At 35.0% G+C, this 72,089-nt stretch overlaps 3 protein-coding genes and 1 long non-coding RNA gene across 11 annotated transcripts; 1 reads left to right on the forward strand and 3 right to left on the reverse strand.

Moving 5' to 3' along the window:
• The first annotated feature begins 3,483 nt into the window (after positions 1 to 3,483).
• On the forward strand, positions 3,484 to 8,562 carry LOC137496648 (uncharacterized). The gene is made up of 6 exons (XR_015502557.1): positions 3,484 to 4,597; positions 4,652 to 5,960; positions 6,064 to 6,185; positions 6,567 to 6,681; positions 7,244 to 7,355; positions 8,318 to 8,562. It is a non-coding gene; the product is annotated as an uncharacterized LOC137496648 (long non-coding RNA).
• A 3,042-nt stretch (positions 8,563 to 11,604) lies between these two features.
• On the reverse strand, positions 11,605 to 19,177 carry ogfr1 (opioid growth factor receptor 1). Of its 4 annotated transcripts, none has more exons than XM_087271678.1 (9): positions 18,743 to 19,177; positions 18,094 to 18,162; positions 17,857 to 17,889; positions 17,625 to 17,679; positions 17,427 to 17,505; positions 13,800 to 13,866; positions 13,549 to 13,697; positions 13,161 to 13,444; positions 11,605 to 12,124 (listed from the first exon to the last, which is right to left on the reverse strand). In XM_087271678.1, the coding sequence occupies exons 1-9, from the start codon at positions 18,812 to 18,814 to the stop codon at positions 11,919 to 11,921; spliced, it is 1,014 nt and encodes a 337-aa protein (XP_087127804.1). In that variant the 5' UTR covers positions 18,815 to 19,177; the 3' UTR covers positions 11,605 to 11,918.
• Positions 19,178 to 19,247: 70 nt separating this feature from the next.
• On the reverse strand, positions 19,248 to 22,695 carry LOC799881 (uncharacterized). The gene is made up of 8 exons (XM_087273607.1): positions 22,423 to 22,695; positions 22,148 to 22,207; positions 21,712 to 21,744; positions 21,485 to 21,539; positions 21,293 to 21,371; positions 21,116 to 21,182; positions 20,892 to 21,040; positions 19,248 to 20,781 (listed from the first exon to the last, which is right to left on the reverse strand). Exons 1-8 carry the CDS (start codon positions 22,582 to 22,584, stop codon positions 19,863 to 19,865), a joined length of 1,524 nt encoding a protein of 507 aa, XP_087129733.1. The 5' UTR covers positions 22,585 to 22,695; the 3' UTR covers positions 19,248 to 19,862.
• A 410-nt stretch (positions 22,696 to 23,105) lies between these two features.
• LOC100331260 (opioid growth factor receptor-like) lies at positions 23,106 to 27,843 on the reverse strand. 5 transcript variants are annotated; one of them, NM_001447095.1, is given in 9 exon segments: positions 23,106 to 24,736; positions 26,029 to 26,177; positions 26,285 to 26,351; positions 26,441 to 26,519; positions 26,626 to 26,677; positions 26,970 to 27,017; positions 27,295 to 27,360; positions 27,514 to 27,600; positions 27,704 to 27,818. In NM_001447095.1, coding segments are annotated over 8 exon segments (1,632 nt in total). In that variant the 5' UTR covers positions 27,595 to 27,600; positions 27,704 to 27,818; the 3' UTR covers positions 23,106 to 23,646.
• Between the last annotated feature and the right edge of the window lie 44,246 nt (positions 27,844 to 72,089).

Genomic DNA, 72,089 nt, shown 5'->3' on the forward strand with positions numbered 1-72,089 from the left:
AATAAAAAGTTTACAGCCTGTGAAATTATGAACCCTTATTGTATACTGTATGTATTTTAAATCTGCAATTCAATATAAAATATATTTCCATACACTACTTACCTTATGTTTACTCGTCGATCTCACCAAAGCCATCAATGTCTCCATAACTCACTATCAACAAATAACTTTGCATGACATAGGCCTACCGTCAGGATTCAATATAGATTAAAACAGGCTCGCAACTTTACTGCTGTTTGCACAGGGGGGCTAACTGTTGCATTTCAGTAAATGTATAGCTGATGCTTTATAGAAAAATGTAGTAATTTGGTCTTCAATCAATAAAAACTTTTGCTGTAGTTTACTCTGTTCTTAGTGTTCACGTATACACTAGTGTGTTAAAAGTTCAGCTTCTTCCCTCTATGTTCCCTGTAGTTAAAGGGTGAATACAGTATTTGTTCCCTGTACTTACAGGGTAAATACCACATTTGAGGGTTGTAAATTAAAGTGAAGCACTGTTCCTCCCTTGTTCCCTGTACTTACAGGGTAAATACCACATTTGAGGGTTGTAAATTAAAGTGAAGCACTGTTCCTCCCTTGTTACCTGTACTTACAGGGTAAATACCACATTTGAGGGTTGTAAATTAAAGTGAAGCACTGTTTCTCCCTTGTTACCTGTAGTTAAAGGGTAAATACAACATTTGTTCCCTCCTTGTTCCCTTTAGTTTACAATGTAAAATCTTGAAGGCAGTAAAATAAATATACAAACACACAATACATTTCTTCTTTACTTTGTAACCTTTATTTTAATAAATAAGCATTTTAAAACACTTCATCTTAATCAAACATTGTCTTGTCTATCATTGCCTATACTCATTCATTTTCTCTTCGGCTTTGTCCTTTTGTTAATCTGGGGTCGCCACAGTGGAATGAACCACCAACTTATCCAGCATATGTTTTACGCAGTGGATACCCTTCAAGCTGCAACCCATCTCTGGGAAACATCCATACACACCCATTCACACGCATACACTAAGGACAATTTAGTCTACCCAATTCACCTGTACCGTATGTCTTTGGACTGTGAGGGAAACCGGAGCACCCGGAGGAAACCCACGCGAACGCAGGAAGAACTCCACGCAGAAATGCCAACTGACCCAGCCGGAACTCAAACCAACAACCTTCTTGCTGTGAGGAAACAACACTACCTACTGTGCCACTGTGTTGCCACCCAGCTGCAACCCATCACTGGGAAACATCCATACACACTCATTTACACACATACACTACGGACAATTTTAGCTTACCCAATGTCACCACATATTATTGGACTTGTGGGAGCACCCGGATGAAACCCACGCTAACATGGGGAGAACATGCAAACTCCACACAGAATTGCCAACTGACTCAGCCGAGGCTCGAACCAGCGACCTTCTTGCTGTGAGGCGATTGTGCTACCCACTGCGCCTGCCTATACTCAAACAGCATAATAACTCATTATTTCCTTCCCCCTTTTTTTCTGGCATCTCTTGCTTGGCTTCCTCTTCTGCTCTTCTCAGCTTCCACTGAGGACTCTGATGGTGTGTGGCTGATGAAATCCCATGGGTCTTGCTGCTCTGCATTTATATAAAATATATGAACAGACATAAAGGCTTTTAGTAAGCTATAGACATGTTTATTTTGCTGTTTAATGTGTGTGTGGTGGTTGTCCAACAATTTCACATACTAAATATTTACAGATACCATATAGACACTATACATTACTATCAAACAAAAGTACTATTATATGATCATATGGGAGATTGTGATCATTTATAGTGATAATAATTAAAGCGCAGAGGGTAAAAAGGCTTAAATATATGAGCAGGCATTACAGACTTTGAAGTAAAGATTATTTGCAGTTCAGTGTACATATTTAAATTCTGTGTTACTCATTAAATGGTAAGTAAATGTAACGTTTGGGTGAACAACCCCTAAGGTTAGTTTTTGATTAAGTACATCTTAACCCATCATTAGTCCTAAATAAAGTGAAAGATAACATAATATGGTTGATGTACTGTTATGGACCCTTTTTACATTTTAGCACAGTGAATGGGAAAGTACAACACATTTTTTTACAATCTTCTTTGCTCAAATTAAATGAAAACTTTATGATGGTGTTGTCTTGACAATTAGAAAAAGAAAAAAATTGCTTAAAACTGATAAGAACAGAGAATAACATCTAATTTACTCATGTCCATAGACACTGTTTGAAACACCTCGCACATGTAATCATATTTTATAATACATACGTAAATACAAACAAATGTTATTTTATTAAAAATATCATATAAAAAACTCAAGGATTTTAGATGCTGATGATCGTTAAACGCGTCATAACAGTATTGTGAAAAGGGTGTATTGTTAAAAATAGGTACAAACATCAGATAGAAACAAAAACCTAAACAAACACTTCTATCTACATAACGTCAATAAAAAAAACTTGTTTTATGTACCTCGCGCTGCCGTCCTTGTACTGCCGTGAACAGAAAATTCTGGGAATGGAGGACGGAGAGTTGAATTGATTCGTCTTCAACAAACCGATCAGTGTGACATCAAAACATCGCGAGAACAACAGACAGCTCCGTGTGCATTTGAATCCATCTCGCGATATTGTATCACTTCAGGTCAGGTACGCGCCTACTGATTCATTGATTCAAACGAGTTGTGAATCAAGAAGCCTCTAAAGATCCGAATCAAACTGCAGCAGCACGCCACGAGGTTTTGCTCAGACTTTTGGTACGTTTGGAATTACTCTGTCTCGTCACCATGTAACACATGTGAGTAAATCGTTGTTAGTAAATAACGCGACTGTTACGATTAGAAATTGTGCATTAACCTGATTATATTTATTTTGTTTCATTTGTTTTTGCGTAAAATTAACGCTAGTTCATGGCCGAATCTAAACGGCCAGCAGCGAATATTTACCAATGTTTACTGTCGTTTACTTTGCACATCTTAGAGATGTTGCCAAAGTTCCTCTGGATTTAGTTTCTTCATGTAATTCCAGACAGACTGGATGATGATCAGGTCAGATCTCTGTGGCTGCTGTCATACTCACTGTGCAGACTATTTTCTCCCTGTATACGTTAATTACAGCAAAGTTAATGACAAAAATAATATTTGGAAATGTAAATAGATATATCAAACTGGCATGCTACAGAAAATATCACCCCCCACCCTAATTACTAGTAACATTAGCCTAGGACTTTAGCACAGTAGCCTACTCTTTAAGCCTTTTTACCCTCTGCGCTTTAATTATTATCACTATAAATGATCACAATCTCCCATATGATTTGATGATAGTACTTTTGTTTGATAGTAATGTATAGTGTCTATATGGTATCTGTAAATATTTAGTATGTGAAATTGTTGGACAACCACCACACACACATTAAACAGCAAAATAAACATGTCTATAGCTTACTAAAAGCCTTTATGTCTGTTCATATATTTTATATAAATGCAGAGCAGCAAGACCCATGGGATTTCATCAGCCACACACCATCAGAGTCCTCAGTGGAAGCTGAGAAGAGCAGAAGAGGAAGCCAAGCAAGAGATGCCAGAAAAAAAGGGGGAAGGAAATAATGAGTTATTATGCTGTTTGAGTATAGGCAGGCGCAGTGGGTAGCACAATCGCCTCACAGCAAGAAGGTCGCTGGTTCGAGCCTCGGCTGAGTCAGTTGGCATTTCTGTGTGGAGTTTGCATGTTCTCCCCATGTTAGCGTGGGTTTCATCCGGGTGCTCCCACAAGTCCAATAATATGTGGTGACATTGGGTAAGCTAAAATTGTCCGTAGTGTATGTGTGTAAATGAGTGTGTATGGATGTTTCCCAGTGATGGGTTGCAGCTGGGTGGCAACACAGTGGCACAGTAGGTAGTGTTGTTTCCTCACAGCAAGAAGGTTGTTGGTTTGAGTTCCGGCTGGGTCAGTTGGCGTTTCTGCGTGGAGTTCTTCCTGCGTTCGCGTGGGTTTCCTCCGGGTGCTCCGGTTTCCCTCACAGTCCAAAGACATACGGTACAGGTGAATTGGGTAGACTAAATTGTCCTTAGTGTATGCGTGTGAATGGGTGTGTATGGATGTTTCCCAGAGATGGGTTGCAGCTTGAAGGGTATCCACTGCGTAAAACATATGCTGGATAAGTTGGTGGTTCATTCCACTGTGGCGACCCCAGATTAACAAAAGGACAAAGCCGAAGAGAAAATGATATTTATTAAAATAAAGGTTACAAAGTAAAGAAGAAATGTATTGTGTGTTTGTATATTTATTTTACTGCCTTCAAGATATTACATTGTAAACTAAAGGGAACAAGGAGGGAACAAATGTTGTATTTACCCTTTAACTACAGGTAACAAGGGAGGAACAGTGCTTCACTTTAATTTACAACCCTCAAATGTGGTATTTACCCTGTAAGTACAGGGAACAAGGGAGGAACAGTGCTTCACTTTAATTTACTACCCTCAAATGTGGTATTTACCCTGTAAGTACAGGGAACAAGGGAGGAACAGTGCTTCACTTTAATTTACAACCCTCAAATGTGGTATTTACCCTGTAAGTACAGGGAACAAGGGAGGAACAGTGCTTCACTTTAATTTACAACCCTCAAATGTGGTATTTACCCTGTAAGTACAGGGAACAAATACTGTATTCACCCTTTAACTACAGGGAACATAGAGGGAAGAAGCTGAACTTTTAACACACTAGTGTATACGTGAACACTAAGAACAGAGTAAACTACAGCAAAAGTTTTTATTGATTGAAGACCAAATTACTACATTTTTCTATAAAGCATCAGCTATACATTTACTGAAATGCAACAGTTAGCCCCCCTGTGCAAACAGCAGTAAAGTTGCGAGCCTGTTTTAATCTACATTGAATCCTGACGGTAGGCCTATGTCATGCAAAGTTATTTGTTGATAGTGAGTTATGGAGACATTGATGGCTTTGGTGAGATCGACGAGTAAACATAAGGTAAGTAGTGTATGGAAATATATTTTATATTGAATTGCAGATTTAAAATACATACAGTATACAATAAGGGTTCATAATTTCACAGGCTGTAAACCTTTTATTCATTAAACACCCCGTATAAAACCCAAGCACTGAATAAGAGTACTAATGTACTCACGCAGGTGCATGTACAGTACATTTGCAGATAGCAATAGGTTGTCGCCATCCTTGCATAATTCTTCATATGTATACAATACTTGAAGAAAAGTACATCGTAAACGTAATATACTTACGCGGTTCTTTGCGTGATGAATATGTTATTGTTACTCCCCTATTGCGCATACATTATGGTTTGTTCTTTAGCAATTTAAAAAAAAGTACACTGTTATTTCACTGTACTTACGCGGTACTTTTCATGCTGAATATCTGGTTGTTACCCCCTTATTACCCAAGCATTACAGTTTGTTCACTTATACCTAAGTAAACGTTATTTATACTTAAACTATACGTACAGAAAAGTACACCGTTATTTCACTATACTTACACGGTAATTTTCGTGATGAACATCTGGTTGTTATACCCCTTATTTCCCAAACATTACGGTTTGTTCCCTTATACCTACACATACGTTCATTATACTTACACAGAACGTACAGAAAAGTACACTGTAATTTCACTGTACTTACGCGGTACTTTGCGGGTTGTAAAAGAAAGCGTTACCTAATTGTCTACTTCTCACTGGTTAATGAGTTTCTGTATAACGTTAGTGTGCCATTAATTGTACATTTTATTTTTGGTGTTCAGGTGTAGGGAATGATTTGTATACAAATTTATTTGAACCCCATACAGATTGGTATGGTTGTACCATAGATTTAGATTATTAAATGTTAAAAGTCTTATTTTACTCTTATTATATTTATCTTTTTTGCAGCTACAGCAATTCATGCTGAAAAACTGATGCTACCAATCTCTCCTCACTTGATTATTTAAGGTAATGTCGATGTCTTCCTCATTTTGATTAGATTTTGAAATGTCAAGCTGTTCACAGATTTGTTGTGAGGAGTTTCATGTACAACCTTTTTTTCTTCTTCCAGTAGCGACGCAGTGGCACAGTAGGTAGTGCTGTCGCCTCACAGCAAGAAGGTCGCTGGTTCGAGCCTCGGCTGGGTCAGTTGGCTGAATACAATGGCATAATGATTCTGCTTCCTCACAGGAGGTACTTGATTTAGTTTTCCTCAAGCGATACATCAGTTTTTATGAGTAATGTGTGACACTTCAATTGAAGGGACAGTTCACCCAAAAATGAAAATAATAGCATCTTTGGCATCCTCCACTTGTTTCAAAATAGTTAGATTTTTTTTGTTCCATTGAACACAAACCCATATTTTTTTTTTTAAAGAAATTTGGTTCAAAAATGGAAGTCAATAGTTACTGGTTTCTAACATTCTTCAAAATATCTGGTTTAGTGTTCAACAGAAATTTTAATGGATTTAAAACACATGGAGTAATGGTGGCAGAAAAGTAAACTATCCTTTTAAATATTTTATTCTGAGACTTATTTATATGTGTCTTGCCTTTTGCCATATTGTCTTTCTAGCTCAGATTGTGATGGACCTGGAATGTGACACCAGCTACTCTTAAGTCAAGAACCAAATAAAGCACAGATGTGGAGGGATCTGCAACTAAACTAACTGGAGGAAAGGAGCCTTTTGGTAAAAACACCTGCTTTATTTAGATCTTAAGTATTTTATTTGGCATAGAGTATTATTTTTTCATTGTTATTCTAATTTTATGTTATGTATATACTGAATATAAGTCATTTAAATTTCACAAATGATTGAATATAAAATATCATCTAGATGTCTTATTTTTCATTGTCTTAAACAGGGGTGCTCAACCCTGTTCTTGGAGATCAAGCTTTCTGCAGAGTTTAGCTCCAACTCTGTGGAAAGGTAGATCTCCAGGAACAGGGTTGAGCACCCCTGATCTAAATGCTCAAAAATGCTGTTTCCGAGGCGAGGTTGGATGTAGTTCAGAAATAGATTCATTAGAATCAATGCTTAAAGTAAACATTTAATTCTCTCTGTAGACAAAACATGCTTAGTATCTTACACGTTTTAAGAATAATAATAATAATTTATTTTGGTTACTTTTACATCTATATATGGGTAAGCAAGTATTTAATAAATAAAATTATTTTAAACCACTTGACTTAACCAAATGACTCTAGCTGCTGGGAAAAAAACATGTAAAATAACAGATTTTTTTTTACAGTGTGGGTGAACATACTACCTTGATGTCCAACAAAGGCTGCACAAGAGCTCATTTGATGGCACATATTCTGTCCTGTCAACATCTCTGACAACCTGGAAGTGCTTCGACATCAGTGAGTAATAAATCTTCATATTATCATGCATTAAGGATTTCTGTAAGCCTATTTTTAATGTTAGTTTGTAATCAGCAGTGGCTGTTTTAAAATAAAATTGGTATTTAAATTATTCTTAACATTTTACTGATGCTGTGCACAGTAACGTCATGATGATTTAATTTGAGGAAATGTCACTGGTGAGGTGTAATAATATTTATTTGTCTCACTGACATGCCATCACTGCATATTGAAATACAGTTATACGAATTGACCGCAAAATATTATCACAAACATTTCATGAAGTAGACTGCTTGACTACTCTTCAGTTCTCTGCTCAACTTAAACACATTTTGTTGTGTTGCTGCGACTCTCGGCAGACTTTGCCAAAAATTAATGCTTAGTGATTACTTTGTTTTATGCGAACCAAATGTCAGTAACTTATCATTAGCATTATTTAAAAAAAATCACCTACGGCTTTCATGTTCTCTAACGCAATCTTGTCTGTAAGTTAGAAGTAGATTTTCACATGTTAAAAGCTTAAAAGTACTGGATTAACACTAGTCACGTTAAATTAGATTATTTTATTTATTTATTTATTTATTTATTTATTTTTAATATGTAGCCTCTTAAGGTCAGAATGAACTGTGTTCACCCCTCTTAAATTCGTGGAAGCGCTAGTGTGGTCATGGAATCAGATATTCAAGCTATACAGAGTCAGACATTAAGTTAAGATGAGACTTTATTTTTTACATACCTGTGTAGACACTTGACTAGTGTTGACTTGACTGATCTTTTCCCCATTAACGTTAGTGTAATTGTAAATAGACAACAATCTGTTTTTTGCCAACAAAAACGATAAAAAACAGTGTTTTTTATATATATAAAACAGCAGTGCGGTGTTTGGTTTCTAAATGAATGAAATAATTTGAGGCATGATTAGTTTTTACTCCAGTGATTGATTTTGCTTGTCATTTTTGCAGGATCATCAGAAGTGCTCCTGCCCTTTTTCACTGTCCCTTTTCCACAACACAATTTGGCCTTCATCATTTCCTGTCTTGTAGCAGTATTTTCACCTGTTTTTAAAATTGTAATACTTTTTGATACATTAATTGTTGACTGGTTTCAATGATCAATTGTTCATTAGTGTTCTGTTGCTTTGTTATATTGAATAATTGCTACTGTTTCAGTATAGTTTACACAATAAACTTTTATTGTTAAGTTAAAAGTTCAGTTTCTTTATTTTTCTTGTATTTCTTGAACAGTTAAAATAACATTTGTGCAATTTTTGAACATTTTTGCTCATTATAAAGTAGCACTATTAAATACAATAAAATAACATTTAATAACTGTAAAATACTATACAGTAATAATGAAAGTAACGTTAAAATACCGTAGTTCTGCATGGTAAAAATGTACAGTAAAATACTGTTTTCAGTTTTGCAGTATGTGTATCACTACTGTAATTGGTGTTACAGTAAAAAAAGAAAACAGTAAAATGATGTATTACATTTGACAGTAAATGTAATACTAAAGTAATTAGTAATACAGTAATGTTACTGTTTTATGAAATACAGCAGCTACTGGATAATTGTTGCCAGTAACTTACTGTTAATTTAACAAGAAATCGTTTACAGTGTTGTTAAACAACTAAAAGCCTTTTTAAGTTGATTATTAGTGTTATTAGACAGTACATGTAAAACTATGTAAAACTTTCAATTAAAGAAGTTAACAATTACTCCAGACAGTGCGGGGGTTTTTCAACCCAAAGTTGAGTAAAATACAAACCAATTCAACTTTTGGATTATCTTTAGATTAGCATTGAGTTTGATGATATTTTCAAGCCAGTTATAAATAAAAGGGTTAACAATACTTGCAAATACCCAATCTAAACAAACCTAGCTCAATCAAAACAATATGAACTAAGAAAGTATAATTTCTTATTTTGAGTCTAACAGAGGCATATTAATAGCTCACTGAATTTTAACTTGGAAAATTTAACAAAATACTATATAATATTAATAATGATAATAATTAAATAATGTTTTTAAGTAACTTTCAACTTATTTAATTGATTTAAATCATAGCAACTAGATGTTTATTACTTTTCTATATCACTATGCTTTATTTACACAGCAGGTGTCAGTTTTTGTGCAGTTTTGCTATTTTTTTAAGCACACCACTTCTAAATAAATGAGGTAAAAGAAACAGTTATTAGACAAATTCTTGCCAATCTACTTTTAACAAATCATAGATAACAACCTCACAGATACTAAAGAGCACAGATAAATTGAAGCCACAGATCATCAAAATACAAGAGGTACAACAGTGAATTGCTTAATTTCTTTTTTTGAAAGCAATTCTGAAATTCGAAAGAACTATAAGAGCTCAAGACCTTAAATATTTTCACACACCTTATCTTCCAAGGACATCCAACATTAAAGATGTTGTTTATGTGTAAAGAATGGCCTTTTACTGGACACAAAATCAATTGAATTGGCACATTCTCTTTTTTTTTTTTTTTAATCTTTTAACAAATATGCAAAAATAGCTAAATAATTTCACACAATTGTTTAAAATGTTGACACTACAAATGTATCGTGTTTAAAAAAGACAACTTTTGTCAGATGTAGAACTATTGAACTATTCTTTTTTGTGATTTTAACATTTACTGCTACTAAACTTCAAAGTGCATTATCATTGCAAGTTTCATTATATATATTTTCAAGGTTTCAATTTTTTTTTCAAGTTTTCTCAGTAAAGAAATGTATATTAACTTTCTAATAAAAAAACAATGTCAACATCAAGTGCATTTAATATATGCCAATAATTAAGAGAAGACTCATTAAAAAATTCTTAAGACTCAAATAATAGTCACATTACTTTCATGAGAAATAAAATATATTTTATAATCACTATGAGATACGCTGTTATCATCAACAGAACCACAATATGCTTCATCAATACTTATATTTTCATTTTGCTCTCTTTTTGAATTTATTGATTCATGTTACAGCAGAGCTCTCCATACTAAAAATAGATAAATAAGTTATATACATATAAAACAATATTAAATTTACATTTCATATTGGACACCTTAGTTCCAAAAACAACGAGTAAACACTTGTCCATATAAAATATTTAATTCAGTTCAGCACAATTCCTCTAGTGTGACTTTGGTTGTACAATTTGATCACTCACTGTTGGTAAAAAAATACTTCCTGTATCTTTTTCTGTAACACCGGGGTTGAATTAATCTTGCACTAAAAGAGCTTGCACACGCTTGGACTGTATCAAAAATGGGATTACTATCATGGTTCATTATACTGATAAATCTGTCCAGCATTCGATCATGTGCAATCTCTTCTATGAGATGGTAGTGCACACCCCACAACAGAACCTGCCTTTTTTATAAGCTTATTTAATTTGTTTTTCTCCTCCTCCAACAGTCCCCCTCCCCAGCAGGTTACAGCATACAAAATCATAAAAAAGTTTTTATCAGTGTCTGACACACTAAAGGACCTAAGTCGTCTTAATAAATGAATGCGACTCTGACCCTTCTTATACACCTGAACTGTATTTTCAGACCAAGCGAGCTTGTTGTTCAAATATACACCCTGGCACCTATATGATGAAACAATCTCAATTTCTGACTCATGTATAATTATTGGCACTGCTTGTGATGGATGTCTAATCAACAATAATTTTCTTGGTCTTATTAGTGTTTAATTTAAGACAATTTGTTTCACACCAGTCAGCAAACTTTTTAAAAACAACCTATTAACTCTCATCATGATTCCTTATGTAACCCACAATTGCAGAGTCATCAGAAAACTTCAGTAAATGGCAATTTTTGAAGCTGTTTTGAAAGTCTGGCGTATAGAATGTAAATAAATATGGAGCGAAAACTGTTCCTTGAGGAACACCAGTATTGCTTGTGTTGCTTTAAAAAGTATGCAAGTGAACGCTTTAATCCAAAGCAACTGCAATTGCATTCAATGCATCTGAGAGAATCGTCTTAGTACCAAAAAACAAACTGTTCTAGTTTAAAGCAAATCTAACCAGCTCCCTCTTTTTTGATTTGTCCAATACAGCAAATATAAAAAAGTAATATGCAACACTTTGTTTTTGCTTGCATAAGTCCACTATTTACTCTTAATGTTTAATGCTTAATGTTAATCTTTATGCAAAACTGACTTAATATCAGTTATTATGCAACCATTGATTTCTTTCTTCCAGTGTACGTTTTACATTGAGTATTTCATTCTGGTTATATGAAGACATTTATTTGTTTCAGCAAACCTTACAGACAAACAAAAGTGTATTTTTAATAACATATTACAGTACTGCGTTTATAAACATATTTAATAAAGTAGTGTTTCTAACATGGTGTAAAATCCAGTTTTCACAGCAAATGAATTCAGCAGTAAATAATAAAACAGAACTCACACATCGGATATTTACTGGAACCAGTTTTCAAGTTTAACATAGCTTAATCATCACAATATTCAGTACTTTATTTCTTGCTTTGAAGCCATCTAGCTTTAGTCAAAGTTGTTTTGTCAGTGATAAGACATTAATAAATTAAACCACACCTGTAACGATAACAATTAAAGAGAACAATAAAGAAAGTAAAATAGTGGAAATTATCACAATGTATATAATGACAGTTGCTGGACTGGTCCTAGATCTGTTGCAGTTTGAATAGGGGATAAAAGATGCAACATCTTTGCTGTTAAATTCTCTTTGTGGTGGGGCTTTGGCTGGGCTTCGGTTTGTGGACTTCTCATCTGCATACAACGTTTTACAACCTGTTATTTTAGGGCAAACACTTAAGTCAGTTTAGCAACAATGATTAGAATTAATAGGCTTTTGTCAGACATTAACTTTTCTTTTTGTTCACTACAATCTCCTATACAATTAAGACATTTCAGCCCTCCTGTGAAATGAATTCTTTTTCAAATATTTCCCAAGTTACGTTCAACCGAACAAGGGAATTTCCCCTGTATTTCCTATTACATTTTTCTTCTGGAGAAAATCTTATTTCTATTCAATTGGCTGCATGGGGAAAAAAAAAAAAACATGCTGAGGTTAGTGTTGAAATTCTTGTTCGAATTGTTGAAAGAAGTTATTTGCAATTTAAACTGAATACAAGTTTCTTAGTAGTGTTCAAAATAGCCATTAAAATATTACTGGCGAAGACAAAAGAAATTAGTTATTAAAACTATTGTTGAAAATGTTTTTATGTACTAAGTCAGCACTTGAGAAATATATATGAAGAAAACTCACAGGAAAGCAAATTATTTTCACAAACGAAAATCGCAGCTATTCTGTGACCAAGCTTTCACATTCAGACCAGAAATAGGGTTCAAGTTTGTACAATTGTATTCTGTAGTGTAAAAGTAGTATCTAGATCTTGTGTACAATAATTTTAGTAAGAAAAAAACTTCTGCTTTGGTTTTTCTTTTGGCTAACATATGACTCTTCATTAGCATCAGCATCCTGAAAACTTTTAATATTTATTTTGGTCAGCTTGTTTGAACTGGCACATTTAAAGTAGTTTTTGTAAACTTTCATCTAGATAAATTTCACCTTCACCATCAAGCACTTTCCTGACATGTCAACATTAAAAACATAAACAGTTTGCGTTTCCACGAATTTGTTTTTTCTCTGTTGCCATCAATTTCTTTTGACTAACTGCTTGATCATCCTTCTGGTGATCATTTTTATAAAGTTTCTCACTTACCATCCTTTCAGAATAAGGATGGGCATGCGTTTTGTTCATTCCAGGCATGGCCTTATGGGTCCTTACCCTTTCCTGCTCACCTTCTTTAGAAGTTTCCTTTTGCAGAATCTTCTTTGGGCCCCAGACAAATTCTTCTTGAGGTCTGAAATGCTTATAAGCATATCCAACCAGCTCTCTCCTCTTTGATTTGTTCAAGACCGCAAACATAAAGTAATCTAGTACACTTTGTTTCACATTTGATAGTTCTGCATTCACAAGAGTCTCACGGAGGAAGAACTTGACGAGCGGGGCCTGATAGTGCTCCAATCCTAGAGTTCCCAAACACTTCAGGATCCGTGTAATGCGCAGGTTATTGTGTGTATACCTGCAAATATCAAAGAAAGATACTGTACTTTGACCACTGGAAATGCTTAAAGGCATTAAAAAAATGATATGAAATTTTATGAAACAACATGAAGATGATAGTACCTGTTCAAGTTTTTAAATCGTTGCCTCCAGTTTGGAGCACGTCTCACCTCTCCTGTGTGTATATTGATCAAACATATACCATAGAAATCCAACATGACTTCATATGATTTCACCAAGTTACGCAGTGCTTGTTTATCTCTACGGAAAAGCTGTAAAATAACAGATGGGAAAAATATAAACTTATAAATGTTTCCTTTAAAATACATAAAAAAATTTATATATACACCATGTAAATGATGTTTTAAACTAACCTTTATTTCCTTTTTTGTGAGCACATGTGACCACCTGTTCAACCCTTGCTCCTGTATAGGAAACAACCTATAAAATTTCGATATATGGCCATTAATGTTCATTCATATGTTCTAATGCTTATGAGTTGACAAGTTTTAGTAACGACATCATGTGCAGTCAAGTCCCTTACATTTGGCTTTGTACCTTTTGATAAATTACAAAATGAATCCATTGACCTATGTGTAATAAAATATATAATGGTATATAACTATCTATTTATATATATATATATATATATATATATATATATATATATATATATATATATATATATGTTTAGAAATGTGCTGACACAATCTTCCCTCCGTTAAACAGAAATTAGGGGAAAAAAATAGACAGGGGCGTTAAAAATTTCAGGGGGGCTAATAATTCTGACTTCGACTATATATATATATATATATAAATATATATATGTATATATATATATGTATATATATATATATATATATATATATATATATATATATATATATATATATATATAGAGAGAGAGAGAGAGAGATATTAGTGCTGTCAAACGATTAAAAAAGATTAACTAATTAATCGCACTTTAAAAAAAAAAACGCTATTTATCGCGATTAATCACATTTAAAACACTAAAACTTGTAATTTTAGCTATTCAAATGTAAAATTAATGTAAATGCAAAACAAATACTATTTAAATTCAAAATATAATTCATTATTAGAATTTTTGTTTAACTTGTAACAGATTTCTTCATGTAAACAACATACCCACAATAAACCATCAAGATCCTGGCTTGACAGCCATATTTATTACAGAAATAAAAGCACAGGCATGTTAATGCCATTTGAATTTCAAAACAAGCAATGCCAATAAAGAAAACATCGATTTCCATGTTGTATTCTAAGTGGACTGCAAAAAAATGCCAAAATAGAGGCATTACAGATATGGAAATTTGAAAAATTATTCATTCATTCATTCATTTTCTTGTCAGCTTAGTCCCTTTATTAATCCGGGGTCGCCACAGCGGATTCTACCGCCAACTTATCCAGTAAGTTTTTATGCAGCGGATGCCCTTCCAGCCGCAACCCATCTCTGGGAAAAAGCCACACACACATTCACACTCACACACTCATACACTACGGACAATTTAGCCTATACAATTCACCTGTACCACATGTCTTTGAACTGTGGGGGAAACTGGAGCACCCGGAGGAAACCCACGCGTAGGCAGGGAGAACATGCAAACTCCACACAGAAACGCCAACTGAGCCGAGGTTCCAACCAGCGACCCAGCGACCTTCTTGCTGTGAGGCGACAGCACTACCTACTGCGCCACTGCCTCGCCTGAAAAATTATAATAATAATAATAAAGTATTGAATACAAACAATTGTACTAATTGCAGGGCTGGACTAGGACAAAATAATCGGCCCTGGCATTTTGGGCCAGAGCGGCCCACTACATCAATCAAAATGCTCCCCCATCACCCCACGCCCTTTAATATGTTTACCAACTCCCATTCTATAAACGCACAAAAGCCATATATAGGAAATAACCAGAGTTGACAAATTAAAAACCTATTTTTTTTATTATTATAATAAAATTATAATCCACACTGGAAATGTGGGTGCCTGTGTGTTTTGAGGGAGCCTAATAAATAATGAACATGACAAAAACTGCCTGCTGACGCACACAGTTAATTTTAATTAATAAAATAAAGATAAATAATAAAAGAAATGTATCAGAGACCCTTAAAAAAGTTTAACTCAACAATGAAACATCAAATGTAGCTAAAAGATTTTACATTGTCAATCAAATTAACTTAAACAATTGAAAAATGCAACAAATATTTGTTTCTGCCCGAACCACAAAAGTTGCACACTAGTTTGGTCATGTATAAATACCATTATAACCATATTGTATAAATATTATTTTCACTATAAGCCTACATCATGCTGACAATAAAAAACACAATGTCATGATAACTTTTGCGATTGTCTTCTGATCGAGTGCATTTTAAAATACATGATTGACACTCCTCATAGAGCCTGAGAAGCAAACATTCTTTATCATTTGTAAAATAAAGACTTGCAGGTTAAGAAAACAGCATAGGAGAAAGTTGCCGCGGGCCGTAGTGCAGATTAAAAGAAAAAAAAGTATATTTATATGGACAGATAGGTAATTAGATAGAATAGACAGGAATATATCTGTGCTCCGCTGCAAGCTGCAGAGTGCTGACGCAAAAGCATGCTCTTCCGCAGACCGGCGCATAAGAAACAGGTGTGACTCTTGACGATTCTGACAAATACACACCTGCGTTACACAGAGCCCAACATGGAAGTTTGTGATTGGGTCAGCCCAATGTCAATAAAGAAAAGAACCAATGGGCTGCAGATTGTGTCACATGGCCGATCTGTCCGGAAAAGAAACATCTTACTTTCAAAGCGTGCCAGCTCACAGGAGCGTGACAGCTCATCAATCACTGTGGCAGAAAAACATGACAGCCTGCTAAGTGTTTTATGGGCCGATCAGATCATAAGAAGATGATCAGCCCTGCCCAAAAAGTACATCGACCCAACGGGAAAGTGCCCGGTCTGCCCGTGGCTGCAACAGGAAAAAAAAACTGCAACTGCGTTAATTTTTTTAACGCGTTAATTATTTCAAAATAATCGCATGCGTTAACGTGTTAATTTTGACAGCACTAATAATATATATATATATATATATATATATATATATATATATATATATAAAATCTCTGGAATCATGTGATTCCATCATGTGTCTCAATTAATCACCCATTTTTATGTGTTGAACTCGTAAACACAATCTATGCAACATGACTTTAACGCACTATAAAACTATGGTAGCCGAGAGAATTCAAGCAAAATCACATGCAAATAGAGAAACATTAACAAATTGAGAAAACGTCTTTCACAATCCAACAACACATGCAAATTCTCACAACACACGAAAACACAGAAATGTGCTGCTATTGCCACAGACTGGGAAATCCCAAAAAGTGATGAACCAGACTGTTTCCTGTTTAGAGCTGATAGTGTTGTCATAGATCAGAGAGTTGAGCTTTTGTATATTTTAACATTCTTTCTGGTCATTCAGTTCCTTGTTAGTATATTTTTAATTATATTTTTAGTATATTTTTCTGAGACTAACTCTTGCTAACTTAGCATTAAATAATGGTTAATTGTATTAGATTATTAGGGATGAAATATACAAACAAAAAGGAAACATACAACAAGGATGTTGAAATAAGAAAAAGGCTCACTTCTAAGATCTCCAGCAAAATCACTGGTTGTAAAACAGAAAGCTGCCATGTTTTCACTTTTAGGGGTCTACCCCACACATTTCTGTTTTTGTTTGCATTACATGCAACACATTTCTCTATTTTGCATGCATTGTGAGAATTATGCATTTACATTTTGTCCAACTGTTGAAGATGTTTTTTTTTTTAGTTTGTAAGTAATTTTTTATTTGCATGTTTTTTCTTAACTTACAGCATGTTTAAGCTCTCTCAGCCACAGTATAAAATACTTGCATACATTAAATACATATAAATTCAATATTTTAACATAGGCTCATTGATGAAATGTAACAGTATCTAACCATTGAATGTAGGAGTGAACTTCCTCCAGCCAACCATATTGACCCCACCAATGCTTGTGAAATTCATCAATGTGAATATCTGCAGAATCAAATGTAATATCTTAAAGAACATCCTTTCTTAGAGTTAAACAAGCATTGAATCTATAAAAATGTATTGTGTGATTATGCAACAGTATTAGGAAGAACACAATGTCATACTGTCAGGTGAAGATCTTATTCGACCTTGGTAAAACTCCAGGTTATAGAAGAAGTCCTTGAAGAAAATAACATCAAAACACTAAACCACACCATTCCCAGACATTTTCTTAAGATCAAAACTAGTGAGTTATAAAAATAGTTTTTAAATAAATGATACTCTATTTAATATATACTAGTGAAGACAAAGTTTAGATAGACAAATAGTGAAGAAATGGGTAATGATAACACTTACACGAACAGGCTCTTCATCGTCATAATCAAGGAACTAGAGTTAAAAAACAGGCAAAATGTTTTCATGTAAGACTAAGTTTTGACATTATTACAGCAGATTCTGACATTTACTGTCCTGTAATTTAGATACTGACCAATGTTTTTTTTTTCTTTACACACTGCTAATGAATGAAGAGAGTTGGGTAAGATAAATCTCTTACCCCAATCTTAATTAATATTTAATGATAAACAAATTTACCTGGCAACTATGCCGAAAGTCTTGCATGTCCTTAGCAGCATACATGTTCCTGCGACTTCGTCTGTACATCTGTAAGCACATACAGAAATGCCAAATATGTCAGCTGTTAACAAAAATCCATAGAAATAAAAAATGGTAAAACATTAGGCCTATATGTTTAATATTAATATTAAAATAATAGTAATAATTTGTTGTTGACAAGATCACGGAACATTTACAGTGCACATAATATATAAAACATTGCACTTTATAAACCGCTTAGGCCTACTTTAAATGTAATCCACAGTACAGACCAAAAAGTTTAAGATGTACACAAAAAAAGGAAAAAGAAGAGTTTTAGATCACGTGATATGTTATTATTTGGTAAGGTAGGTTGGAATTTTTACAGTGCAGACCTAGGAAGCTACTTCATGTAAGCAAAAGAGAGAAAATACATTAAAATAAAACGCCAAATGACTAAAATGAAGGATGTTACTACTGTGTACATATTTCACAATTATTGTACACAACACAACGTAACACATACAGGAAATTGTTTCTTAAAGAAAAAAATAATACAAGATTGAATGTGTTTGAGGGTTCAGAAATTTAAAACAAATACAAGACGACACAACTGTCCAATTATAAAACATATAGGCTACATACATACCTTCTTCCTCGGTGTTTTATTTTGGTGTTCATCCTCCCATGTGGAGTCGAATTCGCACTCATCTGACTCCATGTCATGTATATGGTAGTAGCTACGTTGCAAACTTAAGTAGGCTAAATACTAAAACATTTAGACATAAGGACTAAAACTGTAAAGTACTCAAACTTCCCACTGTCAAGGGAAAGGTGAACCGAAAGAATTTCTTCAGTTACAAGACTGACAAGTCGTGCTAACTACTGGGGTTGCCAGATCTTGTAAAAATGCACACATTTCTGCTATCTACTGATCCAATTGAACAATCTTAGCTTACCCCAAAAATAGCATAATCGTGTTTGATGTATTTTAATTTTAGTAATCAATAAAAAGTAAAGTAAAACAAGATTAAGGAATGGCGACCCCGGATTAATAAAGGGACTAAGCCGACAAGAAAAAGAATGAATGATTGATGATTAAGCAAACAGTTTTGGATCATTATAAGAAAAAGTGAGTTTACCAACATTCAATGTTTATGTTTTATAGATTGCTTATTTATTGCATTTTCATCATACAAAAACGGAAACAATCTTACGAAGTGACAAGCAATCATTATAAAGTAAGGTGTGTATAATGTGCAGTATGTTGTGTGGCAGCATTCGACAATGATAATGTGTAGACATACAGTATGTGGTTCAGTAGTATATACGTTATTAAAACTAAAACAACATAGTTTCAAGATACACGCAGAATAACTATTGCACAGCATTTTTACAAAGTATACATTCCATTGTACACTAGCTTCTAATTGTATTTAAAAAAAAAATATTAGAATGATAAAAACACAGAACTCACAAATCTAGCATTTACAAAAGCTATTTTTTTTTAAACAATCAGTCATAAGTACAAACTGTTTCCTCAGTGAAGACACCACATACTGTGCATTAACCTACAATCCTTTTTTTAAATGTATATTGCACTCACCAAAATGAAGGAAAAAGTATAAAAAATAAAATTAGCAACTTGTTACACTTTAAATTCATAATTACAGTTCCTAGAAAGTTTTGTAACATAGTTTTGGAGAGCAAACTCATTTGACTAACAGAGTCATTTCTAAGCACCCTTTACGGAGATCATTTCACTGACTTTAATCCCCATGAGACATTTCAATACCATCATCATTATTTTCCTCATCCCCAACACTCATCTCCTGATTTTTTACAGTCTCCTCTTTTGAGCTGCATTGTGCTCCCTGATCACTTTTAATGTTTTCTTTAGTCAGCTCATTAGCACTTATTGAGGTATCACTTGTATCAGTTTTCTTATTTAGATCATCATCAAAATTGATGGTTCCTATATTAATTTCAACTTCAACACTCGTACCTTGACTTTGCTTTTCTGCCTTTTTGTTTTTTGACCTGCACTGACTTTTTTCATTCGCCCTCTGAACACTTGTAATATTGTTTTCCTTCAATTTGTTAGAAAGAACTTTTTTATTACCTTGCTGGTGATCATTTTTACAAGGGTTGTCAATTCCAATGCCTTCAGGTCGAGGGCCAGTATGCGTTTTGTTCATTTCACAAGTCTCACCTTCTTCCCTTTGTTTTGTCTCTCTTAATTTTTTCTCTGTTGCCATAAATTTGTCAAGACTAACTGCTTTATCATCTTTCTGATGATCATTTTTATGAGGTTTCTTACTTTTCATACTTATAGGAGGAGGACAGGCCTGTATTTTTTTCACTCCAGGCATGATCTTATGGGTCCTCACCCTTTCCTGCTCATCTTCTTTTGAAGTTTCCATTTGCAGAATCTTCTTTGGGCCCCAGACAAACTCTTCTTTAGGTCTGAAATGCTCATAAGCATATCTAACCAACTCTCTCCTCTTTGACTTGTCTAATACCGCAAACAAAAAGTAATCTAGTACAGCTTGTTTCACACTTGGAAGTTCTCCCATCACTAGAGTCTCATGGAGGAAGAACTTGACCAGCGGAGCCTGAAAGTGCTCCAATCCTAAAGTCCCCAAACACTTCAGGATGCGTGTGATGCGCAGGTTATTGAGTGTATGTCTGCACAAAAAGAAAACATGAATTTTATCACTGAAAATACCTAGAAGCACTAAAACTATATAAAATTGAATTGCAGTCTGTAAACTGACAGTGAATGACAGTATATAAACCTGTTTATGTGGTCAAAGCGTTGCTTCCAGTTCTTGGCACGCTCCACCTCTCCTGTATCTTTATTGACCAAACGAATACCATAGAAATCCAACATTATTTCATATGATTTAACCAACTTACTCTGTGCTTGTTTATCTCTACGGAAATTCTGAAAGAAAAAAAAATAGTTTAAACATGAAACTTTTAAAATGAGACACAAATACTCTGCGCATTGTAAACTGACCTTGATTTCTTTTTTTGTGAGCACATGTGCCCTACTGTTCACCCCTGGCACTTGTAATGGAAATAACCTGTAAAATATTAATATTGTCAATAATGGCTGTTAACAAGATCTAAAACATGTACAGTATAAATAATAGTTAAACATCAAACTTAAAAATGAACTGTAACAGGATCTAACCACTGAATGTAGGTGTGAACATTTTCCAGCTGATTATATTGACCAAACCACTGCTTGTGAAAATCATCAATGTGAATATCTGCACAAACAAGGCTTATATGTTAAATAACAGTTTCTTTAATTGAAACCTGCTTTGCATTAATAAAAATAAACTATATGGTTTGACTAAATATAAAAATTACAATACCATACCATTAGGAGAAGATCTAATTTGACCTCTGTAAAACTCCAGGTTATAGAAGCGGCCCTTGCAGACAAGAATAAAAAAACATCCAACATCATTTCTTATGCATCTCATCCAAATCAAGACTACTCAGTTGGGTGGAAAAACTGTTTTCTGTAAATGATACACTAAACACAAAACTCTGACAACTAGCAAGAATTGGTAAATTGTAGATGACAGGTCATAAAATGCTTACTGATGCTGGTTCATCATCACCATGATCCAAGTTCTAGAGTTAAAATAAAGCCAAAATTATTATGTAATACATCTTGACAAAGAATATTCTTTTGGCATTTATGTTTGTATAATTTAGATATTAACATATATATATATATATATATATATATATATATATATATATATATATATATATATATATATATATTTATATATATATATACATATATATTATTCCCCCCTAACATACACAGTGCCATACAGGAATATTAGGTGAGTTAGGTTCATCAGTATTTTGGAAAGATGTGCCACTTTCCTAATTCCTTATTTAATATATGAAGTAGGCTAGTTTTGATGCTATGATATTCTTATTTTCTTTATTAGAAGATACATAAATTAAGAAGTGAGACATTTTACCTTATGCCTAAACCTAATGTACAGGTAATAAAACTCACCTGGCAACTATGCCGAAAGTCTTGCATGTCCTTGGCAGCACGCATGTTCCTGCGACTCTTCTTTAGAAGTGTAAACAAAAATAATCCCAAATGAGCATATAATAATTATAATAATAATATTACTATAACTCATACAAATAGAAATCAGGAAGAATTAGCATAAACAGGAGCTACTGGTTTTTGGAAGTGATATACTTTATTCATATTGGACCTACAGGAAAATATTTGTAAGAATAATGAAAACATAATAACATGGCACTGAATTCCAAACCTACCTTCTTGCTGGGTGTTTTATTTTCGTGTTCATCTTCCCATGTGGAGTCCAGTTCGCACTCACCATCCGAGTCTTGACTTAACTCCATTTCAAAAGTAGTATCGTTTGTAGGACTAGCTTGGTAACTCAGTAAACCTCTAATAAACTGCCATATAGCAGACATAAGAACTCAGACTTGTTGAAGTCCTCGACCTTCTCGCTGGCTAGTGAAAATTTAAGATGAAAATCATGGTGAAGCGAAAGTATTTCTGATACAGAAGTCAACAAAAACATCAGCTGGGTCAAGGGTTGCCAGGTATTTCAATAGTCATATTTTTGCTGGTAATACGTTAAAAACAATCTTACAAAGAATATTCGATTTATCTTTATAAAACAGAGTAGCAAACGGTTGGGTGGTCTGTATTTGATTCTAATAACATAAAACATCAAATTAAAGTTTTAGGAAATATTGCTTAAAATTATGCCTCATTTAACAAATTACCCATAACTGCTATTTATACCGGCCTACCGTTGAATATGCATATTGTGCATTGTTTTTAGTGTGCTATGATGTAATAGCACATTCAATATAATCTAAAGTAATTTATTTTAAAAAACCTTTATATTTTGTAGATATCAGTGATGTGACAGAAAACATAGAAATATGTTCAATGCTTACAAGCACAGTGATATACAAAACACAGCATTCAGTGATATGACATTTATTTGGTCACCAGCAAAAACCCAAAACAAAACTGCATCGTTTTACAAACTTCAACAGGTTCATCCATTACAAAAGAAAGCATACAAATCTAACAATTATTGGAGCCAGTTTTCAAAGTGTGATCTTGCTTTATCAATACAATTTTTATTTGCATCAAACATCACTTGGTTAATCAGAACTTCATTTCTTATTAAACAATCAAGTTCAAGACAAACTTATTAGAACACTTCACAAAAAATAAAACAAAAAAAATAATAACATTACATTTGTTACAGTGCAAATTTAGCTTTTGCATGCTATTTTTAATCTCCGTTAGTCAATCTGTTAAATAAACAAAACAAAGCAATGCATCTCAAAGAGTTGAATTTGAGCCCAGGCATACAGGCGTTTCAATATATTTCATGTAATTTAATTTTGGGGAACAACCAAAAAAAAAAAAACATCAAAGGCCTTGATTCTTTCTGTTGTCAGTTTCCTTTTTTTCCATGTCAGACAAGTACACCCTTCATGGACAAACTTTCACTACTCATCACCAACACCATCAGCACTCATCTCTTGATTTTGGTCTTGTACAGTTTCATTTTCTGAGTTGCACTGACTGTTTTCATTTTTTGATCCCTGCTCATGTTCAGCTGACATTTCTTTAGTATACGCTGTATTATTTAGATTACTTTCATCTTCATCATTTGTTTTAACATTTGACCTCTTATCCTGACTATTAGTTTGTTCGGTCAACTTGTATGGACTCCCTGGCCTCTCTTTTTCAGCATTGTTACCATTATCACCATGAGACATGCCATCTTCTTTCATTTCAACTTCAGGGTTGTCTAGCATGTCATTTTCATTAGTTTTCCTAATTTCAGCTAGATTACTTTCATCAGAATTACCATTAGGTTTATTTTGTGGTGTCATGTGGACTTCATTATTACCATCACCACAACTCTTTTGGTTTTGCTCTTTTACACATTCATTGCCTAAGCTGTACAGACTGTTCTTATCATTTGACTCACTCTCTTCATTCATCTTCTCTGGACTATCTGGCCAGTTCTTTTCATTAGTTTCCTCACTTTCAACGTGATAACTTTCATCACAACCTGAATCAACACTTGGACCTTGATTGTGATTTTCTGCCATTTCACCATTTGAGCTACTTTGACTGTTACCATTAGTTTCCCTTTGATGACTTTGAACATTTTCTCCCTTCAGTTTGTTTTGACTAACTGCTTCATCTTTCTGGTCATCATTTTTATTGTCAATTCCCATCTCTTCAGGTGGAAGACTGGCATGTATTTTGTTCATTTCATGATGGCAGTCTCTTTGCTGTTCACCTTTTTTAGAAGTTTCCATTTGCAGAATCTTCTTTGGGCCCCAGACAAAGTCTTCTCTGGGTCTGAAATGCTGATAAGCATATCTAATCAGTTCCCTCCTCTTTGATTTGTCCAAAACTGCAAACATAAAGTAATCTAGTACACTTTGTTTGACACGATTAAGTTCTCCTTGCACCAGAGTCTCAAAGAGGAAAAACTTGACAAGTGGTGCCTGATAGTGCTCCAATCCTAAAGTCCCCAAACACTTCAGGATGCGTGTGATGCGCAGGTTGTTGTGAGTATATCTGCAAAAATCAAAGAACAGAACTTTTATTACTGAAAATTCTGAGGCCCAGATTGAGTCTAGGAGTCAAACTGCTTTTCACACCAGGCTTTTAAATGCATCACTTTTGTCCACTTTTCTGATGAGGTAGTATGTATTGTGGCCAGGTGTATGTTAGGGGAGGAAATCTTTAAGGACTTAATGATCCAATCTAATTTCGATTCTGGGGGTCACAATCCAATTGTGTAATTTTATTTTTTTTTCTTCCAACCATAGCGCATGTACAGTACTGTCTGATCCTTCTAATACAGCAACATAACCTGGAACTTTTTTTTATTCTACAAGAATGTTAAATGCACTGAGTAAAAAAGATATATATTTCTCCATTTATGTTGACTTTCTAATGCTAAATTCATTTCGTTTTACATTTTTAATATGTATAACATTGTTGTCTTCTTTTAAAAAGGCACCTGTTTCAGAACATTGAAATAATTCTACTGTGTCTTTATGAATAAAATATTTATCCAAAAATAATAATAATTATCACACGCAATGACGCTGGTGGTGGTTAAAATTCCGTCCCTGTATGTTGCTTTGCATAGAATATAACTATTATCAGTACATAAATATGATTATACAAAATTATAAATGTAAATTAAACAAACTGTATCTTATGAAAGAAGTGCAACACTGCTACATGAGAGTTGTTGTTTAAATAGAATAAATATGTTACATTGCAAAATTAAATGAAATATTTGTTAACGGTTGAATTTAGGCATTTATTATTATTATTATTATTATTATATCGATACTTAATGATTTTCTAATGCATGAACATGAGGCGGTTCATTCTGTTGAGGCGACCCCAGATTAATAAAGGGACTAAGCCGAAAAGAAAATGAAAGAATGGACATGAATGAAGACAACTGAAAATTTTAGCTTTTTTCCCTGCTTAACAGCCACAAAACTGCATGCTGAACATTGTGGGCTTGTGTTAAAATTGTGGCTGGTAAAATAACGACATCTACTTTACATTTTTCACCTCCAATACAAACTTATGATTACCAATGTAAAAGTTTAATTACGTCAGGCCAGTACTTAAACAACAAGGTCAGTAGGCAAAGTTAAGGTGGTTGCTTAAAGCAGTTTGAATAGATTTGACTTCATATGCATCATGCATATGGAAGTGGTGGAAAGTGGACATGCTTAAAACTTTCAGTCACTGTCTAAACCTGTAGTGATCGGTGAAAATGCATATTAATACCAGGTCTAAACAGCAAATGCATTTTACAGGATAAATATGACAAAATAAACCTGTTCAAGTTGTTAAAGCGTTGCTTCCATTTCTCGGCACGTTCCACCTTTCCTGTTTTTTCATCAGCCAAACGTATTCCATAGAAATCCAACATGACTTTATATGATTTGATCAGCTTATGTTTTACATCCTCATCTCTGCGGAATTGCTGGAAAACAAGAGGTGATTTAAAATTTTTTTAACTTAAACTAATATTTCCTCTAAATATTGATAAATTATGCTTAGATACCACCGAATAAAATGTTTGAAACTGACCATGATTTCCTTTTTTGTGAGAACATGTGCTCTCCAGTTCATACCTTGCTCTTGTATTGGAAATAGCCTGTAAAGTTTTGATATGTTTGATTACATACATAAAAAATATGTACAATTAAAATTTAAATACATTTAAATGGATTAAATGAAACTAACCATTGAATGTAGGAGTGAACATCTTCAAGCAAATCATATTGACCCCACCATTCTTTGTGAAAAACATCAATGTGAATATCTGCACAAATAACGGTATTATGTTAAAAACCTGGCTTCCTATAATGACTCTTGTATTGGACAAAAGTGTTACTCAAATACAGTGTATGAAGAATGCAATGTCATACCGTCAGGTGAAGATCTTATTTCACCTCTGTAAAACTTCAGATTATGGAAGTTCTAGGGGATGACAACAACAATATATATATATATATATATATATATATATATATATATATATATATATATATATATATATATATATATATATACATATACATACATACATACATATACATATATACATATACATATATACACAAACATATATATATATTAAACAAAATGCAACAATTTCTTAAGCATTTTATCCAAATCAAATCTAGCATTACACCAGAGATGCAGGTAAACTATACTTTAAAAATATGGTATATAAACATTGTAAATAGCAAATTCTGACATTCTGAATTACTTCATCTGCTTTTTCCATGGTATAATCCTCATCGTCATCATCTAGTTCCTAGAGAAAACCAAACAAACAAATCTGTAATTTTTCCCAAACACGTCAGTGGACCAATGTGAGCTGGCATGTTTATTTGACAGAAAAGAAAGTGGAGAAAGACATGTCAGTGAGATACTTCATCATGTCATGTGTTCAGAAGCTTTCTTTTTAAACAGGCATATTTATGGCTGTACTCTTTAACTCTAGCTCTTCTTGCCTAGTGAAGAGTTTAAAAGTGGCTCTTACTCTCTCTCACATAGGTATATCTTATCTTATACAAGTTAATGAAACTCACCAGGCAACGATGCCGGAAGTCTTGCATGTCCTTGGCTGCATACCTGTTCCTGCGACTCCTCTTGAGCTAAATACACAAAGTAAAAATTCCAAGTGAGACCTTGTTGTTTTCAATAGAGATATTGGAAGAATAGAAGCATTAAACAACTTAAACAAAATAAATAAACAGTATAACCAAGAAATGTTAACACTGTTGTTGGAAAAAGTAGTTCTAAAAAACCTTCTTTCTGGGTGTTTTGTTTTCGTCTTCATCCTCCCATGTGGAGTCCAACTCGCAGTCGCAATCATCATCTGACTCCATACTAATCTGTTTAGTAGACCGCAAACTACTATTAATACGACGAAACCAAGTACGAGCAAACAAATTATGTGTAAACCTTAACAGGCCAAAGAACCAAGACTTCAGACACCTTAGAAATGTTACCAGCTTTAAGTACATCGAGCAAAAATCCAGAGTTAGTTAAACAAAGCGCGCTTAGCCTTCCCACCAAGTGAAAATGAAAGTTGAAACATACGGTGTAGTTCAACAACAAGGAAATGCAGGGCTTTTTTTAAGGGTTGCCAGGTGTTGCTCAAATGTTCTGCAAAGGTTTCACGCCACATGACAAAAGATCTGAATGACTTTAATTAACAGCTAGATTTAAATTGAAATCACTCCTGTCCTTTTGGTTTTTAGCAATAATAGCAAGTAGCAAAACATTGTCCCTGGCTACGTTTTAATCTGAAACTTTATCTATGATACCTTTATGGAAACAAACAATTAAAAATAAACACAAAAATAATTTATGGGTCTTTTAGAACCTAAACCCAATGCACAGTAAGCAACAAAACATTTTATTTGGAATCACTGGCATAAACAAATAGCTTCATGCAATTAACATGCAGAAAAATGCTATATAATGCTATATACAACTTTAAGAATGACCCATTAAGTTCAGGTTTTTGTTTATATTTATTTTCTGTAATACAGTTTTGGTTTTGGAGAAAAATCTTGTTCCATAATTTCTGAGTCAGACACAAAAGTTCTTCATGGAGAACATTTCTGAATATCAACACGATGAGACATTTCATTACCATCATCATCATCCTCATCACCATCCCCACTCCTGATTTAGCTTTTTATGGCTTCCTTTTTTGAGCAACTTTGACTGTTATCATTGTTTGCCTTCTGATCACTTTGAATATTTTCTCCCATCAGTTTGTTTTGACTAACTGCTTCATCATCTTTTTGTTGACCATTTAAAAAAAAAAATGCTACCTATGCCTTCAGGAGGAGGACAGAGATCCATTTATTTTCTCCCTAAATGCTCTTATTTGTTTTCTCCCTTTCCTTCTCAACTTTCTTTGACGTTTTCTTTTGCAGAATCTCCTTTGGGCCCCAGACAATGTCTTCTTGTGGTTTAAAATGCTCATAAGCATATTTAACCAGCTCCTTCCTCTTTGATTTGTCCAACACTGCAAATATAAAGTAATCTTGTACACTTTGTTTCACATGTCTAAGTTCTCCGTTTACAAGAGTCTCATGGAGGAAGAACTTGACCAGCAGGGCCTGATAGTGCTCCAATCCTAGAGTCCCTACTTCAGGATGCATGTGATGCGCAGGTTGTTGTCTGTATATCTGCAAAAATCGAAGAACAGGACTTTTATTACTGGAAATTCTGCTTTTTCAAACCAGGCATTTAAAATGCATCACGTTTGACCAATTTTCTGATAAGGAAGTATGTATGTACTGTGAGTGGGTTTACAATTTTTATACTGTACAAGAGAGTTAACAGCATTTAATCAGTTTATTTAGTAAAGCAAATAAAATATGTATTTATTTCTTTTTATTTCTATAAAAGCTTTATGTACGAGATCAGGAGTTTTCATCAGACGAAATGACCGATTATGCAACAGGTTTTGGAGGCTAAAAAACTATTTTAACTATTTATTATTTATTCAATACTAAATGATTTTATAATGTATGAACATAAAGGGAGACAACAGAAAAAGACAGCCTTTGCTTCTCTAATAGCCACAAAACTACATTTTCCAAACTACCTTTTTTTCTGGGTGTTTTTTTTTTTTTTTTTTTGTATTCATCCTTCCATGTGTAGTCCAACTCACATTAACAATCATCATCTGACTCCATGTTTAGCAATCCAAGCTACTACTAATATAACTAAAATGTGCTTAACAGACTACAGAACCAAGACTTTAGATACCTAAAAATGTCATCAACTTTAAAAAAAAAAAAATAAATAAAAAAAATAAAAAAAATCCTGAAAGACTAGTATAGTTAAACAAAGCGTGCGCTCAGCCCTCTTACTGTTAAGTGAAAATAAAAGTTAAACTCAGGGTGAAACAACAACATTTCTGCGTGCTTCAAAAGAAGCACAGCATCATTTAATGGGTGCCAGGTGCTAGGCTCAAATGTTCAAACAAAAATGTAATCCCTCTTTGAAAAAGGTGAGTTTGAAAAAGCAATCCTACACAGCATCAATTGGATTATTTTTTATCTGCCTTTTTGCTGTCCCCTTGCAGTGAACAATATAGAAAGTAGCAAAATTAAGGTTGTATTTTGTAACATAAAACAGATTTTATCTTTATTTACTGTATAATATAAAGAAAGATACCTTTGGTACTGTATACAGCTCACTTTTATGAGCTGCCAATATTGTGCTTATTGTGGCCCCTAGTGGATGAATGTGGGAACAATTTAATGTTTCTATTCTTCTAAACAGACGCATTTCAGTTTTGCACTTTCACAAGGGCTAACAGAAGCGAAAAAGATAACCAATCAAACAAATGAAGGAAAACAGTCTTGTTTACTACCTAAACGCGTATTTAAGTAATATTGTAATAACTGATACTTTTTAGAGAAATGCGGACATTGCAGTACCTCTGTGGCCCACTGGGTGGTCTCAGCCAAACAACAAATGGTTTGAAGGTACTGCAGAAGGAGTTAGAGGAAATAAAAAAAATCTGAAGTGGCAATATATAACTATTGCTCAGTAAAATGTATACTTGGAATTCATTACATTTCTCTTTTTTTTTCTTTCTTTTTTTTTCTTATTCAAGATTTCCCCCCTAAAGTTTTGATCAAACCTGCAGTGACACAATGGAATTTAAATTGATGTTTCAGGCAAAGCCATGCACTACGGACTGACTCCATTCATCCAACCTAGAACATCAGAACATTACCCAGAACATATCCACTGCCATCAGACTTAAGGTCAGTGAAATCCAGGAACATTTTGGTCCTTATCATTCCATTGACAACGATTATCTTGTAAAGCTTAGTGTAACAAAACCAAATTGATTTAATTACACCATTTAAGATCCAAAGGTGTTTTGAAGTTAGGTGTATGAAGTTAACCTTCATAGACAAAGAGCCTATGAAACCGACATTTCCAAAATAACATGACCCAAACATCATATACATTTTCTCTCTGCTTTAGTTTTCTGTCCACACTGAGGTCAATTTAGTTAATAAAAACAAAGGGTTTTGACCAAATTTAACCAATGTGTTTATTTAAGGTAAACAGAGGGTATCCAAAATGTTGACCCAAAATGGTCAGCCATCCATGCCAAAACAATTGTTTGGACAGCTCTGATAGCTTAAGTAAAGATAAATGTCATTTTTTATTTTTTTTCTTCTTGTTGTGTAGACATAGACTCAGTTTTGATGGTGTGAGAGGTAAGATGTAAGTGAAGTCACAGCTGTTTTATATTTGCCAACTGGCTATGATAGAAATTTTAAACAACATCCAGTTAATTCCTGTGATGTAGGGTTCTTGGTCAATTGCTGGTCAGTTGTTTCTGCTTTGAGTAACTGAATTAAACTGAATGGTCTATATTTAAATACTTAAGTCCAAACCCATTTGGTCTCCCCCAGTTTTTAAAACATTTCTTCATATATAGCCATACACTCTCTTTCTAGCACTAACACAGATCTGCTGTTGTTACAAGCTGATTGACATTAAAATATACAATAGACTGTAAAATTAACCAAAATATTTAGCTTTATCAGTTTTCTGTCATCAATATATCCCCATGTGTTGTGAAGGATCATTTTGTGTGTGTGTGTGTGTGGTCCTGAAAGCATTAGTAATACATGTAATTTTTTTTTATCTTATGGCAGCTTATAAGTCATCAATCATTTTGAAAATGTAAAACAGGAGAATGTTTTCTGCGATGGTTGGGTTTAGCTGTGGTGTAAGAGGACAGAAAATACAATCTGTACTATATGAAAATCATAATGTCTATGGGAAGTCCTCATAAACATGAAAAACAACATGTGTGTGTGGTGCAAATTGTGGTTGATGTCATGATTTGGCTGTATTATTGTTGCAATGGCATATTATGAACAGCAGATGGCTCTGTGTCATAAACCTTCTCTCAAAGCAGCCACTAGATGAAAGCTAATATCACCACGGCTCATCATTTTCTGTGCTATTCAAATACCTGCTGCTAATACACTTGTCAAATGTCACGTTTGGAATCAGATAAAACGTCATTTATATAAAACCATTTCACACCGGGATTAAGTCTGAATGAAATATTAGCTCAGCTTATGAATGCTAGTTACTTAATCAAGCCTGTCACCAAGAAAGAGGTTATGTTAATATTTTAAAAGCTGTTTTTGGAATCATTTATGATTGCTACAAAAAGTGCTTTATCAAAATGTGCCCAATTTGGCAGTAAGGCATATTACAAATGGAGGATTTCATAACAAGTTGCATTTTCTTAATCTTAAAAGCATATGTAAAGATACTCCGCATGTATACTAAGCTACTTGCTATACTTCACATCTCTAGTCATGTCCGCATTTGCAAAAGCATTTTCCTTTTGCGTTTATAAAGCTACTGGATTATTCCTGACAGCTTTATGTAACAGCGTGTCCTTTGTGGGTGTGTTAATAATTAATTTGCTTGATTTTCTTTGTTCAGGGTCTTTTGAACAGCTCTATCTTCAGAGACGTCCACACAGCAGAACATTTTCAATGTTTTTCCCTGTATAAGGCCCAAGGAACGTGAATGCAGGTTCAACCACAGTGCAGTGTTATTGTTTTCTGCTGCAAAAAAAAAAATAAATAAATAAATCTTTAGCTTTTTAATTTTGCATGAGGTCATATGTTACCCTGCTGGACAATGAGATTCTAAAACACAACAAGTAAATACGTGTGCACAAAAAAAAAAAAAAAAAAAAATCACGTACAGTGTATCTAGATGGTAAACACTGTTTTCCTTTCATATTAGTGCATTAATAAATAAAAAATTAATAAAATATTCAATTAGACACCAAAACAACATTAACATTTTTATAAACCTTTTCAAAGCTGTTTTACAGGCTTAATCACACATGCTGCATTGGAAATAATTAATTTAGCGCAGGAGTGCTGTTTTACAAGTTTGTTATTTAAAAGCTAAGTGAGCGCATCAACAGTTGCCCCGAACACCATGGAGCTACTGGGGCCAAAGGCTTTAGTGTTAAAAACCACTTAAACTGCATTACATTTTTCAGTAATGTAAGATGCAGTTTAAAATTCTAAGATGCTCGGATGCTGCCTTTTAACAGAGATATTGTGTTCGCTAAAGGACATCTGTCAGACCTCTTCTGCTTTTATCTAACCTGACCGTGTACTCGGCTGCTTTCATCTCTCATCTCATGATGTGTTTGATTTCATACAAGGCCTGAGCAATAGCAATAAGTTTACAAGACAGGTATGTGTAGTCAGGCCTTTTCAGCTATTCAGGCAATGTGCCCTTTTTAAAGACTGTTCATGCATTTCTGCATAAATATATGTATTTTTTAATACACTTTTTTTACATAGTTAATTCATACAGAAATGCATAAACATATAGTCTGTGAAAAGGGTAGTTGAGGACAAAATTACTAGTCCTCCTGTGAAATATATATATATATATATATATATATATATATATATATATATATATATATATATATATATATATATATATATATATATGTGTGTGTGTGTGTGTGTGTGTGTGTGTGTGTGTGTGTGTGTGTATGTATGTATGTATGTATGTATGTATATTTATATATATATATATATATATATATGTATATATATATATATATATATATATATATATATATATATATATATATATATATATATATATATATATATATATATATGTATATATATATATATATATGTATATATATATATATATATATATATATATATGTATATATATATATATATGTATATATATATATATATATATATATATATATATATATATATATATATATTTTTTTTTTTTTTTTTTTTTTTTAGATTTTTTTTTAAATATGTGGTATTTAATGGCACAAGGCAATTTTCACAGTATTTACATTAGTATTTTTTTCTTTCAGATAAAGTCTTAATTGTTTTGTTTGGGCTTTTAATAAAAGCACTTTTTTTCAGGTCAATATTTTAACCCCCTTTTTAAAATTGTGTACAGAACAAACCATTGCTACACAATGACTTGCCTAATTACCCCAGCTTGCCATGTCAACCTATTTAACCTAGTTAAGCCTTTAAATGTCACTTTAAGCTGAATACTAGTATTTTGAAAAAAATCATTGTTCTGTCATCATGGCAAAGATAAGTTAATATTAAAACTATTAGGTTTAGAAATGTGTTGAAAACAATTTTCTCTCAGTTAAACAGAACTTCAAATCAAATTCAAACAGCAGGGCTATTATAATTTTACCCATAAAACTTTTTTTTTTAATATATACGATTGTAATAATTTATATATAAATAATTATAGCTGTTTATATAATATACATTTTACTTACAATGAACAACGTTTAGCTATCATTAATGTTTAATTCCTACTTTTATATTCCAGTATTTGTTTTTCTGTGGCATTAATGTAAACACTGTATTTAGTTATAAGATCCTTAATTAATAAATAGCCTTGCCTATTTTAAGTAATTCTAACAGGAGAAAATAAACAGTTTTTTTTAAGCAGAGAAATGAGATGCTTGATAAAGAGAACAAAACTAGAGATCATTTTCTGATATCAGTTTTTGGTGTGGGGGGACATGATGGCTCAGTGGTTAGCACTGTTGCCTCAAAGCAAAAAGGCTGCTAGTTCAAGTCTCGGCTGGGTCTGTTGGCATTTTTGTGTGGAGTTTGCATGTTCTCCCCATGTTCATGGGTTTCCACTGGTTGCTCCGGTTTATCCCATAGTCTAAAGACGTACAGTACAGGTGAATTGATTAAACTAAATTGTTCGAATGGGTGTGTCCCAGTACTGGGTTGCAGCTGGAGAACATCCGCTGTGAAAAAATATGCTTGATAAGTTGGTGGTTCATTCCACTGTGGCAATCCCTGATGGATAAAAGGGACTAAGCCGAAAAGAAAATGAAGTTATTGGTGTTTATCTGGCACTGTGTGAGAATTTTCTTTACGATCTGACAAACCATGTATAACAGGCAACCTAACTTCACAAGATGGTTTGAAGAAGTGTTTGAAACCCTCTAAATCTGTGATTTCTAGAATATTGCATCTTTGTCATTAACCTATTAATAAGTCAAGGCTGGTTGTCTAAGAAAGAAAAAATTAGGAAAAGTAAAATGTTGAAGATCTTAACAGGCAGTCAACAGCTGTAATTATATTAATGTAATTGATGGAATTATATTATATTATATTATATTATATTATATTATATTATATTATATTATATTATATTATATTATATTATATTATATTATATTATATTATAGCTTAATATATTATATATATATATATATATATATATATATATATATATATATATATATATATATATATATATATATATATATATATATATATATATATATTATAGCTTAGTCCCTTTATTAATCTGGGGTTGCCACAGCGGGATGAACCGCAAACTTATCCAGCACATGTTTCACGCAGCGGTTGCCCTTCCAGCTGCAACCTATCCCTGGGAAACATCTTTACACACTCATTCACATACATATACTAGTGACAATTTCCCTTATCCAATTCACCTGTACCGCATGTCTTTGGACTTGTGGGGGAAACCAAAGCACCTGGAGGAAACCCACGTGGACACGGGGAGAACATGCAAACTCCACACAGAAATGTCAACTGACCCAGCCGAGGCCCGAACCAGTGACTTTATTGCTGTGAGGCGACATAACTACCTACTACACCACCGCGTAACTATTATATTATATTATATTATATATATTATACAGAAATTTGTCAAAAAAAAAAGATGATATATATACATATATATATATATATATATATATATATATATATATATATATATATATATATATATATATATATATATATATATATATATATATATATATATTAAGCATACCATTTGTTGAGCTGTTTTAAAATTGTTTTGATGTTATGTTTTATTTAAAAAAAATAATATCTGCAAAGTTACATGATTACGATTCGTCTTTATGTTTGAATGTTTAAAAAACTTGACTTTTCGAAAGCTCAATACCAGAAAATAGCCAGAAAGATTTTCTTTTAAACTTAGTTTGAGCTTTTACAGCAGAAATGCTTATTAATACTTGTTATACTGGGCACCAGGGAGTTAAAATGTTGAGAACCACTTCCCTATAGGAGTCATAATAGTTAATTTCAGCATCCCATGTCTGTAAATGTGAAAATGGCCCATGGTAATGCAAAGTAAAATGGAAAAACTTAACAAACCATGACCTTTCTGAGTGTCATTTAAGTGTAAAATAATCTTCTCACAAAGCTAAGTTACTCCTTCGCTTTTAAATAACCATTTATGATCTCGCTTCTTTTTAAATACCAGCGGATTTTGCTTCGCAGTTTTTGTGCTATCTCCACCTAATTACACACACCGACACAGACAGCAAGCACGTTTCCTTCTGATATGAGAAATTTAGAGGTGATTGAAAAGTTCAGTCATCATTTGTTACAATATGACCTTCAGAAGACCCCTACGGCTTTATCATTTCATAGACCACTTAATACAGTAATTGCACATCACATTTTCCCCTTATAAAAGTCTATTTCCAAACTTGCCCATCTGGCAGAATTTGAATGGGAACAGATAAAGACAGCCTACCAAGATAAAATTTGTTAAAACCCTAGGCATTCGGTCCAAAAGATAACAGGCGCATCTTGACGGATTTATTTTTTTATCTTGGCCAAATAAACCAAAAGGACAGAATAGAGGAGAACTGCTACAAAAGTTGTTCGCGGCTAGAAATATGAACAGAGAATTATTCATGACCTCGCTCCATAGAAACTTGTAAAAGAGTGACGCTACAATTTGTCAGCCCGCTTGATCTTCAAGAGAGGAGGGGTGAGTCCGATCCTTTGCAGCAACTCATCTCTAAATAATTTAACACGCTGTGGTTAAGCTTCACGCCATTTATCTCTGCCCGACTGACAACCATCAAACTTGTCACTCGCTTATGTTTCATTGCATTGAAGGGCTCTATTGATTATGCCTGCTGAGATTCAAGTCCTCTGAATGACTGAACAACAAATACAAATAGGCCTGGCTTCCATCAGCTTGTTTATCTGCACAAATAAAGCACTAATGGTTGCAGTACTCCTCTTTTTATTTGGGATGGCGAATAAAAAGTAATGTAAAAGCTGAAACAAAGCATCAGACGAAACATTATCATCTTTCTATTGTCTCATTAAAAACTCAACAGAGAGAAAGTTTGGTGCTTTTTGGGTCTGCCGTTTTCACGGTTGGCGAATTAGCATACATTTTTCATGCCATTTACAAGCTCTCGTGTCTAAGAAAGCTGTGGTTCAAATTAGCATAAAATGCATCGGTTCTGCTCAAAGGGGTAAAAAATTGTGCACTGAGTTGCCAGGGAAACCAGTAAATGTTTGCAAATGAAGAGGAAAATCACTGAGCAGAATGAAATGTAATAGAAACTGAAACTGTAAGCTAACCGAGTTACGTGTCACCTGCTTCGTGCTCTCATTTAATCCAAATGTTTTCCCGTTGCACATTTGGAATACATGCTGAATATGCATTATCCAGGGTGTCCACAGTCATTATAAAAATGGAAACATATTACCAATAGTTGCAATTATAGGCCTGGAAGCCTTTTGGTTTTATAGCGAATTCTTCATTTTATGGCCTGAGACTATTTGCATAAATAGTTTACTGTAGCCTAAAATGTTAGTTTTATTTAAATTTTTAAGACCGGTCATAACTTTTTTTTTAATGCCAGTTATAAAAGGTATATAAAAATCTGAATTTGAATCTATAAAAATAATGAAATAATGTCTCACGTGAAACAAAAAATCAGGCCAAGACAAAGTCTTTTCAGTTTTTTTCACGAGTTTGAAACAGTTTACCAAACTGAATCTTCTGGAAATTATTGTTTAAAGGGCACCTATGGTAAAAAAAATCTACTTTTCAAGCTGTTTGGACAGATCTGTGTGTCGGTATAGTGTATAGACCGTCATACTGGGGTGATATGAACACACCCAGTCCTTTTTTTTTTTCAATTTAACTACAAAAAAAGGGTCGGCCAATTGGACCTATTTTCAAATCGATCGCACCATTACGTAGGTGTGTGATCCCCCCGCCCACCGAATTGATTGACAGCTGCGCGCATTAACATGTTCCGGTAGTCACGTGTAAATGTCAACAAGACCAGACAGACATACCGTACGCAAAGCAAACGGGAATAAAAGCTCTGTTCTGTTCGCTAGGATCAGCAATCATCATCAAATGTGATTAAGAGTAAGTTTCACATGTTTAAAGCGTTTTAAAACAGAGTATGTGTGTAATTAATTACAGCGTTTTACTTCAGCTTTACTTCATCAGCACAGCCGCATGTCAGAACAATTATAAAAGACGCTTCAATCCCGGTTTGTGGAAGTTAAATCAGGTTTATTTTGTACATTAGCATAACAGATATACACACAGTACTTGAGGTTAGCCTTAACTAAGCTAAGCGCGCTCTGTCTGTCTGCCTGCGTGTGTATCTGTGTGTGTGTGTGTGTGTGTGTGTGTGTGTGTGTGTGTGTGTGTGTGTGTGTGTGTCTGTATGTGTGCGCGCGCGCGCGTTAACTTTGTAACGATATTGTGTGTGACTCATCAATGCAACTTCACAATACTGATTAGTAAATGTTAGTTCTTACTGTATTATCTCACAAACGCTACGTGAGACTTCTTCCTTTAAGTCTGTCTGTTGTCTGACGCAGCTGAGGAAGGAGGCATGTAGAAATAGTTGGTGGGAAAGACTCGGCTTAAAGGCACAGTACGACAAAACCACCCCCTGCTGGAAATCAGTATAAAACAGCATCTTGTAAAAGGTATAATGAAAAATCTGATGGGTATTTTGATCTGAAACTTTATATACACATTCTAGAGACGCAAAAGACTTATATTAAATCTGAAAAAAGGGGTAACCTAGGTGCCCTTTAAGCTAGTAAACATCTCAAAATTCTTATTGGTTTGGGGTGAGTGCATAGTAAGTGGGTATGAATAAATCTGCAAATGTAATGAAATGTTTTGACAAAAACATAAGCACCTTATATTTATATACTTATATTTACAACTGTTAAACTGCTTGCTACATTCTTACCTGCTATTTTCTTTTTCTTTTCGTTTTTTTCCAAGTAGTGTAGTGAATTAGCTCAAAGTGAATTGAAGATTAATTTAACGGATCTTAAAAGAAATCGAATCCTTAAATCCGTATAAACAAATTGTCCATCGTTTGATTGAAGAGTTGACTGCAACTATTACTATTGCTATCAACAATAAAAACCCATTTGAGCTGGGTAACAAGATCGAAGTTTAAGACATTAGATTCATAAACATGCACAGGCACCTTTCTTTTATACGAAATAAAATTTATTGACTAATCTAACAGAAGCTAAAACACAAACACACATTCATATATGTTGTAGAGAAAAGGAAGGAAAATAAGAGTTTGAAAGAGTGTAATAATGGAAAAACCTCAGATTTTGTAAGCAAACCAACATAATCATTTTAAGCCTTCTATGGTTTCTTTAGGGTTATATTTAATTTACACCAGTTCAGTGGTAATCTGGAGGTGTTACTTGCGTTCCCTTTGTGGTGTGAAGAACTCCCTCTGTTGAGCACGTGGTTAGCTGTTGGTCAGTTCTTTGTCAGAAAGAGCTTTATTGCTAGGTATGTTCGCACATACTAGGAATTTGTTTTGGCGACAGAGTTTCAGTACAACAGAATTACAGAGACAGGACAAAAAAACAGATAATAAATACATATAAAAAATGCAAATATACAAATAGACAAGTGTATGTAGGCCTATATTACTATATACAGCGTTATACGTGCAACTGTTATGTGCAACTTGGCATGTAAAGTGTGTTGTTAAATAAGTGTATATGTGTATAAAAGAGTATAGCAAGTAGTGATGTTGGTTCCACAATTATTATTATCAAGTGTTCATGAGATAGATTGACTGAGGGAAGAAACTGTTTCTGTGTTGGGCTGTTCTGGTGTGCAGTGCTCTGTAGCGTCGACCAGAAGGTAAAAGTTCAGAGAGGCAATGTGCTGGGTGTGAGGGGTCCAGTGTGATTTTGACAGCCCTTTTGCTAGCTAAAATCAGTACAGTTCTTGGGAAGTAGATGGGTTGTACCAGTGATTCGCTCAGCAGTTTGAACTATTCAACGTAGTCTCCAGAGGTCGGATTTGGTAGCTGAGCTAAACCAGACAGTTATTGATGTGCAGATGACTGATTCAATGATGGAGGTGTAGAACTGTTTCAGCAGCTCCTTTGGAAGGTTGAACTTCCTCAGCTGATAAAGAAAGTACAGCCTCTGTTGAGCTTCTTTGACAATGCAGTCAATGTGAGTGTCACACTTCAGGTCCTGAGAGAAGGTGGTGACCAGGAACCTGACTGACTCCACTGCTGCCACAATGCTGTCCATGATTCTCAGTGGGGGAAGAGCAGAGGGGTTTCTCCTGAAGTCCACTATCATCTCCACTGTTTTGAGCGTATTGTGACGGCACCAGACAGCCAGCTCCCGAACCTTCTGTCTGTAAGCAGAGAGTCCTTTGAGGCTTGGTGTGGGGTGAGGCTTGGTCCTCGTGAGGCTTGGAGTGGGGTGGAGTCTGGATTTTCAGTTGAGGCAAAAACTGTAGTCGTGTTGACTTTTAGTTTCACGGCACACTAAACTTGAGCAGACCCTCAACGGAAAGAAAAGAAAGAAAGTTATCGGAGATAGGAATGTCTGAACTGTGCGGTTAACCCATTTTTGTCAGGGTCCACGCCTGGTCCCTGGAGTTCTCTGGGTGTTCTCCTGGGGTTCTTCTGGATTCTTGTCTGGATTCTAGGGTGCAGCCATAGGCACCAGCTTTATAAGGGTGGTCTTGTAACCACCTTCAGGAGCCGAGTTGACCTCTGTGAGAGGTTAACTCCTCCGAGGCACGTTTTATAGTCTTTTGTTCTGAAGCGTTGTGATTTGCTTAGGCATTCTGGGTTTAAGCTGATGCAGAATGTTTAAAGTTTTTTAAAATGTTAATATGTTGCGAACATATTAACATAAAATGTAAACAATTGTTCAGTACACCAACTTAGCTTTGCAGGGACATGAAACATGTACCATCTATGATCTTGTTTAGCTGGGGTAGAGTTAAACATTGATTGCAGAAGTACTAAAACCATAATAGTAATACATGAGCAAGAGACTTGTTGCAAAACACCTGATTACTCATAAAGAGGTAATAAAAGTTTACATTAAAAGTGTAAGTTTTAAGCGTGGAGCTTTTAGGAGTTTGAGCAGGTCTCTGTGTGTCCATTTCTCATCATTCTTTCATGTCATAAATTCCTTAGAATTGGATTACACACTGACCATCTACTCTACCATCTACCCTCTCCTGAGTAGGAGAGGTTGATGGTGTATCATTTGTGGAATAATGCAAATTAATTAGGTGGCTGATCGGCCACAATTCTTACAGTTGCATGCTTGTTCTGCTATTGAGAAAAAACAGGTTGCATAAATTCATATATTTGTATATCTGTAAATGCTGAGCAGAGTTGAGATATTCACTCAGATATGAAACTTTGTTTTACCCCTGAACAAAGAGCAATAATGAACATTTCTGATGCCTTTAGTTAGTCAGACTAGTTTTCTAGACAGACTAGAACACATTCTTATTGTAAATGAATGCCTCAGTCTAAATTTTTTTGGGAAACTGCAAATATGTATTTAAACATATGTTTGACTGCAGTTTCTCGTTAAAACGAATGGTAAAGATCTTTGCACAAGACCAAATAAATACTCCAAAACACCTTATTGATGTCCATAATTTGTAATCAAATGCATTTGCCTCACATTTCTATCTCCATATGGACATTTTTTTTTCTGTGGCCAGTTTGCTAAGTAGCTCACTTTGTCCGGTGTTGTACTTGTGATGCAGAGTGCTCTGTTTTAAGTTTGGTGAGGCACGGTTCTACAAGAGAGATAAAAGCTATTTCAAATCAAGGCAAACATTGTTATCAGTTCTTTTTTCTTCCTTGCTTTTTTTTTAACAACATTATTGGTGTTGTTTAGGTCAGTGGTTCGTTTGGTGATCTGTACAACCTTCTTGTGGTCATGTACAAGAAGCACGTGTTTTTGAAACGTATAACAAAATGTACACAAAGTAATAGGGCTGCACAATGTACCGTTTCAGCATCGATATTGCAATGTGATCATTCGCAATAGTCACTACACAAGTATACGCAATGCTGAGCTTCTAATTTTCCAAGTGTTTTTGAGGCCTGTGACTGTGTGATGGTTTTAAAGGCATTCAGGCTTAAGAAAATGTTTCGTTTGTAACTTTGTTAAAAATTAATAATGATTAATTGTACATAATTGTTTATAAAACAAAGATTCTGCAGTATTATTTTATATTTGATTACTCAATCAATCACTGTATACATGAATACATTTCGACTTTTCGGAAAACAATAAATTGCTGTTTAATTAATTAAATTCTTATTTTTCTTTATTGAATTTATCTATGCTTGCAGATTGTTTATTATATTTTATGCACTCCCCTACATAATCTTATCTAAAATTATCTAATCAATCTAAAATTATTGGTTATTTACAAACATTTATCCAACTAATCTAGTGAAATTGTATTCATATCACAATATATATCGCAGAATAAAAGAATATCGCAATGTGTAATTTTTCCAATATCGTGTAGTCCTTCAAAGTAACATATTTCAGATTTGCAAAAATTTACACAGTGCCATTTACATTTAGAACATGTTTCATTTGAAATGTGCAGCAAAACGTACCTTGCACAATGTATTTACATACATATCACTAAAATGCTCAAATAAGATTTTTTTTTTGTCAAAACACTTATTTAAAATGAGCTGAAACAACACAATTCATGAGATGTTTTTGCTACAACTCAATTGTTTCATGTCCAATCTATTTAAAATATCAAGTTAATATAATCTAGTAGTTAATAATGTGTGACTTAATTTTGTGGAACCCAGCATTTTTTACTGTGAATGTGGACTTAAGCACGTAATACAATGAGCGTGGGTTGCACAATACAGTATTAACACAGTTCATGCAGCTGACCGATGCTCTAGGTGTTGTATTGATATAATTTTATGTATTTATTATGGCTGTCAATTGATTGCTATTTCTTCAAAGCTCATATTCTTTCTGAAAGGAATAACCGCTGTGTTCATTGGGGATGCAGTCCTAATCTTGCTGAATATTTTTGTTAGCAACATATAATACACAATAATAATTTATTTACTGAACAGTTGTCTAGAATCAATATCACATTTGCACTCCTGCTGTTTAAGACAAAACAGTACTTGATTATGATTGCAATACTAAATTTGTTGCTCCTGTGATAACTCTTTAAGAAAAAAAATGTTCGTAACCAATCCGCTTTATTAAATCATTGGGAGGTTGGTTTGTTAACTGTGATCAACATTTTAACACGTTGTTTTTGTTGATTAAATAATTAAATTAACACGTCTTCCCTGGTGTCTATTTATTTAGAGAAAACAAATATTAGTAATGCTGTTTGCACCTTTTAATTCCAAGAAATCACACCTTTCATGTACATGAATTTCTGTGAAATAGTTTTTATATGAAAAATCTTAATTCATGACTAGAAAGGTCATGGAAAAGTAATGAAATTTCAATGGAAGAAATTTTTGGTATGACTAATTATCACAGTATCATAATATCTGTAACCTTTCATCTTACTTAGACCACATTGCTGGATGATACAGTTAAGCCTTCATTAATGATCAGACATAGTTATTATAGTTATAGTTTATGAGACAGTCAAGGTTTCCAGGTGGGCAAGCAAACTACCGGAGTCATGGGAACCCCATTGAAATGGGGAGAATGATGAATAGTCCTATGCTGAACTAGTTTAAGGGGTATGGCTTACTATTGTTCATCTGTTAGAGACGAACTTCACAAAGAGAGTCAGGGGAACAGTGTGAACAGTGATATCTATCAGCAGCTAGCATGAACTACCTCTACGTACCCTCTGGAAGACCTCCATAGTTGTTTTATGTTTTTCACAATATTTCCATAATTGTTTCCCATTTTTATGCTTTGTATTGTGCTCTGTTTTCTATACAATAATATGAAACACATTATAATTAGAGACATGTAGTAGGAATAGTGTTTACTTTTTTTTATAACTTATGCAGTACAGTATCTGAGTGAAAGTGCTTGTCGAACAAGGAAATAATAGAGGGCAAGATTTGATTTTATCCGTTGCAAATTCACTGGATCATTGGATTGTTGACATTTGCTGTTTATCAGTCTCTGTAGAAAAATGGATTTTTAACAATAACTTATAAACCCAAGGCTGTTAATTGATTTTGTATGCTTTTGTTGAACCCATCTGTTTGTATTAATCCAATTTCTTTCTTTTTTTTAAGAAATCGCATTTAACACATCTATCCTTTGTTAGAAAGTGATATGATACTTTTTATGCCATTTTGATAAATTCTGGAAAACTCTGCACCAACTACGAAACTGGAGATTTTTTTTGTCATATTTTGATTCCAGATTTCAAATTCAGTTTTTGTTTTAGACATTAATATGCTATTTTTTTCTCAAATAAATAATCTATCTGTATGTCCTCAATATGTATTGTATGAAACTAAACCTAAACATTCTTTACTTGCCTGACTCTACTTCTATGGATCTCTCTTTGTCTGCCTCTGTGTAAGAGTCACCTATCATTTTTCTCTTCAAACCAGCTCTCAAACCAACTCTCTGCAATATCTACTCACCAGATCTCTACATAAAACCCATTCAATGAACATGCATGTTTGGTTTTAAATATACTCTGTTTCCAGTCATACATCTGTTACAAAAGAGCAGGACTCACCTATATGAATCAAACAACTGAAGAACCTTTTCAGGTGCTGGTGAACTAACTCTAAATTCTTTATACTCTAAAACATTCATGCAAACACCACACTCTCTTTTCCACCAACACATGGAACACATGGAATGAACTATCACTCTGGTTGCATTGCTCTGCCTGTGATGGCACCATTTTTCTCGAAGCTTTCATTTAGTTATCCATTTGTGTGGCAAACACATAATTCAAGGATGCATGGAGGATAACTGATGCCAAAATGAAGTTGTTCTCATCCTCCAGTTATAGATTCCCAGTCCCCCAGAACCAGTTTCAGAATCAGCGTGGATAATCCATGTCTGGATCAACATGTCATATGTGCATGTCCCATCTTTTCTTGATGACCCATGGTGAAAATTGTTTCCCCAGGTTAACTGCTATCAACGTAAAGCCGCAAATCACTAAGCTAGTCAACTCACTACTCTATTCTGGGTCAGTCAACAATTTCATCTCCCCTGACTTAAGCAACCAGTTACAACTCAAATGAGACTTAATGACATTCCCAACAAGATCCAATCAATAACTGGAAGCTCCCTAGGCCGCTGTGTTTGTACTATCCAGCTGAAAATAGATCAACTTCATACACAAAATCTATCTACTGGATCTGGAGGATTCCTCCACTGGGATAATTTTAGGACGCCCTTGGCTTTTTTTCTCTTAATCATTCTTTCTTGTGGTCATCTGGGAAAGTCCTGAAGTAAGGTTTGTTTTTTCAGTGTTTCCCTGATATCCTCTCATCTCCTGTGTTACTCCCAGTCAATGCCAATTCCATAGAATGTCATTTAAAAAGAACCTTTCCATTGACATTACTGGAAATCATGCCCCCTCCAGTAATGTTTTTTCACCCAAAAAAAAAGCCTCTCGATTACCACGTCACAGACCATGGGACTGTGCAATTGACCTTTTCTCTGATTAACCAGTGCCCAGAGGCAAATCTCTCTCTCTCTCTCTCTCTCTCTCTCTCTCTCTCTCTCTCTCTCTCTCTCTCTCTCTCTCTCTCTCTCTCTCTCTCTCTCTCTCTCTCTCTCTCTCTCTCTCTCTCTCTCTCTCTCTCTCTCTGTCTATCTCCAAACAGAAGGCTATTGAGGAGTACACCCAAAAGGTTCTCCAGCAAAGTTATGTAATCTTGGTATACTCCCAGAACAAGGTCAAACATCATTGGCATGTCCCAGAGGTCCTCCTACTGATCCACCTCTACTTCATTTGTTCAGTTTCCTTTAGCTTAGTCCCTTTATTCATCACGGATCGCCACAACGGAATCAACTGCCAACTTATCCAACATATATTATACACAGTGGATGCCCTTCCAGCTGCAACCCAGTTTATACAATTTACCTATATTGCATGTCTTTGAACTGTTGGGGAAACCGGAGCACCTGGAGCAAACCCACATCAACATGGGGAGAACACAGAAATGGCAACTGACCCAGCCGGGACTCAAACCTGCAACCTTCTTGTTGTGAGGCGACAGTGCTTACCACTGAGCCACAGTGTCAACCCCACCTCTATTTAAAAGCAGGAAAAATTATGTTCCTTCAATCCTCCATTCAGTTTATTGGCAATGAAAACATCACATAACCTATGAAGATGGACAAGGGGAAAGTGAAAGTCCTCAAAACTTAGTCACAGCCATAAAAGAACTCCAACGATTCCAGGGTTTTCAAATTTCCCTGGACAACTTTACCCACAACTACAGTTTCATTTCCTATGCTCATTAATACTCTGAAGAATAAGCCCAAATCTCTGTCTGGGACCCCTAAAGCAACAACTCCCATGAAAACACTTCAAATGGGTTTCACATCAGCTGCATACAGTACTCCTAAAGATCTTCCAGAGAAACCAGAAACCATCCTACCTCCCAGTCTAATTTCATTCAATGTGCACTGACCAAAGCCATTATATGTCAGCGTCATACTTAAAGGGATTATTCACCTAAAAACTATTTGTCATTTAGTTTTTTCAAACCTTTATGATTTTTTTTTTTTTTGTTAAACACAAAATAAGATATTTTGAAGAAAGCTAAAAACCTGTATCGAAACTCACCTTAACCAAACAGCATATAGACATTTGTCATACTGGGACCAATCCCACCCTTTCACTGCTTAAAAACAACCTTTGGTGGACTGATGATGATGATGATGTCAGAAGGTCTGTGACAGGATGCAAGAAATCTGCTATGGCCTTATCACTTTTCCATGGGTACACCCATTCCTCTTCTCATTGAGCCTCCAAGGTCACCCCTAGGGGTACATTTTGACAGGTTCTCCAAGCCATTAGTTTGTTCTTTTGAAAGGACTCCCCATAGCCATGCAAACTGCTGAGAAAATCTTCAATCATGTGTTCAGCAAATTTGGTCTCCTAGTTTAAATTATATTGGACAGAGTGGGAGGCAGAAGACGGCAATTTAAGGATCGCATGATCTTTCTTTTCTTTCCTGGGCGTGATTGTTATGCTATAATCTGGACAGCATCCACAATGGACAAATGGATAGGAAAATGCATGAGATAGGCCATTACCTCTGTACCTTCTGCCTAAGCAACCAGAACTTGTGGAACTGATTCCTTGACTGGGCTGATTTTGCGCAAAACTCTCTTCACCAGCCTAAGGATCCCACTCTATTTCAGTGAGTAATTGGTCATCAACCCTCCCTGTTGTATTGGTTAGGTGAACCATCATATCGCCATACGTCACACATTGGTTCATCATGGTGGTCACTTATGCTGACGATACACAGAGCAACTTTTTGAGCAATGTTGCCAGGCAGATTTGCAAAGCAATGTTGCTCGGTTGCTTTTCTATTAAGAATAGGCAACAATATTGAATTTGTATCTTATTGTCCCAGTTAGTTGGCCTGGTGTATGATCAGCATTAGAGTACCTGGTGGAATGGGAAGGTTACAGGGTAAGGATTTTTCAGTTACGCCAAGTTCTTCCACTAAACATTTACAGTCACCCAGTTCACGCACCAATCAGTGATCACAATCAATCACAGAGTTCTAACAAGACACACCTGATCTTCATTCCACTAGTCACTTTGCAGGACTTTATAAGCGCACACAGCTTTCACAATCTTATTGGCTGGTCTCTATTACAGATAAGACCTCATGCTCTTACTCTCTACTTACCTGAGTTTTCGTTCCTTTATCTTCTTCATCTTCCCTTTGTACTCCCATATGTGTGGTCCTCCATGTGTGTTAGTCTACTTACCCATTTTGTCCCCTACAAACATATGACCTATTAAAATATCCTGGTAACAAAGACATTAGTTATGTTTCCATATGAAGATGAAAATTAACTTAAGTGCAAAACTGGGATATGAACAAAGCACTATTTCTATCCAATCAGACAAAGACAACAAAATAGTCACATTCTGATAGATTGGTGCCAAATATATAAAATGTAATATATGAAAAGCCAAATAGAATTTGCTGCATTTGAAGAAACCACCATAGGCCCTTTTTTATATAATAGAGAATATTGTACCTCAGAAGAAGAAACGCAATGAACGTGGGGTCGCTTTTGAAGGCATGGGTTATCTAGAAGTGCAGCCACTTATAACATTTCTGGAAGGTAATAATACTGAACCACTTTGTTTACAGACTTTGGCTAAGGGATTTTAAAATGACCAAAACAACATGTCAGCAATGTGAGCAATGTGGTCTGCTTGTTTTTTTTTTTTTAATGCCATCTCATAGCACCCATTTTTGTTATCACGTGATCTAAAACTAAGTGTCATGACATTTTTAATGCACATGCTGGAATTTATTCAGTATATCTGCTTCCATATACAATTTTTTTTACTTATCTGGTAAGAAATGTATCCTTTTTATTTGTGCACATAGGCTTGTTATGCACATTTTCAAAATGTATGGGCATCTTGGCATATTCATTAGGCATTTTTATAGGATATTCCAAAATGGCATATAGAATATGTTGATGTAAACAGCTAGACACCTGTAAACAAAGCATCAGCACCAACTTCATTACATCACAAAATGTATCTGCAATATCTACTCACCAGTTCTGATTTACACATGCAACCTGTTTAATAAACATGCCTGTTTGGTGTATACACTGATTCCAGTCATACTGTACTTTCGTTGCACCTACAAACCCATTACTCTAATTCTAATTCTACAGGATTAAGACACCAAATTATCTTGTCTGCCTTGAAATGTGGCATTTTTGATCCTCTACATTCTGTGGGCCAAATCTGTTGTGTTCAGTAAACTCTTATGAGGCATGTTATGTTTTTGTAATTTATGATGTAATATTGAAGTATACCAGGAAAAGACTCGCTTTACGCTGAGAGCACTGAAACTGTTTAGCAGGCTTCAATGGTTTGTTTGAATGCACCCCAGAAGAGGTGGGTTTTGGCTGGTTGCAGGCTGCTTTGCCGTTGGAAGATCTCTCCTGGGTAAGTGCGCTGTACGGTAATCTCGCTCTGATGGCAGGGAAATGCTGTCTTTGAACAAAGAGCCTCTGCAGCAGAGAAAAACCTCCCTTATGGTTGAGATGTGATTAAAGTTTCTCTCTCAGATCTCTGTGTGTCTGTCGAGGGGAAATGCGTTTGCTCAAAGAGAGAACCGGGGAGTCTCTCGGATCTGATGGTACGGCAGTTGGGTGGGAGGATTGGGAGCTAATAGTGAAAAGAATAGACTAACTCGCAAAAAAATCTCATCGGGTTCGTGACAGCTACTGTAAGTGACTGTAACCTAAAATACCGAAAGTGCATGCAAGGTGTGAAATGATGTCTCCATAGGACAATAGTAGTATTTTTGTATATAAATACTGACATTTACTTTCAGTGTGGGAAGATAAATTTAAAAAGGTAGGTAAGAGATGAAAATGTAATCCTCCTATTGCTGAATATATTTGTGCACAAACACACTCGGAAGGCTTTTTTCCCATGTATCTTGGCGTTCTCTCAAGACTGGTCTGGCTGTGGTTTGATGAGGTGTAATAGAAACTCATTCTCAGTAAACAGAGATTCTCTCAGTTGGAGGCCAATAGTTGGCTACATCTAATGTGCTGTTTTCTTCTCGTATCAGACATATGCTGTAAGCCTGGGTGCCGATTTAGATATTTGCCTTCTCACCCTTTGAATTTGAAATTCAATTCATTTTAATCTTATGTGGATTTTCTTATCTCTGAAGATTTGCATGTGAAAGGGATGCATTTGGATATGTCACCTTAATATTGGCACTGCAGAGGAGATCTGAAAGATTCTCAGACCAAATGTGTAATTTCTGATACATCAGCATGCACTAAATGGAACTGCAAAAAAGAATGTTGTTTCTAAACATGTTTTTGAGAATATTTTTAAGTCCAAACTCAAAGTGCCTTTACAGCTTAAATATAAAGGGGGTCATAGGCTGCATCAATGTGGGCAGCAACACTTGGCTACAAAAATCTTTTTTAAGATTTACAATCACAGGGAAAAACAAATATGTGAAATATGTTTAAAACAAACAAGCAAAATTAAAACAACACAGCATACAGGGATAACATAAGGTAATGACTAAAAGCATTATGTGGAATTTATTAACAAGCTAAAATACAGCATTAGAAAAATCATGATGCAAAATATCTGTTAATTAGCAGTTTCATAGTATGTGCTTCAGAACTTGAGATTTTTACACTTTTGGACTGTATTTTTGGACTTGATCTCTGCTTTGAAAGCTTTTAATGTTGAACATTTTTTTTAGTAGTTTGAAACAATGTATTGTCAGGGTGTAAATTACTATACATAAAAAAGATAATGAGCTGCCTGTACTTTTTTGTTCAGCAACCAACACACATATACTACTCAAAGTAGCATGGTAAACAATATAGCGAGCGCATCACAGGTTGTTGTTGTTTAAAAATGAACCAATGTGATGTGAATATAAAACTAACTTCACCTCAATAAAGCAGGCTAGGCAGAATAGCGCTATTTACTTATGTTTTGTTTGTTTAGTATTGATGTTGTAAAAGGTACTTTATGAAATTGAAAATAGTCACATCAATCCTTCGCCGGTATATGCACTTCTGTGCATATCATTTAACCCATTCATAAAACAAATCAGCTTTGCGTGACTAAAAATGTTTTAAAACAGAACATTTCCTGTCTAAAAAAATACTTCAGCCATGGTGTTATCCTTTCTTCACCGTGCAAAAGTAACTCCAGTATAAGTTCAGGATTTTTAAAAGTTTTGATTTAGCATTAGTTTTTACTGCTCTCTCTCTCGTGTGCAGGTGAAAGCAGCGCTTGTGCACGTGCAAACGGTAGATATGTGTGAATGGGTGCACAGATGTATGAATCTACATTTGTTGACATACAGTTTGGGCTACTTATTAGAGTTATGGAAATTATCCATCTGACAATTTTTAATTGGATGAACATTTTTTTAGTTTTATGCCTTACGCAGAATATAAAAATAAATATAATTACATGTAGATCATTTACTTTAATCTTTACCATTAGAATGTGAAGAGACTTTTACAAACACAGCAAAAAAATGTTTTTTAAAGACAATCACCTACTGCATCTTTAAGCATCATTATAAAGTCATTTTATATTGGCCTTTAAATATGAAAATATATATTTTTTATAATTTTATATCATATTATATGAATTGTAAACATACTGCATTTAATTTTTAATTAGCCTGTAAAAATGCTTGCAAAACATTTTTTGAGAATTTACATAAACTTTATATAGAATGATTTTATTTATTTAAAATGTAATATTTATTCTTTATTTTTAAATTATATATATATAAAAAAAAAAAATCAGCATCCCGAACATTTAGAAGTATATACTTCATGTTTAAAAAAATCCTTTTGATTCTCCCAAGATTCTCCTAATTCATTTTATTGATCTGCTATTACAAAATGAAACAATTAGCTAAAGCAACAGAAGTTTTGATCGCTTGAATGAACGGTTTGCTGCACGGTATCTGCATGAATACAGTAGGCTGTGAGCTGAACTGTACGCTACAAACTTTCAGTGTCTTTTTAATCATGGCTGTATTGTTACATAAAGAGAAGCCTGGAGTGAAATAAGCATGCTATGTATAATTACCGTAAATGCCAGCCTTGCTCAAAATGGCTGTATAACTGGAAGGTTAGGGCAGGCTGCTCAGAACCATATTTGTCACACAGTAGGTAACCATTCGAGGTTCCAGAGACATTAAGAGCCTCGATCTTGACGTTAGAAGTCAAGAAAATTTCAGTTGGTATTGGAAAATCTCTTTTTATTCCATTACTTCTCCGTATTCCCTATTTGCAACCAGCATTTACCCTAATGGCATTATGAGTTCATAATAACAGTATGACACCCACAGTAATATGAAAAGTTGAAGCCCACGAGTTTGTCATCAAAAGCACTTTGTGACAGAGGGTCCGCCGCTCCACTCATTGTGACCCTCTCTCTCTCTGCTGTTTTCGGCCCACGTCCAGCCTCACTACAGGAACATGGCAGCATGTGAAAATAGAACACACAGCATGTGATGAAGCACATCCAATCCTACTGTACTCTTTCATTGCTGCTACTGTACAAATCCAGCATCGCATGTCTTAGTTTGTAATTCAAAGTCCTCTAGCATGTATCCTCAAGTACAAGTGGATATTAACTATTGACTGTCTGGCTTATAGGGGGAGAAAATTTTGCTGTTTAAATGCTATTTCACTTTTTTTTAACAAATGTTGTTAACCGAGCAGTCATTTCATCTTCACTCTTAAAAATAAAGATAGAAGCAAGCTAAAAAATGGGCGTTTTCTTTTCTTTTTTGGTCCCACAAAGAGCTGTTTAATGGAACATTCTTCAAAGAACCGCATTTTTTAATAGCATGAGGTACTTGCAAATTATCTGAAGATCGTTTATTCAGTGTAAAGAAGAAAATTAAGCTTTTTTATTTGTTAAAGGTTTTATAGATACATCATTGCAGATAAAGAGCCTTTATTAATTAATATATAACCTTAATTTATAATCAATGTTCTCTTGTTTTAAATTAGAACATAGTCATAAACATTTGGAATGATACAGGGTGAGGTAACAATGACACAATTTGGGGTGGACTATTGCTTGAAAGGGCACCTATGATGAAAATCAACTTTGGTAAGCTGTTTGGACAGAACTGTGTGTAGGTATAGTGTGTCCACAGTCATATTGGAGTGATATAAACCCAACAAGTCGCTTTTTTTAATTACCTGACTTTAAAATAGGACCCAAATCCAGTGATTTTTAGGCTCACCGCAACATAAAGTAGGAGTTTTCCCTACCAACCGAATTGATTGACAGGCGCCATGTTTCTATAATAACATGTATGAACATGTCCACAGAACTTTATTTTTTATTTTTTTGCAAATAAACTGGGGGTTAAAATATTTGTTACAACACTCTGGGATTTTTGTTTTATAAATTTAAAATGTTTTTTTAAAACAAGGCATGTTTGTAAAAAAGACAGTTTAATCGCTATTTAATTCTTAATCACTAATAATCACCATGGCCGCATGTTGTCTGTAAATGCTAATGTGTGTGTGTGTGTGTGTGTACTGCAAACAGCATTTGTGTGAGACTCATTGTTTTAGAAAGGCTTGAATAAACTCCATCACAAGTACGTGGAATAAACTTACTTGGTATTTTTGACTAATGGGCTATATTTCAGCTTAATCCGAGTCTGTCTCTGTCACTGTGATGTTTATCTTAAAGCCACAGGCTACAAAAACAGCTACTTTATACTCAGACAGCAAAATGGGAAGATTCTGGAGGTTATAATAAATAATCTGATGGATATTTTTGATCTGAAACTTAACAGACACATTCTGGAGACACCAAAGTCTTATCCTAAATATTGTTAAAAAGGTAAAATAGGTGCCCTTTTAAAGTAAAAATAAATCAAAACATGCTTTTGTTAGCTCACATTGTGAAGTTTATGTATAAACTAAGTTCGAGAGGATTACGTACTTATGATTGCTAGCGGCTGGATTCGCATTATCCAATTCACTACACTACAATCAGATGACTCCTAAACTATTATAAATACCCTGGGTTTCATTCCACTGCTATCTTCGTTTTGAAGAGTCCCCCCTTCCACTCCTACTCCTTCTTAGATGGGTGACACGATGGCCCAGTGCGGTGCACTGTTGCCTCACAGCAAGAATGTCTCTGGTTCCAGGCTTTACCAAACCAGCAGACATTTCTGTGTGGAGTTTGCACTTTCTCCTCGTGCTCATGTGAGTTTCCCCCGGGTTCCCCGGTTTCCTCCCGCTGTCTAAAAACATGCAATTAAGTTAATTGATTAATCCAAATTGGCACCATAGACATGCTTCTAGTACGTAGTTATCTCCAAGAGCAATCACTTACTGTTCATTGGTTACTACAGCAGGGGAGTTCTCGAGATCTACCTGAGCTCAAACTCCCCTCCCGCTTTGCAACGGGAGGGAGCCCTGGCCTCGAGGATCTCATGAGCTCAGGGCACTTTCCCGGGGCAGCATGTCAAACAAGCTTTTATAATTAATCAACAGCTAAGTGTGAACTCTTGAAGCTTGTTTGTGGTGAACAAATTGTGCATGCCATTAAGAAAAAAAAAGTTTGTTCTTGAAATCTGAAGTCTGTTAGTTTGTAATAACTCATCTAAAACTCTTTTTCCGATATTTATGAATGAAATGCCTACTAAAAAGATCCAATCAGCCCACAGTAGAAGAACAAGACACACCCACTGTTTCTCTTTTAATATTTCCGTTTCTTAAGAAACTGTGTCAAATGTAAACAAATAAGTAAATAAAATGTTTGCAGCTTCTGGTTCATGTGGACTTTAAGATTTGAATGGCTAGCATGGTTAATTTAGCTGTAATAGGCTGTTTATTAATCCTCAAATTGCATTCAGGTTCATTCTGCCCTAAAAAAGATACAAATTTAACAGTTATGAATACAGTAATAACTTGGCAAAATACAGCATAGTATTCAAAGTTTGATTTTTAATTAATGTTTACTCATTTAATGAGAAATTGCTGGTAAGACACTGCATGATTAAAGTTAAAAAGAATGGGTTTCTCATAGTTAATTTGTTTTTTGATAAAAAATACACACTCACTGGCCACTTTATTAGGTACACGTTTCTTCACGTGAACAGCTGCTGCGCTCGTACATCCAGGTTAATCATGAACAACTCAGTGCTCATGCGCTAGTTGCACTATCGCGGTCTGATTATATTTTAATCAAGATTTATATGCATCAAATACATAAAATCTGAGCCAAACATTTCAACTGACAAACATATTAACAATAATACAACCATATATCCGAATTAAATGTATGCATTGGCATGTTGCAGCCTTAATGAGTATGATTATGTGAAACTCTATATAGATACATATTGCAACGATTTCGAGTACTTACTTAGCGATGCACGCACACATATATGCACATTCCTTAAATACTCTGCTGATTTGGACTCTATAATACCTGTGTTATAACTTTAAACTATCAACAACCACCACTGAGCTATATTCTAGCGATCGTTCTTCCCGCTCCGTGGTGGATTTTGGCATAGTCCATTTCATGTGAGATGGCGGGGGTGGGTGGAAGAAACCAAGTTGCGGGGAGAATATTTTATACAGAAATAATTTATGATTTCTTATGTGGCCCAGCACCAATTGTTCTAGGGACCGGTACCGGTCCGCGGCCCGGTGGTTGGGGACCACTGCTGTAGACCGTACACTTCAAGTTTTGACATGTTGTGTGTTTAGATATGCTCTTCTGCATACCTCGGTTGTAACAATTTGAGTTAGTGTTGCCGTTCTTTCAGATAGCATATACCATGTGATTGGCTGATTAGAAATTTGCATTAACGAGAGGTGGACAGGTGTACCTAATATAGTGTATATGTACTGTATTTCATAATTTTGTTAGTTGTACCACACAATTAAAATAATATCTGTACTTCTCTATGGTGTATAAAGCCATTTCATTGAACTTCTCCTTTAAAATATTACTAAAAATGTACTATTGGTTCATTTTACTGTATGGAACATGTCACTAGTGACATGAAGGTCATGGGTTTGAGTCCCAGAAAATGTATGATCAACTAATGATGATATAAAATATATTCCCTGAATGCAATGTATATCTTTTTTGATAAAAGTGTCACCAAATGCATAAATTCATAACTCAAAATACGATTCACAAAAGAGTCATGTCATTGATTCTATACTAAATGTTTTACCCATTGCCATTTTCCTCCATAATTATGGTTTTTGACACTTAAAAGCTTTAATTGGACTAAATGGACTATTTTTCCACGTCTGCTGCCTTTGATGTCACAGCTCATTTACAGCTCAAGTGATCAGCTTTAAAAAACAGGATGTAGAACTGAGAGCCCATTAGCAAAAATGGCAGATTTCAAACTGCATACCTCTGGATGGGAGTAACTAACAATGAGATGGAAAATGGTTAAAGTAAATATACAATATACAGTAAACTAAAAAACATTTTACCTTATTTTTTTACAATAGTTTTCTGGCAACCACATCTGCCAGGTTTTTACTGTGAATTTTACAGTTCTCTTAAGTATACCGCAAACTGAAAAACAATTTTACCATATTTTTTACGGTAGATTTCTGGCAACCAACAGCTGCCAGTTTTTTTTGTTGTTTTTTTTTACTGTGAATTTTACAGTTCTCTTAAATATACGGTAAACTGAAAAACATCACTGCTGTATTTTTAACAGTACATTTCTAGAAACCACAGCTGCCAGTTTTTTTATTTTTTATTTTATTTTAATTTTTTACTGTGAATTTTACAGTTCTTTTAAGTATACAGTAAACTGAAAAACATCTCTACTGTATTTTTAACAGTGCATTTCTGGCAACCTCAGCTGCCAGTGTTTTTTTTTTTTTTTTTTACTGTGAATTTTACAGTTCTCTTATGTATAATGTAAACTATAGTAGTGGAAACTATAGTAACTTTGGTTTTTATGGTAGATTTGTGGGACCCACAGCTACCAGTGTTTTACTGTAAATTTTATTTACAGTGTAGGGCAGGTAATATATAATAAGATCCACATTCTGTGTCACTTTAGGGGAGTGGAATCTGAAAAGCTCATTTTTCTACATGCTTCAGAGAAATGTTTACCAAAACAAAGTTTCTGAATTGCTCTATTTCATCCTTTCTGGGTTGGTAGATACACCAATTAGCACTTAAATACAGAAAAGTTTTTTTTTTTCTTCAGATTTTCACAATGTCTCCTTTAAAGTTCTTTCAGAAAGAAAAGTTCCTGAGAAGTGGCCTAATCTTAATCCCACAGGATCTGTCTTCGTTCTGTGCTGGGAGATACAGCAGCAGTATGGTCTTTTTTACCTGCGGGTATCACCATATGGAAGTCTAAGTTACTCTGTAGTGTGCAACCTATCAGTGCCAAATTGCCAGTGGAATCGCTGAGGGCACTAAGGGGAAGCTTCCCATAACTAGTTCACCCGTCCCACAAAGCCCAGAAACATAAGGCATCCCGAGGAAGTCAAACCCGCTGGGTGTTTTTGATGTAGACTCCAGTCTGTTTGACATCAGAGTGCACTTCGTTTGGTTGGTGTGAAAGTGGTTTTCTGAACTTGGATGAACTGCAAAGCTGCATGAAAAGCTGGTCATGTGAACTTTTCTATGGTTTGCCGCTGGTTTATGTTAACTGATATGAGGAAAGAAGCATGAAAGTGAGCCACCCCTAAATTCTAGCCAATATCAATATCAAAGGCATTTTTTTGTTAAATTTGATAACAACTGATTAAAGTTGATACCAATTTATACTCCAATACTGTTCAATGTTAAAATGTTATTTTGTTTATATAAATTAATATTGAATTTAGTTATTACTAATGCCACAAGTAAATTTAGTTATCACAACAATAAAGTGTAAAGGGTGAAAAAAAAGGATATTAATTTTTTGGTATTTAATACTGTCTTTAAAGTAGATTTTTAAACAGGTCAGATTGTAAAAATCTGAATCTAAATCTAAATCTATATTTATTTATGTATTTATTTATTTATACAACAGTTCTGTCTGGTTCTTGAATCTGATTGGCTGATGATAGCCGTGCAATGTTCTGCCAGTAACAGCACTCGTCCAGCCTCTTAACCTTTCACCCTTGTGTATTACACATAGAATACAACTCAACCTCAACAACCTCAACATCAACAAGCTGAGGACACTACAGTTTGACAAATAATACTGCTGTTGGGCAACATAATGTACTTTTGAAATATTTATAATTTCTGGGAGACAGCGCATCGGCAGCCATTAGCAAGTCTTTGAGCAAAGACGGTTGACATTGTACGGAACCCCGGAGGGGATGTAGTGGAGGAGAAAAGAATTGGCTGGGTGAAAAAAAATTATGGGTAAAAGAAAGTGGAGGAGAAAAAAATTGGCTGGGTGAAAAAAAATAATGGGTGAAAGAAAAAAATGGGTGGGAAGAAAATATATATTTATATATATATATATATATATATATATTTATATATAAGTTTTTGCGTTCCCTCGCAAAGATGTTTTGTGTTCCCTCGCAAAACTGTTTCTCCACAAACACTTCCTGTTCACTTCACTCATGTAAACCCTCTAGTTTTGCCGAAATTCTCTCGTATTTTACCATTCTATCCCACTTTCTTTACATTACTGTGCGTCGATCGTCGACTTTCATATGCTACCCCTGAACCAGTGAATGCATGTATGTATAAGCGCTGACTGACAGACGCGCTCCATACAATAAACTGATCCCAGATCAGCATCTGTACATGCCACTTACAGAGGAGCGGGTGTATGTTTAAACAGACAAATACATTGAATAATATGAAACATCTCCGTCCTGCATGTTTTATTTTAAACAGCTTATTTTCTCTTAAATGAGCACAAACAGTTTCTAAAGTAATGGACTGCTTTCATTATAGATCTGTGCATTCTTACAGAGACACCTCTGTTATCAAACTAAACAAAACATGAGATTCATTTGCTGCTCACTTGTTTGAAAACAGAAGTGTCCCTTTAAATGGCGCGTACAGACGCTGACATGGGATCAGTTTATTGTACGAAGCGCGTCTGTCAGTCAGCGCTTATACATGCATTCACTGGTTCAGAGGTTGCAATGTGAAAGGCGACGATCAGCGCACAGTAATGTAAAGAAAGTGGGGTAGAATGGTAAAATATGGGAGAATTTCAGCAAAACGGGAGGGTTTACGTGAGTGCAGTGAACAGGAAGTGTTTGTGGAGAAACAGTTTTGCGAGGGAACGCAAAACATCTTTGCGAGATAACGCAAAACTTTGCGAGGGAAAGCAAAACATCTTTGCGAGGGAACGCAAAACTTTTCGAGAGATCGCAAAAACTTAGAAATATATATTTTCCTCCCACCCATTTTTTTCTTTCACCCATTATTTTTTTTTTCACCCAGCCATTTTTTTTCTCCTGCACTACATCACTTCCGGGGTTCCGTAACATTGTCTATCCACAAGATGGCGACAGAACCGCATAATAAGCTCTTAGAAGGTTAAAATGGCGTAATTTCTAACTACAGCTGATCAAATCATTATTATATTGGTAAGTTATATTCTAAGTCCATCTCTCTCCTTTGTATGTTGTAGTGCTGTGTTTATATAATATATAAAATAAGTGTATTAAGTGTGAGATGGGACTCATCTGGAAAGTGTGTTGTGTTCACAGAAAGAAAGAAGAAATGCCCACATGTGTTTAGCTTTTGTCCTATCGCAAACAGCAATCTGGTAGTGATTGTGCTGCTTTTGGGGTAATTATTGTGATATCCCGATTGCAACAGAGAAATACTATAGACTGTAATAGACTAATACTGTAAGGAGATATCTTTGTAGATGGATGGCATTTCATCATGTCACATTCAGCCTTATAATCTTAAAATGTCAGCAAAATCAGCAGTTTTGTCATTACTTTAGTCCAGGGCTATTCAATTGGTGGCCCGCGGGCCAAATCCGGCCCCCGAGGCCCTTTGTTCCGGCCCTCCAAACAGTTTGACTAAGACATCAAAAATAAATTTAGTTCAGTCGACAAACGGCTGCTATAGTTATGAAGTGGCATGCATTTGGTCAAAAACAGCATGAGTGACATTTAATGGCTGCACAGAGCGTGAGTCATCATAAGCGAGTGGTGCGGGCACCCGAAAACATGTTTGTAGAAAAGGCTATTTGCACAATGTACTGATTTCGTTAATAGGGATGCAACGATTAGCCAATTTCACTATTAACTGCTCTTTAGTTCGTCACAGTTTATTAATCGTAAAGTCTTCTTTAAGCCGCATTTCTGTTGCACTGAACGAAATGAAACCTCTGCAAAATGCCAAGTTGTCTGTGCACTAGTTTTAAGTTTGAAGTACACTGAAGCTAATACGCACGCACACAGGATTAACTATATCAGCGGCCGTTCCCATATCACGTCTTTTCCGCTTGCAAGTTTGTTATTTCTAATGTAAGAATATGTGACAATATTCGGGTGCCAGCAGAGTGACGCACTTGCGTCTTTCTGGGCGCACGCAGTAAAACATCTCACGATGAGAGTTGTGCGTGCCTTTCAGTCCAATGTAAACAAAAGATATGTTCGACGAATTATTATTAATGATTATGTATTCATGAATTCAGATGGAAACAATAGTTAATCTAAATAGCTTACCTAATATAAAGCTTGAATTTACATTAGACGTGATAACAGTGAAACCGGCTCTTCGTTTGGGATGCTTTTCATGAACCGGCCCCCATGATAAACTAATAGAATAGCCCTACTTTAGTCATTCCGCTAAAGAATCATTTAAACACTAGCTCTAAAGTAACGGTGAATTAGCAACGGCTTCTGCTGTTCTGATGTCAGTTGCAGATGTGAATGAATGGCAGAAGAAAAGAGTTTCTAGCACAAAAGGGTTTTTAGACTCTCTGTGTTTGATTTTCTTTTTTATAGACCCGATTATGCCGTTGAACTGTTGTATAAACTTAATATCTTACTTGTAGCAGTGTGATATGGCTGTATATCAGCACTGGTGGGACACTAACGCAAGCCTCCCACCAAAGCTGATATAGCACTGCTACTCGTGTGATATTGCTCATATATATATATATATATATATATATATATATATATATATATATATATATATATATATATATATATATATATATATACACACACACACAATTCTGGTTCTGTCTGGTTCTTGAATCTGATAGCCATGCGATATACTGCAAGTAACAGCACTCGTAAAGCCCCTTCACCCTTGTGTATTACTCCACCCACATACAGCGACAAGCAGTTTAAAAAATATTGTTGCTGTTGTACAACATAATGTACTTTTGAGGCTTCTTTTAGTCGAGAGTGTAGTTGTTTATAAGTCCTTAGGAAGGAGTAACACTTATTAAGTAAGTTTTAAACTACAGCTGAATCATCTTTATAAGTGACATTCTAAGTTGATTTCTCTCTTTTGCATTTTGTATTGCTGTATTTATACCACAAAAACTGGTAGTGTTTGCTTTGCTTTGGCTTTTTTCGAGATTAATTGTTGTGATATCCTGATCGCAACAAGAAAATACACACGATTGTGCTGTCAAACTGTTCTATAAACGCAAAATCACACTTGTAGCAGTGCGATATGGCTGTATATTAGCACTGGTGGGACACTAAGGCACTCGGTCTGCGGCCAACGCAAGCCTTCCACTAATGCTGATATACAGCAATATAGCACTGCTACTCATGTGATATTGCTCAAATATGTATATATATATATATATATATATATATATATATATATATATATATATATATATGCCTAGAGTGGTGGAACACAATTTAACTCAAGAAATGGGCCAACTTTTTTTTGGTACATGTTAAATGCTTGGATTCTTCAGTAGAACATTTTTTTCCCTCTATATTATAAATAATGTCGTTTCTTGTACATAACAATTGCTTTAATGTAAAACCTCAGTGTATGATTAAGAGCCGTGTCTCGTAATCTGCATTTTTCCCCTGTCTATTACATTAACATTACATTATTTGCCCTCTCGCAGGGCTTCTGTCAGAGAAAGTTCTGAACAATTGCAGTCAGTGCTCATTTTGATGATGCAAACAAAACCAAAAAAAAAAAAGGTTGAATGTGACCCAGGGGAGGAGCAAGAGGTGTTTGCAATTGCACTCAAGTTCAGACCGAGCGAGAACCCTAAGATTCAGGCTTATGATCCCAAATCCCTCCCTAATTAATTGTCGGAGAGGAGTCTCGCTAACTACAGCTTATTATATTTTCAATGAGCCAGTCAATTTCAGGTCAAGACGAAGCTCAACTCGAAGCGGTCACCCACCGTACCCTCCTGCACCGGACTGAATGATTAATCAGTTTGTGACACTTCTTATATTGTAGTGGCACTGACATTTTTTTTAATTGTGCAGTTTGCATCTCCGCTTAGCCTCATTAACACGGGTATTGTCAGCCATGCATTCTTTCACCGGCGAGTCCTCCCAGGACCAGTGAGGATAAATCAGAGAGACTGCCTGGAGTGCTTGTTAGTGATACACTTCTTTAATCAGATAAAGCAACTTTGCCCAATTTACCGGCTGCTTAAGCACTGGATAAAGTGAAGAGTGAGGGGCTGGAGGCCTGTGGGCAGAGAAGGAGAGCGAGAGCGAGCGAGAGCTGCTTACTGTATCTGTAAATAAGGCTGTGTTGACTCACACTCTGACAGATAGGCCTCAGTGGGTGAGCTGGTACAGGAAAACCTGTATGATTGCTTTGTACTGGCCAAAACTCTCTTTTCATTGTTAGAAATGGGCTTGACGGTCAGCTGGAACACTAGAAAAAAGAAATCATAGTTGCCTTTGGCAGTAAGCAACTTTTGAAATTATGCTTGATGCAGAAAGTCATTCTTGGAACATGTGGGCGAATGCATTACTTATTTATTTATTTATTTTTTTTGGATGCTGTCAACGATGAGTACATTTGTGTATTAAGTTAAATGGTGCTAATTATCAAAAATCAGCTTATTATAAAAGCCTGACAGTTGTTTATGTTTGCCAAGTTAATGTCTCATCTTGAATGCAACGTATGTGTGTGTGTGAGTGAGTGTGTGTTTCGCCCATCTTTTTGTAACAGCTTTAAAAATGTCTCATGCAGTTATAATTCTAGCATATTACTGTTTGAGTCATTTATGTTTTAAAAAGGACATTGAATGCCCATTTTATGCAAATTGGCGGGATTCTTTATGGTCTTCGTGAAATGTCTGTAACGTAGTTTAATTATTATTCCTCAGTGATCATGTAAAACACCACACTTTTGACTCGTCAAAAACAGCTCTGTTCAGGGCAACTCTGTGAACAATGATAATAAGCTAAAGACAAGGATTGACAGAAATCCTAGTTGATACCATTAGGTCACCACAGAAATGTGTTGCATCTTGTCCAATAGAACAATTTTTTATGTATATATTCATTTATTTATTATTTTATATAGCTCAATTTATCTACTTTTGCAGGGTCTGTGTACAGTTTAGAACAAACCGTATACTTTAACCAGCTAATCAGTGTTTTCAGGAATGCTAGAAACATCCATGGAAGTTAGCTGGATGGAGCTAATTCTGCTGGAGAGTGGCCCACCACGAATGAAGTTTGAGACCACTACTTTAAGCAAAGTACTTAACAACAAAATGATAGGCAGATTTTTCTTCCAATGCAAAAAAATAAATAAATAAATAAAATAAAGTAAATAAAGTTTTTTATTTAATGCTGTTAATCTTTTGACTAAAGATTTTTAGTAAATACAGCCCTTGATACAGACCCACTGCAAATGGCCATTTGTCAAATAACAGATGAATATAGCATTTAAGAAGGACATTGAATGCCCATGTTCTGCAAATTTGCATGATTCTTTATAGTCTTCGTGAAATGTCTGTAACAGACTAATACTGTTCAGGTTGTATAAAACAGTGCGTGTGCGGAATCCTACGCATATTCTCATTGTACATCGGACTTACCGTGAAACTGAGCGCACATGCACGAGCGCAAAACCCCTTCCTGCCTCGTCACTCTAATAAATAGGTAATGACTCTACTTTGGCAAAACCAAAGGAAAAAGCAAGCAAAAAGAGAAACTTTAAACAGAATGTGAATTGGAGGTGCTCTTTCTGGAGTTAGACCGGATAAAAATGGTGTTATTTGCAAGTTCGTCCTCTGGAATTAATAAAAAAAGGTGAAAAATTTTGTAATGTCTATTTAGGCTAAGTGCAAATAGCACACTTCGTTGGAATGAGCTAATTGAGTGATTCCCGACCATCAATGTTTGATTGACAGACACAACATAGCTAAAGAGAGCGGCTTTTTGACTACCTTTTAGATTTTACCTACTCTTCAACACGAGGAAGAAGAGTAGGAATCATTAATAAGTGTGTGTATTATGTTCAGAGCATTTTAGCATCACATATTATTTGCACATTTATTGAATGGAAATGTTTTCGATTCATGTATGCAAATTCGTCTTCAGATGGCGCCTTTATTGCAATGTGCGTGCAGTCGATCGCTCCGATTAGATTGGGAAAACCGGGGATCGCTGCAAATTGCTCTTTAATGTTTGGCTGGTCAACTGAATGCTATGGAAACCTTATTTGCCTGCTAGATATCCGTAGGATTCTGTCCCATACAGCTGGCATTGCACGGCTTAAAAAAAACGTTGTGTCTGCAATTTAACATAATTTCCTCTAGGAGTCACCAATTGAAATAAAACAAACATACACAAGAAATGCATGTACGCCAGACATGGAGTTGGCGTGGATCAACGCACATTCTCACGTTCATTTCATTATTAGTAAATCCAAACGTGAGCATGAAATCTGGCATGCGTAAAGTTTTTGTGCATACGCAGCATTTATACACGAGGCCCCAGGTGTGGAACCATAACTGAGTCCACCTGAAAGAGGTGGTCAGGGGGTAAAGTTCACGCAAACTCTGGTACAGTTCACTTCTGATATTAATGAAATCATACCAAATAACAGAAGTGAACCGCAAACTGTGCTACAAACTCTAGTTTTCATAACGTTCATTCGTGCAAATGTCTGTGTATCACCTATCGCAATAAGTGAGACTGATTCAGTGCAAACAGTGATAATGTCTGCTTGTAAAAACAACGTCTGCAGACATCTTATGACGTTGTAAACATTTTTTATATTTTTGCGGCAAGTGGCTCCCTGTATGTTGGTTCAGTAAAAGCAGAATGACTGTGATCAAAGACTATACACAAGACGTGCCATTCGTAAAGTTTTAAATGGGAAAATTGTAATGGTCAACATGACAATTGAAGCCCCGCCTTCTTGTACAGGAGCCAATCAACCTGATATTATTTTTTTCTTCTAGAGAAAGTTTAATTTGTTTTATTTAGGCTAAAATAAAAGCAGTTTTTAATTAAAAAAATAACATTTTGAGGTCAATTGTCAGCCCCTTTAAGCTATATTTTTTTTCAAGAGTCTACAGAACAAACCATCAACATACAATAACTTTCCTAATTACTCTAGCCTTCATAGTTAACTTAGTTAATCCTTTAAATGTCACTTTTAGCTGTAAAGAAGTGTCTTAAAAATATGTAGTGAAATATTATTTACTGTCATCATGGCAAAGATAAAATAAATCAGTTATCAAATATGATTTATTAAAACTATTATGTTTAGAAATGTGTTGAAAAAATCTTCTCTCCGTAAACAGAAATTGAGGGAAAAAAATAAACAGGGGCGAATAATTTAAGGGGCTAATAATTCTGACTTCAACTGTATATACAGTATATTAAAGCTTTTTTAAAAAGCTTTTTTAAGATATCAATTAAATAGATGGAATTTACAACATTTAAAATACATGCATTCCTAAATGTATTTAAATGAAGAGCTATAATAAAATTAAAACCCAATTAATATCACAGCAACAGAAGCTAAATGCAATCACCAGATTACAGCACATCACTTCCTATATTAGACAGTCGACAAAAATAAGCTCATTCCAAGATCAACATGCACAGTTGGGGTAACAAACGGATCCGACAAAGTGTCAGTTTCTGTCTGTCTGTTGTTGTATGAATTGGCCTTAAGAGTGCAGCCCTTGTGGCTAAAGGTCTTATGGGTCTTGAGCTCTCCAAAGTTGATTAGCCTTCTTCATTTTCTCTTTTTCTCTCTCTCAATCGCTCAGACACTGTCCTGTTCACACACTCGACAGTTGCCGCAGGCCTATTTCATGGACACATCCAGTGTAAAGTATCCCGCAAATATGACTTGTGAAAGAGCCAAATGGCCATTCTCGATGTGCTTAATCAATCTTCTGAACATTTTCCAAAGAACTTAACCGATTGATTTTCCCCCACCAACAAGCAGTTCTATGAAGTCCAAATGGGAGGCCACTCCACATGACTATTTGCAGGTTGTAGTGAATCTTAGTCTATTGATCTGTCTGCTCACAGAGCATCCAGAGACTGCACCAGCAACTGCTGCTTAGTCAGCATTCTCTAAAAGACAAGTGGAGAAGATGCTGTATAGCAGAGGGAAAAAGAAGTCAAAAACTGCAATCTAATTAAAATCAAATTGCTGCTGAGTAGCAATTGGTATTTACATATGCTTTTTTACCAAAATAATGACTTTGAGATGCGTGCGTGTGAGAGTGTTTTGAGTGTACGTGAACTTGTTTGTGTGTTTTGTGGAGAAATGATTTAAATTGCCCTCCAATTAAATGGCTAATTACGTTCTCGAGAGCAGTTCTGTAAAAAAATAAAAAGAAACATAGAGAAAAGTCTTGTCTAATTTGAGATTAATGACAATAATTTATTGGGCTAGAGACATTAAATGGTGTAAGAGGATTTTCTAAATGAACAATTATTGGCTGATGAGCATCTAGCAAATATGTATGTTTTGCAGTTTAGAAACTCGTTAAATTGCCCATTAACATAAAATTAAAATATCAAGTCGCTTTCTTTTGGACTTCATCGGAATATTATTTCTCTGTGGTCCACTTGTAATAAGGTTATATTGTATGCATAATACAGTGCTTTTGTGAGTGAATCCTTCTAGAAGATTGATGACTATATGCAAAAGCTTTTCAAAATAAAGCTTTAAGAACATTGTTGTCATTTTAACATACTCCTGTAGCTCTCCTTTTATTCACTTTGGACTTACAGAACTATTTGGTCCAAGGTTTTTCCCATTAAACACGCTGTAGACATAATAATTTGCCTTGTGTATGCGAATATATTATGCAAAGATTAAATGCTGCCTAAAAGCATACTAATATATGCCAGATCTGACCCATGCACAGAAACAGAATGAGCAAAATAATAATAATCAGTGTCCATCTGGTTTTCAACAAACACTGTGTTTGCTATGAATGTGATTCCTGTGTTGCTACATTTATTCCGCCTCCACGATGAATTAAAATGTCTGTGTAAATGCACTGTTTACCGCTGTTGTGGTTTTTATGCCACTTCACACGTGCCCTCCATGCAGTCTTTGCTGTGTAAGGACAACATTAGTCATTTTCCTGAAATGTCGCAATTCAAGTGTGGCAGATTTCTGCACTCCATGTGCCACTTATCTGTATCTGTAGTGTTTTGTCATGCGTATGCTTCATAAACTAAATTAATAATAATTAATGAAAAATGTTTTGATGTTTCTTTTTTCTTGTGTACTGGTGCAGAATCACCAAGACTCACGATCAATCTGTGAGTCCTTTTTTTCTACAGTTTTTGTCTTCCAAAAGTCAGCAAGTTCAAGCGTTTGCTTAATGGGGCTTTTATTTTTATTTTATTTATTTTATTTTTTTGTATTGAGGGAACACTTCGCTCCCATTAATTTGGTGCAATAATTTGTCTTCTGAAAATATAGCAACTTTAGTTTCTTAAGGATAACCGGTTAACTATTAACTATTAACTAATAACTATTGCTATTTCTTTCTTTCTTTTTTTTTTTTTCTTAAAATAAAAATAATTTGTTATTTTTTATTATTATCAAAGTAGTTTTACTTATTATAATTATTTTTCAGTTGTTTTCTGTTATTTTATTCCATCTAAAATTTCATTTCTGATATTTGTTCATATTTTTGGCATTTTCAATGTTGAGATCACATACTTATGATTGTCTATGGCTGGTCCCGCTTTAGCCAATACATGATTTACTAATCATAAGAATTCAAACTTACTATAAGTAACCGGAGTTTCTCACCTCAGCATCCTCATTTTGAAGAACCCACCCTCCCACCCCTTCTCCCCCCCCTTCTAGATTGGGCAACATGGTGGACCAGTGATTAGCACTGTTGCCTTACAGCAAGAATGTCACAGGTTAAAGTCCCTCCTGAACCAGTCAAGATTTCCGTGCAGAGTTAGCTTGTTCTCCCCGTGTGGGTTTTCCCCGGGTTGCCGGTTTCCTCCCATAGTCCAAAAACATGCAACCTACGTAAATTAAACATTTTAAATTGACATCATACTCACACCCTTTTTAGTCATCCTTTTATCTGTCATTAGTCAGAAATAAGTTAGGGGGAGTTCATTGAGCTCAAAATCCCCTCTTGCTCTGCTAATGGGAGGGAGCCCAGGGCTTGAGGATCTTATGAGCTTAGGGCTCTCTCCTGGGACAGCATGCCGATCAAGCTATTTAGCTTATACATCTATTTAGCTCTAACGTTTTTTAGTTACTTACTCTTTAGGACCGTTTATATCACAGTTGATATTTAACCACACCATGTTGGTGTTTCATAACATCTAACTTTTACAGTGGGTTGTTAGCTAAAAGCTCAACCCCCAACCTGAAGGGCTAGGACATACACACATACAATATTTAGCTTACCCAATTCACCTAAAGCGCATGTCTTTGGACTTGTGGGGAAACATTTGGAGAAAACCCATGCAAACGCAGGGAGAACGTGCAAACTCTACACAGAAATGCCAACTAGGCTAGTCGGACCTCGAATCAGTGACCTTCTTGCTGTGAGGCAACAGCGCTACCCACTGTGCCACTGTGCCGCCCTACATTTGTTAGTTAATTGTATTTATTTAAACGATTTTAGTAGTAAAACAGAAGTTTAAATTTAATGAAAGAAAAATTTTTGAGGCCGGTACAATTATGAAAGGAGAAAATAAAATCTCCTAAAAATATGCTTCATATCAACAGCTAAATCTTGGCTCTACCGGAATCTGAACACAACCCAAGTGCTAACATCCTCCCAGGCAATAACCAATTTGCAACTTTTGCAGTTTTTCCACACGCACTAAAGCAATTAAAACAAGAATGTGTGACCATTTTTTGTGTATGCCTTGCATATTAGGCACAAGTTCAATAGACCTGAGGCTCTTTGCAGCCTGGCCGATATTCTGTCTTATTTGAGATTAAATTAGAGAATGTCAGAAATAATCAATGCTACCATGTAAAATAATCCTGTTGCTATTGATTGCCACGCTCCAGAAAGGCCAACCATGAACACGGTTATGAAATAATGAGGAATTGATCATGCGGCCAGTGTAGCTACTAGCTGCAAGCTATATTCACCTTTAATTCATGCACGCACATCCACATCTAAACTGAGATAATACTAGAGGACCGTGCCATTTCCAGCCTCAATTTCTGTATAGCCAACATGCAGACGGATAACCTCACTTCCTATTAGAGCTCTGTCAGTTGAGTTGTATTTGCACAAAGTGACACTTTGCAATTTATGAGGGACACCTAGCTAAAATCGATGCTCGGAGGGGTTTAGTTTCAACCAGTAGACGATATGGATACCTCCCCCTCTTCTGAAAACTCTGCAGCAGCTCAGTTTTCACGCCACCAACATAGAAATTCCAGAAAACAAGTCACACTGCATTGTGACACGTCTAGCCGCTATTAATTCCCTCACTTTAAAGTGTCATGAACAGGAAAAAAACATTTCTTGATATTTTGACATATGAGGTCATTATATTATAAAAACATGTTTCAGAACTTAAAATATTCTTGTTAGTGTGAAAAACAGCTTAAATTGAAGCCAATTTGCCAAAACGACAAGTTGTGAATGCGCCACTTTATTTTGTACTTTATAGTGTGTCTAAACTCTGCCTCCACATAAAAAAAAGATCAACTGATTCTGTCAGGACTCTGCCACTTCTGTTCTTTTTATGCTCATTCTTGAGTCCACTGCTCCAGTCTAGTATTTAGTACTTTGCTAAAGTTTACTTAGGTAGTGCACTAATTTCTTGTGTCTTTGTATTAACCCAAGTTTCGCATTTTCTCTTATTTTTGTAGCAGGCTAATGTTGTTTGTTTGTAGAAGGCTGTCCGATCGTGTCACTTTCGTCAAATTTATTTTAAATATCGGTTTGACACAGAGACTCGAATATCCATGCTGCATATGTAAGCATGTGTGATCTTTCGCTTGTCGTGCGTTTGTGTCTTGCATTCAGTCTTGTGTTGCTGTTGTGTGTAGCACATGGCTCATGTTTACATGCAACCACATGCTTTGATGTTTTGTTTTGTGTGAATGCGCAGTTAATGAATTCTCATTAGCACATGGCTTTGTTTTGTGCTCTCTATTATCTAGCCCTCCTATCTTATACCTTTTGTCTTTTTGTCTTTTTCTCTCCTGATTTGTTTATCACTTAATTGTCTTTTCTGTCCTGTGCCAGTTTGTGGTTTTCCATATGATGCTTCCTGCCTTGTCCTGTCCGGCCCCCTGCACGCCAGCCTAGCCCAGTTTAGTTTTGTGTGTTGTTAACATTTTCCACCTTAGGGTAAATTTTGTTTTGTTTTATTATTAATGAAGATCCAATTTGTTTGTGTTCATGTTTGAGCCCGTGTCTCTTCTTTGACAGATCTCTGACAGATTCTACACAACTGTCTGTTTAGCTTCGTCCACTGATTAACACTGCAGGAAGTAAATAATTGGAGACATCTAAAGAGAGATCTAAACAAAGAAACTGATAATGATGCTCAGATAATAATATATTGTTTATTACCAAATTGTAAAATACAAAGGGCTCTATTTTAACAATCTGGTGCAAAGTCTAAAGCGCATGGCACAGAAGCATAAAGGGTGTGGGAATCCACTTTTGCTATTTTAAGGACGAATAAATAAACTCTGCGTCCTGGCGCATGGTCTAACAGAGTTGTGCTTATTCTCCTAATGAGTTATGGGTGTGTTTTGAGCATAAGATGCATTAATCTAATCAGTATCATCTCTTATTCCCTTGAAGAGTCAGTTGTGTTAAAATGTTTGCATGGCGGACTTTATAAGTGGAAAAACTGAATGTTTTACTGTTGAGAAAACAGTTAAACAGACCATCTGCAGCATGTAGAATGAGCCTCCTTCATTTGGCCTCTTTACTTTCTCTTTACTTTACTCTTTAATTTACTCCTTTACTTGCATGGATAAGGAAACTTAGTTGTACACACTCCACTGAAGACATCTATTAGCCTACATATTTAATTATATTAAGCTAAGTGCAAAGATTTGCTTCAAAACAATTTATAAATTCAGTTCTAATTTCCAGCAAACTAATAAATTAACAATAATAATGAAGTGTGGTCAAAAACCTGAGTTATATCCAAACGCACATCCTATTCCTATGTCCCATACTGTGATGTGTAAGTCTCCAAAACCCGACAGGTGGACAAATCAAGACTTGTTTTCATTAAAACAAATATAAATATGCATATACTAAATAATACTAAAAATAATAATAACATTATACAAATGCAAAATGTAAAAAGTTGATGCATGGATGCAGTGGTTTTTATATTTATGTAGAAAATAATAATTTAATTTTATTTTTCATATGTATAGATATTTGTGTATCGTTGTACATCTTGTGTGTCTTAAACAATTTGCAAGCGCTTGAACTCACAAAGATGCATAACTATCGTGCTCTGCGCTGGACTTTACGCCTGCCTTTAAAAGGTAAAATGGTAACATCTATAAGCAGACATCCCAAGTTGGAAAAGTCATTTTCAAGGGAGACGTATCTGAAGAGCGGGGGGAGTTGCACGCAACATACCTGAAGAGCTGGGAGGGTTGCAGTGGAGAGGGCTGCGTAACGTATTTGAGGATTTCCGGGAGATTACCATTCTTTTGCGGACCATTATCTGGGAGTCTCTATGCATTTGCGGAAGACTCCCAAAACTTCTGGGAGACTTGGGATGTTTGCATGAGTCTACAACGTGCAGCAAATAGATTTGCTATTTGAACAGCGTGGTGCAAAGTGTAAAAATTACTGCACTGGGTGTATGATAGGGCCCATAGTCTTTGCATTATCAGTAAAAACTTGTTTTTGTGTTTATTTTTAACATTTTCAGAAACATAAAAATTATACTGATGCTAATTAATTGAATATAAATGTCACTCCACACAAGTGTAATTGTTTTTATTATGTGGTCACTACTGCTTGCCTGTTTTTATAGAT

Source organism: Danio rerio, chromosome 11 (genome assembly GCF_052040795.2).
Source record: "Danio rerio strain M-AB ecotype USA chromosome 11, GRCz13ab, whole genome shotgun sequence".
In the NCBI taxonomy this organism is placed as follows: domain Eukaryota; kingdom Metazoa; phylum Chordata; class Actinopteri; order Cypriniformes; family Danionidae; genus Danio; species Danio rerio.

Coding starts and splice junctions, on each gene's coding strand:
- ogfr1 (XM_087271677.1), bottom strand. CDS start 18,814: ATGGAGTCAGATGAGTGCGAATTCGACTCCACATGGGAGGATGAACAC. Junction 18,163..18,742: donor ATAAAACACCGAGGAAGAAG/GTATGTATGTAG, acceptor ATGTGCTTACAG/ATGTACAGACGAAGTCGCAG. Junction 17,506..17,624: donor AATAAGATCTTCACCTGACA/GTATGACATTGT, acceptor TTGATTCTGCAG/ATATTCACATTGATGAATTT.
- LOC799881 (XM_087273607.1), bottom strand. CDS start 22,584: ATGTCTGCTATATGGCAGTTTATTAGAGGTTTACTGAGTTACCAAGCT. Junction 21,183..21,292: donor GTTCACACCTACATTCAGTG/GTTAGATCCTGT, acceptor AATATTTTACAG/GTTATTTCCATTACAAGTGC. Junction 21,041..21,115: donor TCACAAAAAAAGAAATCAAG/GTCAGTTTACAA, acceptor TTTTTCTTTCAG/AATTTCCGTAGAGATAAACA.
- LOC100331260 (XM_087271754.1), bottom strand. CDS start 27,732: ATGTACTTAAAGCTGGTAACATTTCTAAGGTGTCTGAAGTCTTGGTTC. Junction 26,678..26,969: donor CCATGGAAAAAGCAGATGAA/GTAATTCAGAAT, acceptor GTCATCCCCTAG/AACTTCCATAATCTGAAGTT. Junction 26,520..26,625: donor AATAAGATCTTCACCTGACG/GTATGACATTGC, acceptor TTATTTGTGCAG/ATATTCACATTGATGTTTTT.